Source organism: Capsicum annuum, chromosome 9, assembly GCF_002878395.1.
Source record: "Capsicum annuum cultivar UCD-10X-F1 chromosome 9, UCD10Xv1.1, whole genome shotgun sequence".
NCBI classification, from domain to species: domain Eukaryota; kingdom Viridiplantae; phylum Streptophyta; class Magnoliopsida; order Solanales; family Solanaceae; genus Capsicum; species Capsicum annuum.
The window spans coordinates 146,108,220-146,180,308 of NC_061119.1; the positions used below are offsets into that span (position 1 = coordinate 146,108,220).

The 72,089-nt window shown below is 35.5% G+C and overlaps 1 protein-coding gene across 2 annotated transcripts; it reads right to left on the reverse strand.

The window, feature by feature from the left end:
* Positions 1 to 2,278: 2,278 nt before the first annotated feature.
* Positions 2,279 to 38,858, reverse strand: LOC107842424 (peptide chain release factor 1, mitochondrial). 2 transcript variants are annotated; one of them, XM_016686262.2, is made up of 11 exons: positions 38,570 to 38,858; positions 37,973 to 38,073; positions 37,377 to 37,475; positions 5,980 to 6,163; positions 5,813 to 5,861; positions 5,643 to 5,721; positions 5,354 to 5,428; positions 5,207 to 5,284; positions 4,280 to 4,438; positions 3,075 to 3,170; positions 2,279 to 2,976 (listed from the first exon to the last, which is right to left on the reverse strand). In XM_016686262.2, exons 1-11 carry the CDS (start codon positions 38,700 to 38,702, stop codon positions 2,785 to 2,787), a joined length of 1,245 nt encoding a protein of 414 aa, XP_016541748.1. In that variant the 5' UTR covers positions 38,703 to 38,858; the 3' UTR covers positions 2,279 to 2,784. The 2 variants fall into 2 exon arrangements, with proteins under 2 accessions (XP_016541748.1, XP_047252978.1); XM_047397022.1 differs by having other exon boundaries at positions 5,523 to 5,721; positions 38,570 to 38,854.
* Positions 38,859 to 72,089: the final 33,231 nt, after the last annotated feature.

The window sequence follows — 72,089 nt, forward strand, 5'->3', positions numbered from 1 at the left end:
TATAACTATTGAACTCCAGCTTTTTCGGTCTATGATGCCTTCTAAGTACACATACTTTCCATACTCAAATACTACATTTATTGCATTTTTTATGTTGATTCTGCTATTAGTAACAGGACTCGTTGATTCGCATCCAAGGCAGTCATTCCACCAATTTGTGGTGAGCTGCATGGCGATTCTATTAGTGCCAGACTCCATGCATCCTTTATTTTTCTATCTTTTCCTCTGTGTATTAGTGTTGAACAGTTATATCAATTTACCGTCGCTTTTGTATATATGACATCAAGTCTAGGGGTTGTATTTTGTCAATTTTTGCAATTTAGTTCTATTAAAGATTTCTATGGTTTGAGCTTGTCATTGTCTTACTCGCATTAATTGCTTTATACTCGAAACTATCGCGTGGTGTTATGGTTTACCTACCAGGGAGAAAAGCGTATGTGCCTGACCCTTGTGATTTTTGGGTCGTGACATATTTCCAATTATTCCTTCTCTATCCTTTTAATCTTCGTGACCCCACCCTGGTTAATGAAGTTCCTGCAATAATAAGACAACAGCTACCACAATATAAAAGAAAATAATCAAGCTCCTATCTTGGAACCACTTCAAGAAACTAGTTATTACACACTAAAAATTGTTTCGATAAAACTTGATAGGAACTAGTTCTTTGTTGCATTAGTTGCTGCTTCTTTGAGACTCTTCATATAGAACTGAAAACACTTTGAGGATTCTGTCTTTGGGTGTGATCAAACTCTAAAGGTTGGTCAATGTGGTATTTATATAGGAATAAGTCATCGCCTTCCTGTTTCCCAATTCAAGTTAAATTTGATTCAAAAGTTGCCAAGAAACCTATCCTAATTTTATTTTTGGTCTCTCTTGTTGACATGCATTGAGCTTCTTTGTCTTCTTTTTTGAAGCTAATATTATGAACAAGTTTATGTAACTTTTTAGTTACTTTCGAATTTAATTTTCACGTGTTACAACTCTAACAGGGATTCTGGTGCACATGAAATCCTCAGTAGTCTATCTTTGACTAGGAATAGCAATGGGGCGGTGCAGGTGCGGTGTAGGTTTTAAGTTATGCGGTGCGGGTTAAAGTAATTTTTTTTTAAAATGATACGGTGCGGTGCAGGTTGCGGGTATATGCGGGTTTAAAATAATAAAAAAGCTAAAAATTAATATTGTTCTCGTGAATATACCTAAAATTATGTGCTCTTTACTTAAATTTTATGATACTTAAAACTACATGCATAACACTACAAATAAATAGTTGTATAGTAGCTTTTTTAACATCTCTATTCATTTGAATAAAAATATGATATTTGATCATTACTTGTACAGGTTATACTTTTTGACAATTTTTTAAAGAAAAGCTATAATAGAAATTAGTTATTTATTTCTAGTTGTAAATTTGAAAATATTATGATTTTCAATAGAGTTACAAATTTTTCAAAAAAAAAAGGAAAAAATAAAAACATGGGGCGGTGCGATTATCCATGGGTATAAATGTGGAGCGCATTTATGCGGGTTTAAATGTCATGCGGTGCGGTTTTAAAACTTGCAGATTTAGTAAAAACCCGCACCGCACCATTGCCATCCCTATCTTTGACCGTCTTCTTCTCTGCTCAAAGGAACAGGTTCTCAAATGAGTTCCTCTGGCAATGTTACTTGTATATTCACTTCTTTTTGAAAATCTACATTCTGAATCAAAAGACTCGGGTGATATACATATAAAGGTTATGGTCAATTGATATCTTAGAGGAAATCATTTGAAGACGTAGTTCTGGATGCTTCTATCTGCATTCTTCAGCATATGAATGTCATTTGTACACTGTCAATCATCAAAACTTTATCATAGCTTCACAAGATCTTGAGTGTAGATCCAAAGATCACTGTGTTTCAATAATGTATGGTAACTTTCCTTGTGTATGACTTACTGAAAATGAATTGTTCTCCATGGATTTCTGATGCACACGTGAAACAACATTCTTGGCAGTCTCTAATTCTGCACAGAGGAACAAGTTCTCTAATGAGTTCCTATGGCAATGTTGCTAATATCCTCACTGACTTGGAGATGTGAGAACATAGCTCTTGAATCTTCAATCATCATTCTTCTTCAAATTATCAATTGTACATAGTCTGTCAATCATCAAAATACCACGTGATATGGCAAGTAAATTCAGAAATTATGGTATTTCAACAATTATTAAGCACCCCTTCCCCCTCCGGTGTACAGACAGCGTGCACCGGTTAATCATGTGTGATTAGTCAATTCTCTATATTACAATAATATTTAACCATTGTTATTCATCTTTGATATTCAAAATTTTCATCAGAACGTTCTTATGTGCTAATAGTATTTTTAATCTACAATTTATGTTTATTTCAGGAAAATATTTTCCTCATCAACCAAATACCGAAAACTACATTTCATGAAAATGACTTCTATCCTACCAAACCCACTCGGAATGAAGTTGCAATTTCAGATGTTTCCAGTCTCGAACATGGCACAAAACTAAGAGAGAATCGCCCTCTCCACGAGTTTGGGACCGAGGATAAGAACGAAAAGGACCTGCTGCGCATATATAAAACTTGCACGATTATTTCCATCTTCCCTAACCTAAACATATTTTCCCTTCATATAAAGTATTTGAAGGTTAAAAACCGCTGCTCTTATAACAGCTTGAAGCACAATGGAAACAACACTATATCACTGCACGATCCCTGCACCGAACTTTTCATCTGAAGGAAATATAAGGGTAGCCAGTGAGATTGTTGAAAGCTACATTACGTGGAGCTGAACAATGCAATCGCGTCCATTTCCTCCCGCAATAGGAGAGCATCAATAAAAGCATCCAAATCATCTCCCTGCAGAACATCATCAATGGAATGAGTTGTGATGCCAACACGGTGGTCAGTAACCCGTCCTTGAGGGAAGTTATAGGTGCGGATCCGCTCCGATCTGTCCCCACTGCCAATCTACTCAACATGTGTAAGAAATATAGTATTATTATTCCAAAAAGGAAACAGAAGAAATATTTACTTAAAAAAAAAAACTCCATGTCAGTAAATTCTACCTGCTTCAATCGAAGTTTAGATCTACTCGACTGATTGCTGAGTCGCTCTATTTCATATAGTTTTGCACATAATATTTTTAGTGCTTTGGCCTTGTTCTGAACAAATACCAAAAAGAAAGCAAATGAGTTGGGAAAAAGATTGTTTGAAAGAAAACAAAACCATCAAAGCAAGCAGAGGCTAACAGGCAATCATGCCAGACTGCATAACGAAAAATCAGCAATGATGCCAAGGAACCCACATACCTAAATGAGCTACAAGATCAGTAAGCTTAACATATAAAATTAGAGCATCAATCATCATACAATCTGTTTCCTCCTAGCAAATTGAGGAATCGAGTTACAGCATTAATTATTTCCACAAATTCATCTCAAGCAACTAGCGAACTGTTACATAACCTAAGGTATTAATAGATCAAGGGTAATTGCCAACAGCAAGAAAAATGTAGTTTCACAGACAAAGCATACCAGCATAGATAAGCTTCACAAAAGTTAGCAGTTAGTGTGATAATTTTAACACTAAGGGGTTGTTTCATTGTTGGTTAGGAGGTGATTTATTCATGTATTAAATCCTGCACAACTTTACCATGTTTGGTAGCATTTTTTGCTATGTATAAAATTCAACAAACCAAATACGTTGTATCGTTAGCAATTTAGAACCCCACATAATACATGTATTTATAAGTTATGAGGGAATCTATGTATTATTTATATAGGATAGAAGATGGAAAAACTAATAGATGAATAACTAAATCCTGCATAATTAATCCTACATTACTAATACTTGCAAAACTCTAACCAGTAACCAAACAACCCCTAAGAATGTTTGATAACGTGCAACACTCTCATGAGAAATTAGATTTATAATTAGCCATCTATTCAACTGTGCTGTCAAAGGTCAGTGAAGAAGTAAAAGTAATACAGCACATAGCACAAGAAAAAAGTCATTAAAACAAATAAACTAATGTGATTTGCACATTACATATCAACAAGATGAATCACGAAGAAGAAAGGAAATTAGAAGTTTTATAATTTACCAAAGACTTGCATAAGTAATCCTGCATAATTAATACTTTAAGAAGAAAGGAAATTAGAAGTTCTATAATTAGTTTACACAATCCACAGAACACATAAAAGCTGCTCATAATTATGCTGGCTTTGAATAAACCATGTGGCCACGGGACAAACTGCCAATTTGCACAATTTACCATATGCTGGGAACGCTGATCTTGTATGGAAACAGTTATCCCTGATGGCATGTGAGTGATTCTGACAGCACTGTTTGTGGTATTTGCATGCTGACCTCCTGATCCCCCTGATCTATAAGTATCAATTCTCAGATCTTCATTCCTCAACTTCACATCTAGCTGACGAAGATTCAAAGATTAATTAAGCAGTCAGGTAACATCACATTAAACCTTAAATGATCAACTAAAAAGAAACTTGTGCATATTTCTAATCCACATACACTTGAACATGTGCATGTGCATGTACCGGCGAACCAGGCAAGCGACCGTGCAAGGCAACCAGCTTTTCTGCAAAATCAATGTCCCCCTCCCCTCTCCTTCTAAGGTGTGTCAGACATGAAGCGTGAAATTTAAATAATACAGCATAACGTATGTCTTTTTGTTTTAATAAGGGTGGCATAAATTATGTCTTTTTGTTTTTAAAGGGAGGCATAAAGTATTGTCTTTTTTATAGGCTCAAGCTGTGGAAAGTGCCATAGCCAGGGGTTACAAGACGTGCATCTATTGCATGCTAGAACACACTCTAGATATATATTTTTGTGTGTGCGTGTATATATATTGTACAACACAAATATATACTGTATGTGCATGAATACGCTTCACTCATAAGGGCGTGCTCTGTATCCTCTATGATCTTAAACCAACCCCCAATTCCAGCCTAGTGTTTCCCATGAAGCCATGCTTATGCGAACGATGAGATTAATAACATTGCAAAGGATCATTTCCTTTAAAGGATAAAACTGCTGAAGAGCCCTGATCTGATGCAGGATAAGCATCTGAAGTCCCTAGATGCAGTATCTTGAGCCTTGAGCACACTGCCCCCTTGATGAGTTTTTCAACTGGCATTTGTGCTTATAAACTTATCACGTGCATAGCACTAACACTCACCTGATCTGCCTGTGGGAGAATTGCAACAGAGACAGCACTGGTGTGAACGCGTCCTGCTTTCTCTGTCACGGGCACTCGCTGCAAAGGAAATATCTCTGATGTGACTACAACAACTGCAGTCAAGCACAAGACTTATGATGATACTACCTGAACTCTGTGAATTCCACTCTCAAATTTTAGTTTCCTGTACACACTGGTTCCAGAGATAGAAGCAATAGCTTCCTGGCAATAAATTTAACAAAGTCAAAAATACACAATTAGGGACAACAAAATACAACAATATGGTACACTATTATTTACTTGGAGGCATTAATACCATTATTGGAAGCTTACAAGCTCCTTCTGTTCCAACAATGGCAGTCGCAATTTCAAACCAACAATGGTAAAAATATTTCAGGTAGCATTTAAGGTGATGTATGAACCATGGTAGACAAACCTTGTATCCTTTAAGATCAGACTCAGCGACTTCTAGAACCTCATACTTCCAACCTTTTTTCACAGAATATTTTTCATACCTGATGTAGAAAAATATCAGCATCAGGAATGAGAAGTTATTAGTTGAACCAAAAGAAATCCAGGAACTCAACTCATGTTCTAGTAACCCACATTTTGAATATGTCCATCGCAAATAAAGAAGCCTCTTCCCCCCCAGTTCCTGACAAATTTTTAAATTGAGCATTATATTGCACTTAAGAAAAGAGTAGACATTCCATACCAATGCAGTAGAGGTCATATGAAGTACGGATAGGTTCAGATTCAATGACGCTCACTACCTGCCCTCACTTCGAGAATGCAGTCCCTCTCGTCAGCATCATCTTTGGGTAGTAATGACTTTAGAAGGAGAACCTGAAATTTCTTCTCTCCTTCTGTGGCTTCACTCAATACTTCAGAAGCCATCTGCTGCATGTCTTTGTCATCTTCACATTCAGATATTACTGATTTCAGTTCCTTAATCTCCTGGAAGGGGAAAATACAAAATAGCAAGATCTATTAGACCAGACTAGGAAAAATATAGGACACTCCCTCCGTTCCGTTTTGTTTGTCAAAATTCACTTTATGAGAGTCAATTTGAGAAATTTCCGGAGCTAAATAGAATTAGAATAATCCAATATTTTAAATTTTTAATTTAGATGTTCCTAAACTATATGAAAAATACTATAAGTTGCCATCTTTCTCATATTAATATGATGAAAAAATATGTCTTACAATGTTGGTCAAAGTTCATGCAATTTGACTCTCGAGAAGCGAAATGTGGCAAGTAAAAAAGGAACAGAGGGAATACAAATGATCCTTCGGAAAATAGAGGGAAAAAAAGAAATTAAATACTCCCTCCGTCCTATTTTATGTGTCGTAGTTTGACCGGGCACGGAGTTCAAGAAATAAGAAAAGACTTGATGATTTTTACCAAATTGTCCTTTGTTAAAAAATATACTAGTAGTGTCTTTAGTTAAGTGGGACCTTATAAGTGGGACTAAAAGGGTAAAAGTGGAATTGTGTTTTTAAATAAGTACCAAATAAGGAAAGGTGACATTCCTTTTGGAACGGACTGATACGAGAAAATACGAAAACAAAGACAATACGAAAACAAAGGTAACAATGGAAAACAAGACAAACAAGTAAAGGATAAAAGGGATAGATAGATTGACACAAATTGATAAAGATAGGACAAATGAAGGGTATATTAAACCCTAAGACCTTCTGTAAGACCCCGCAAAATCCTAGTCGTTTCAGTCCTTTATAACATGCCAAAAGAGGTCCCAGACTTAGAAAATTCAGCTAAGTGTTAAGGCTTAGAAGCATTTTTAGCCTTCGAAATCGGATGATATTATTTTCGATCTTTCCAACCTTAGAATGTCGATTTTCAAGTTGATTCATGATCAGAAATGTCGATAGGTCATATTGGGTGAGTTTCGAAATTTTTGAATTTCGTATGGGTCATGTTTGGATGGGCAAAACAGCAAGCCAACGCGATCTTGACGCATCGCGTTGGCAACCGCATTGCACCCATCGACGCGATGTGTTGGTGATCGCGTCGATCCCATCGACACGGCACGTCGCTGGGCAGTTTTGTGCGTTAAATTCCGAGTTTCCAAGGGTATTTAAGTCTTTTTCCCCTCACCCAATTCAGCCTAAACACGAGATTTAATATCCTAAAGGGCTAAACACACTCATTATTCTCAAAAATCCTCTCAGAAACAAGCCCTAGATTCATCAAGTCTCAAGAACTCACCACAATCTTCACGAAATCAACAATCAAGGTATGTTAGGTGTTCATCCTTGGGTTTCCTGCCACCCTTGGAGTTCAAAAACCCTTTTTAAAACTATAAGTTTATTGATTTCATGTTTTACATGTTTGAATTGGATTATGTTCATGTATGTATTGTTGTATGGTTTTCAAATCAAGATTCATACAAGTTTCAAGTAAATTAATTAGCAAGTATGAAGAATTATGTGATCCTCATGATAAACCCTTGAATTGCAAGTTGAATGTTATAGCCATGATGTTTATATCTTAATGAATTCCATGTGCATTAATTATGCTCTCCAAGTATTTGATAGAATACCTATGTAAATTAAGTAGTAAATTCATGACATGTTATTATGTGGTCCCATTCATGTATAAGTTCATGCCTCTCAAGTGTTTGACAAAATGTCTAAATGAATGCATGGTGGATAGGTAAATAAATGTTATGTTTTCAAGATTCTGCCATGTTTACTATTGATGCTATCGAATCCTGGGGGTATTCAATACCCGACAATCTAGTTGTTTACCTAGAATTACAGTAGCCACAGAATAGTCTCAGTAACGTCACGAACAGTAGTAATTAGTCAGTTACAGAACTCGATCCATTTCAGTCAGTCAACACGAGCTCAATCAAGCCTAGTACAATCTAGTGATCAGTTCAGTGTCTATTCAGTTGGGGGTAGGATTCAGTACTGAGCGAACCTGGGGATGGGGGCTTACCTGCCAGTTGAGGGTGTGGTCTTTAGTAGCAATCCCTTAGTTCCAGAACTACGTAACCAGCGTAGGTTAAATATATCAACCTGCCAGTTGAGGATTGATAACCTGCCAGTTGAGGGTAACACATATCTCACCTGCCAAATGAGGGTGATTCTTTAGTGAATTCACAGTCATTGTTAGTACCTGTGGCACGGTGCTAACACCCTTCCAACTAGGGTCACAGGTTAGACCCCAACTCAGTTTATAATCGGGGTATATCAGTTAAATGAACACTCCCACAGTTGCAGTTTCAGTATTCACTACTCAGTAATCAGTATTCAATCTCAGAATTCAGTAAAAAACTCAGATAGTTCTACAGAACCATGGCTATCAATTATCAGTTATTTAGCCATCATAATTCAGTATTTCAGTTTCAGTCAAATTCAGGCAGAGGTTATATGCACAGTATTGCATATTCAGCATGATCAGTAGTTACAGTTTTTGCATGTACTCTTATTCAGTTATTTCATAATGTTCATTCAGTCAGCTATTATCTTATGCATATGAACCCATGTATATCAGTCTACCTCATTTAGCATACCAGTACATTCAAAATACTGACGCATACTCTTTCTTTTGCGCTATGATGTCTCATATCATAGGTTCAGACGCACGGGCTCCTGAACATACTTAGCAGCTCAGGTTATCAGCAATAGTTATAGTGGTGAGTCCTCATATTTCGAGGACAGAGTTATTATTTCAGCATTCCAGTAGTTCAGTATATTCAGTAGTCGAAGTTAGTTGGGGAGTTGTCCCATCAACTCTATATTCAGACAGTTAGAGGCTTTCGACTAGACTATTTCAGACAGATGTTTAGTTTTTCAGTATTATTATCAGTATTCAGTAATTGTTTTCAGTTTAAGAACCTTATGGCAATTTCATCCTAACTTCCGCATATATTTTCAGTATTATTATTATTAGTGCTCACAGTAGGTACCAGTCATGGGTTAGCTTGTGGTCTTTTGGGATTGTAAGCACCGTGTGACGTCCAGGGTGTAGACTTGGGGCGTTACACCTTTCTATCGAATTACCAATAAACACCAACCTCTTACGATGACCTTAGGGGAATGGAATCCCAAGCAACCCATGTTTCTCACAAATCCATAAGCTCCCAACAAGCTTAAGATAAACACTCGGAAGTGTAACTCAAATCATCATTCATCAACTACCTAAAATGAAAAAAGTCCTAGCTATTTATAGGCCAAAGGCCACCTATTTCAACTTGGGGCCAAAAGTGACCCTAAATGATAACTGGGCCCAAAAGTGACCCAAAAGCCAAATATTCATGATCATGGGCCCAAAAGCCCAAATAGCCACATGTTGGCACATGTGCTCTTCCTTTGCTTTGTTGGATCTATTAAACTCCATGCAATCTTCCAAATACTATATTGTCCAACACCCCTTTGGAGGATATCATCAAGTGTAGTTCATTCCCAAGCTATACTCCAATCACGTATTTGCTCCCCTAGAACGACCATGTCTTGGATCCTTAGGAGCGATCCTTGAAGTATAGATCTCGAAAGAGTGGATAAAAGAGTGAAGCCAATTCATCTTGTATTATCCTCCCTTTTTTGAAAAGGATTCATCCTCGAATCCAACTCTTTCATAAACTTGTCGTCATACTTTCCAAGCTTGGAATCCTTTTGCATGAACTCTGATAGGCCTTCAAGATCATTTTCATAAAGCACTCTCCTTGCATCTTCCTTTGAGATGTTTGTTCATTAACCTGCACAAATGAAGTAGTGATACTAGGGACAATGCTAGTATCATGGTTAATGGGCCTAATGTGGGAAGAGTCATTGCATATTTGGATGTGGATTGGTTGAACAATGTCTTGTGGAGCTTGGTTAGTATTTGTTTGGGTTGAGGGAACATGTTCTTGAGGTCTTGGGGTACAATTTTGATAGTTAAACCCCGGTGTTAGGTTAATGGGTCGTTTCGCCATGTTTTCTAACATATCTTCAATTCGTATCATGAATCTATTTATTTTCTCCACCATTCATTGCATCCCCATCCCCATGAGAGTTTCCATAAGAGTATCAATGGTTCCTCCACCCATGGCGCTTAGTATATGGTAGAAAGGGGATAAAGCAACTATGGATGACTTATTTAAAGGTAAAAGAATTGACTCAAAGAAGTTGACGAAGAAAGAAATAATAGAACAAACAAAGAAAGAATAAAAAGATAAAACAAAGACCTGAAGAATTTGAATTAAAAGTTAAACTAAGAAAACAAAAGATAAAAAGAAAGAAAAGCACAAGGAATTAAGATCCAAAAAGAGAACAGACAAGAACTAATTAAACAACTAAGTAGATCGAGTGTTAGTTGTTAATTAGTGTTACGAATCAAAGAGATGAAAGAAGGAATTAAGAGATGAATTTAATGGGTTGAACCTGAGTTAATGAAGGTTTTGGGAGGATTGAAACGTGTTTGAGAGATGTGATATGCGTTGGGAATGTGTTGGCAGTCTTGGCACACTTTGGGTGCAAGTCTCAAGCATAAAGGGACCGTTTTGACATGTGGTAGCATGTCGGGCGCATGCTAGACGCAGCCTGGACGCAGGAGAAGGTTCCCTCACTGGTTTGACCTGCTTTGGATGTGTGGAAGCATCCGAAACGCAGGTCCAAGGCAGTCCAAACGCAGGTCAGCCACCAGCTCACTTAAAGTATCGTTTTTGTCCTCTTCTTTGAATATTCTTTTGGATATTCAAAAGGTGCTTTGTACCAACACTTTTTCACATCTTTTTCTTCACTTTTGAGGATCAAACACCACCTTTTGAAGAAAATTCAAGATGAAGATTTGAATCTTCCTCAAGAACACCAAGAACTCAAAATGCTCCAACTCTTCAACCCTTGCTCGAAATGCGATGAAATTTTGAACCTAAGCTCTTTTCCACCTCCTAATCACATTCCAAGAATCATTTTTCTCAAATTATTAACCAAAAACTTCAGATTTCAAAACCCACTTGCAATCTTCGAACTTGAGCTTCTCAACAATGGTAGAATCTCCAATATAGCTCCGATGAAGCTCAAATTTAATATTTAGCCTCCAATACTAATAGTGTTAGGGAACAAGAATCTAACATTTAATGATAATTGGGCCCAAAAGTGACCCAAAAGTCAAATATTCATGACTGTGGACCCAAAAATGACCCAAAAGCCCAAATAGCCACATGTTGGCACATGTGCTCTTCCTTTGCTTTGTTGGACCTCTTAAACTCCATGTTATCTTCCAAATACGATGTTGTCCAACACCCGTTTGGAAGACATCATCAAGTGTAGTTCCTTCCCAAGCTATCCTCCAATCACGTATTTGCTCCCCTAGAACGACCATGTCTTGGATCATTAGGAGCGATCCCTAAAGTATGGATCCGGAAAGAGTGGATAAAAGAGTGAATCCAATTCGTCTTGTATCACGGACAAAAAAACGAAATGGTGACACATAAAATGGAACGGAGGGAGTATAAATGTAAACAGAAAGGTGAGGAAAGAAATCATATCTCGCAAAAAAATATAAAAGGAAACAGAAAGTTAAAGGTGTTTGCTTACAACCTTTTGCACCAAATATATAAGAATGGCTTAAAAAAAATTCAGAAGGATGTTAGGTACATGCGCTACTGTGAAAACTGATGAAAAAAGCGACAAGGTTCATTGAACCACTAATTAGACCAAAAACAATTAATCCTCATTTTCGAACACCTGTGTTTGATCTTACATTGTTCCCAATACAAACCAGTTAAAGCAGACATAAAGCATCAGATGAGACAATAATGTTTACTAAATTAATTGTAAATATGATATTTAGAGAGTAATTGTAACAACCCAACCACTCTATTAACCCTTAATAGCTGGTATAATGACATGTTGAGATGATTTAGATTGACAGCCGAGGTGCTAGGTGAGTTTTGAAACAATTCAAACCAAAACTGCAGCTGCTGGTTTTTTTAATATCTGGTGCACCAGTTTCTGATAGCAGAGAAGAAAGAATATCCCAGTTCCATGACACCGAAGACTTGGCCCCAATAGCGGAAAGGTGGCCCAGTCCCTTCTCTGTGACCGCGGTGAAGGACCGTGATAGCGAAGGGTTGCCCAACCACACATCCACTATCTCAACTGTACTTGAATGGTTAGATAATCATAGTCAATGATAACATCACCGTACCCATTGCTATTAACCTATTACATAATCGTATGTGAGATTTTCACCTCATATGAGTCCTTAGAGGATACAAAAAAATCGTAAGGTAAGGCCTCTGCGACCGTGGACACAGACTTCAAAAACCAGCAGCCTTTTTTCAAGTTCGGGAGGACGGGTTTGCACTCTTTTTTAAGGGGATCATCAGAAATCATCAAGTAAGGATTCTAAAAGACCCTATGGATTATTTACATGACTAAATCCAAGTTTTTAACTTCAAATTCATGGGATCGAACATAACATTGTGAACTTTAACCCTGAAAACCCAAATAAGGGGGGAAAAAAGATTTGAGTAACGAAAAATACTGGGATTTGGAATATGAAAATACATTTGGACTCATTAGATCATGGGTAACCAGGAAAGGAATTGGGTCTTGGCTTTGACCCATTTAACCATCCTGTTGACTTTGACTTTGACCAAACTCCAGACTAGAGAACAGTCTTATGGGGATAATTAACCGCCAGAATTGTTATTTTACATAGACTGTGACGTTCGAGTGCAATTGAGGGGAGAAAAGTAGTGTTGGAGCAATAGGGATATCTTGGACTTGAGGTATGTTGAAACTGGAGCTACAGGAGATCGACCTAAGAGATACTAGACCAGCATGCTTGATTCATAAGATTCTATGATCAATAGCACCATATATTATTTACTTAGCTTGCCTCTCTCATGACTTTCTGAACCAACCAACCCAGATTTGCCTTCGCAAGTCTCTAAAAGTTGTTTTCCCAAGTTAAGCATGTTAATAGATAAGTTTGAATAATCATGTTTGGGGGTACATAGGAACCGGGTTACCAACCGGGTTATGGTTATAGCTAGTACCATACGGTTTGTGTTGTATTATCCAATATGTACCTATATTTTATGAGTTAGTGCATTCTTATATGCCTTACCACACTATGAAATGATCATTAAAAGAAGACACTTGCTAATTAAGTTATGAGTGCATATTTCATTACTTCATTTATATGCTAGAGTGCAGAGATTTAAATGCTAGATGGCTAGTTTGTATGCATTTATCTTTGGTGTTTGGTATACTGTTATCAGTCCTAAGCCGGGGGTCTATCGGAAACAGCCTCTCTACTTCACTTGAGGTAGTGGTATGGTCTACGTACACTCTACTCTACCCTCCCCAGACCCCACTATGTGGGAATACACTGGATATGTTATTGTTGTTGATGATGATGGCTTAATTGATCATCTCAAAGCAGAGTCAACGATTTTTTATGGCTTAACGGCCCATCTCAAAGTAGAGTAAAAGAATTTAGAAGAGTTATGTTGAACTCCTACTCCCAAAGTTATAGTGTGGACGGGTCATTCCACATTAGTCATTGGTTCGTGTTGTCTCGGAACTCAGTGTACACAGAGAATGCGCAAAAGAAAAAGCATAAGCATTGTATTTGATTGCATTCATGTATGTTTACAACTTTATTGCATATACACGCCTATGCTTAATGTTCCAGAATGTTACGACATACTAATTGCATTTATATGCCTTTATGTTCATGTATATTCTCATATATACTAAATCACAAATTCATCATGTATATAGAATTCAGATGTTTTTATAATTTACAATATAAAATACTGATAATGGCACTATTCTCAGTATGTATAAAGTGTGGTCTCATTTTTTAAGGCACGGTCGAGGATGCATACTGAGTATGTTTGTACTCACCATGTCTTTGTTTTTCTTTTATTATGTTTATGCAGACTCAGGGTCAGTACTAGTGAGCAGCGTGGCTGATAAAGTTTCTGAGTTTTCAGTCAGAAGTGAACCACTGATTCTTATACCGTGGTGGCTAAGTTTAAGTATTATTGTTATTTCTTTCACAATGTCACCCTATGTTTTAGATGGTACTCTTAGATGCTCTGTTAACTCGTGTATTGGACTATAGTTTAGTATTTTGGTCTCGTAAAGGTCAAGTTTTTCTTTCGTTTCTGCTCAAGTATGCTTTAATGCTCTAGATTTACTTTGGTATGTTGGTTCGCTCGATATCAAAGCTAGATTAAGAAAATCCTTTCGAGTCATTGAGTGGTGTGTTAATAGAGTTTTGTGTAAGGATGTATATAGCATTTAGATGTTTTTATAATTTACGATATAAACTAACAATAATGGGACTATTCTCAGTATGTATAAAGTGTGGTCTCATCTTTGAGGGGATGGTCGAGGATGCATACGAAGTACGTTTGTACTCACCATGTCTTTGTTTTTCTTTTATTATGTTTATGCAGATTCAGGGTCAGTACTAGTGAGCAGTGTGGCTAATAAGGTTTCTGACCTTCAGTCAGAAGTGAACCGTTCATTCTTATGCCGTGGTGGCTAAGTTTAAGTATTATTGTTATTTCTTTCACAATGTCACCCTATGTTTTAGATAGTACTTGTAGATGCTCTGTTGACTCATGTATTGGACTATAGTTTAGTATTTTGGTCTTGTAAAGATCAACTTTTTCTTTAATTTCTGCTTAAGTATGCTTTAATGTTCTAGATTTGCTATAATGAATTGGTTAGCTCGATATCAAAGCTGGATTAAGAAAATCCCTCGTGTCATTGAGTGGTGTATTATAGATTTTTGTATAAGGGTATTAAAGGACCCGTCCTTATTAACGAGAGGCTAAAGAAGCATTTAGGAAATTTTTTTCCTTTCATTCTTACCTTTATGTTATGGAGCTTGAAATAGGAATTCCGAGATTGCTTCTCGTCCATCTAAAGCGATAGGGAGAATCCTTTCCTCAGTTCAGATACATGCAGCCAGTAATGCTGTGCAGAAGGTCCAAAAGTTTCTCTGAAATGGACATAGGTTTGGAAGAAAGTACAAGATACAGACCACAGTTTGGACCCAGGCATCATCATTTAGGGTTATCATACCATGCTCGTGTCATTAGATAAGCTTGAGAGACCTAACTAGAAGAGGTTGAGAATGTTCTTAAGATATTTTATCATAGTATGTCCTGAGAATTGGGAACGATGGTACAGTCAGTTACGTAACAGGTACAACCAAGCCATTAGTTATTCAGTTTTGGATGAGTATCTCCGCAGCCATGGAGTACAATGAAGACAGTATATGTCAACTTGTGTCTTATAGTAGTATAGTTGGCAAGACTACCTATGCAAATACGTGTCCAAAGAACAACACTTGGAAAGTGTGGGCATAACAAGAGGCATTTGCATTGAGTTGCAAAGAAGGGAGGAGAATACTCCAGCACATCCCCAAGCTATTATTACAGATTTATGACATAGACGTATTAGTGAACCCGCAGAAATTCATTAATGGAACGAGAATATTTCCTTTATCCCTAGGGTACGTGTAAACCCAGGGTGTTCAGTTGATCATGTTTGGATTAGTAACCATGTTAAGTTTATTCTGAAAGCCGAACAAGGACGATGAGTAAGGTAGCCTCTATAACAAGACCAGGGCTTGTCCAACTTCTTATGGAGAGGTTTCCCTTTATTCAGCAAGGACATGAAAGAAGTCTAAATATTTGATAACATGACATGACCGTCAGCAAATAAAGTTCTCAGTTCACTGTTGTCACGAAATGTGTGGTACATATCACATGAGTTTGAGAAGGATCAATAGAATTGTCGAATGAGCTGGCAGATTGAGGCAGAATGTGTTCCACAATGACTGGCAAATTTCAATCAAATCTACTCCACAAATCAGCTAACAGATTGACTGTAATCAGCTCCTGTAAATATGGGATAGCATGTATCTTGGGAAAATATATTATTTTTTATTTTAGGAAATAGATTAGGGGAAATCCTTGATTCAAGAATCTCCCAAGAATCAAGGATTGATTAGGTCATTATGATCTTACTTTTCTCCTATAAATACTGTACAATTCTATAAATAAAATATACACTTTTGCAGTATCTTATCTTACATGGTATTAGAGCAGGAGAGATCAGAGATGACCAGAGAGACGAAAAATACGGAAGTCGGAGACCCAAAGATGACCACCTGGAGATCAGAGAATTCACTCTTGATTGTCTGGTTAATAAATTCCATGAAACCACTCATAGGTAAACCTCATCTTTTTTTACCTACTGCTAAGGATGTGTGGGAAGCCGTTAGGGAGACATATTTTGATTTAGAAAATGCATCTCAAATATTTAAGTAGAAAATTAAACTATGGTAGGCTAAGCAGGGTGACAAAGAAGTCACTGCTTATTATAACGAAATGGTGTCTTTGTGGCAGGAGTTAGGCCAGTGTTATAATGATGAATGGGAGTGTTCTGTGGATAGTGTGAAAGCCAAAAAAGGGAAAAATGAGAGAGTTTACCTTTTTTTAGCAGGATTAAATCGGGAGTTTGATGAGGTTAGCTCACGAATCCTAGGAAAAAATCCTCTTCCCTCACTTCGTGAAACCTTTTCAGAGAAGAAATTAGGAGGAAATTTATGTTAAAACCTGATTTAAATGTTAAACTAAAACCTGCTATAGACTCTTCAGCTCTTGTGACAGTGAAAAATGAAGATAACAGAAAGAAAAAGCCATGGTGCGATCATTGCAAAAGACACTAGCACACCCGTGAAACATGTTGGAAAATTCATAGGAAACCACCAAACTAGAAGCAGGAGGGAGTTGATAATCGTGGCTTCCAATATCAACATAGTCAAGCCCTCCAAACAACACATTTTGAGCAGGAGCAGCAACCTCCTCCAAATTCGTCTCCATTTACAAGGGAACAACTAGAGATTCTGCACAAACTCCTTCAATCTCCCCAGTTCCGTGCAAATGCACCAAATCCTTCTAATTATTCTTGTTCTTTTGATGAAACAGGTATCATACCATCTGCTTTTCTTAGTGCCAACTCCAACCAAAATGATTCTTAGATCATAGATTCAGGAGCTACTGATCACATGACTGGAAGTTCCCGCGCAGGGAATAATAAAATCAAGATAGCTAATGGTTCCTTCTTCGCAATCATTAGAAAAGGAACTGTTAAACTACCACCATCCCTCAAACCTCATGATATTCTTCATGTTCCAAATTGTCTTGTAATTTGGTTTCTGTCAGTAAATTAACCCGTTCTCTTAATTGTCATGCTATTTTTTACTCTAATTTGTGTGAATTTCTGGAAAAGGTCTCAGGGAAGACGATTGGCAGTGCTAGAGAATATGGAGGTCTTTATTTTCTTGACAACGGGGACAACTCTCTACAACTAAATCCTACTTGTTTGAACTCTACTTTTGTTTTGAATAAAGTCATGCTTTGGCACTATAGGCTTGGACATTCAAGTTTTTATTATTTAAGATATTTATTACCAAAGTTATTTGAAAATAAAAATCCGTCCTTATTCCGGTGTGAATTTCGTGAATGGCTAAGCATCACCGATCGTTTTTTCCCTCTCAAAAGTATCAGTCTTATAAACCGTTTATAATGATTCATGGTGATGTTTGGGGAGCATCTAGAATTTCAACAATGTCCCAAAAATGATGGTTTGTAACTTTTATAGACGATCATACTAGACTGAGTTGGGTTTTTTTATTGAAGGACAAATCAAAGGTTAAAAATGTGTTTGAGACTTTCTATGTAATGGTGGAAACACAGTTTAATGAGAAAATAAAGATTTTTCGACGTGACAATGGTCGGGACTTTTTTAATGAACAATTATGAAGTTTTTTCAGAAAAACTGGGGTAGTACACCAAAGCTCTTGTCCGAATACACCTCAACAAAAATGGCATAGCAGAAAGAAAGAATAGGCACCTGTTAGAGGTAACTAGGGCCTTAATGTTTACCAGTGAGGGTTCCACAAACCTTTGGGGAGAGGCTCTCTTGACTGCTACTTATCTTATTAATAGGATGCCATCTCGTCCTCTCAAATTTAAAACCCCTTTTTAACATTTTCAGAGAGAGTTTTCCTAGTTCTAGGTTAACTACAAATCTGCCATTGAAAATTTTTGGGTGTCCAACCTTTGTTCATGTTCATAATTGCAGTAAACTTGAACTAAGGCCTAAGAAGTGTGTTTTTGTAGGATATGCTCCAAATCAAAAGGGATATAAGTGTTATGATCCTCAGTCGAGGAGGATAATTGTCACAATGGATCTAACTTTCTTTGAATCCCAACTCTATTTTACTGCTCATCTTCAGGGGAAGTACAACGTAGGTGAAGATTCGTCTTCTAGGGATATTGAGGAAACTAGATATCAGGCAAATGATGGGCTAGATTTTACAATAAATACTGATGTGAGGGATCTTAGAGAAGATATGAATAGGTGCGATGCAAGAGATGAAAAGGACAGTGATTCGAGAGATGATAGGGACGTAAGTGACTTAAATGATAAAAACTTTGATATTGAACCTGTAGAGCCTTCAAATGACAAAAATAAAAATGAAAACAGAGAACAAACAAAACAAATACAAGTGTATTTGAGAAGGAACCGAACTTAAGAAAAAGAGACCGGCGATCCTAACACTATCAAAAGTCACCTCCGCAAGACCTTCCTGGAATTCAAGGTAATCTTCCAACTAATTCTATTTCTAATTCCTTGTCAGATTTGGACCTACCTATTGCAAAACGCAAAGGTGTTAGAAATGTTTCTAAATATCCTATTTCTATGTTTGTTTCCTATAAAAAGTTGTCTCCTAGTTATTCTAACTTTACTTCACAACTTTCTAGTGTGGAGATCCCAAAAAATGTGCAGGATGCTCTACGTGTTCCCGAGTGGGCTATTTTGGAGGAATTGCAAGCTCTTGAAAAAAATGAGACATAGGAGTTTGTAGATTTGCCTGAGGGAAAGAGACCAATAGGCTGCAAATAGGTGTTCACCACTAAATTCAAGTCAGACGAATCCTTGGAAAGGTATAAAGCCTGCCTAGTAGCTAAGGGGTTCACACAGACGTATGGCATTGACTATCTTGAGACGTTTTCTCCAGTAGCTAAGCTAAACTCAATTAGAGTTCTGTTGACAGTCGCAGTAAACCTTGACTAGTCTCTTCAACAGTTGGATGTGAAGAATGCTTTCTTGAATAGGCAACTAGAGGAAGAAGTCTATATGGATCCCCCACCAGGTTTTGAAGAGAAGTACAAGTCAAAGATATGCAAACTTTGAAGATCTCTTTACGGTCTAAAACAGTCTCCAAAGGCTTGGTTTGAAAGGTTTACTCAATTTATGAAAAGGCAAGGATATGTGCAAGGATAAGCAGATCACACAATGTTCACTCGGCATTTACTAGAAGGAAAAATAGTATTTCTTATAGTGTATGTTGATGATATCATCCTCACGGGAGATGATGTGGCTGAAATTAAAAACCTAAAGGAGCGTCTTGCCTCAGAATTTGAGATAAAAGACTTAGGCCCGTTGAAGTATTTTCTCGGCATAGAGGTTGCACGATCGAAACAAAGAATTATAGTGTCACAAAGGAAGTATGTTCTTGATCTGTTAAAAGAAACGGGAATGAGTGGTTGTAGACCAGTTGAAACTCTAATTGACCCGAATCTAAAGTTTACGATGGATGGGAAATCAATTGATAGGGGCCGATATCAGAGATTGGTAGGGAAGTTGATTTACCTGTCACATACTAGGCCTAATATTGCCTTTGCTGTGAGCCTAGTTAGTCAGTTCATGCATTCTCCACGAGAAGAACACCAAGAAGTTGTGTATCGAATCCTAAGGTATCTAAAGAGCTCTCCTGGAAAAGGGTTGTTCTTTAAAAAGAATGAGCAAAGAAGTGTTGAAGCTTATACAGATGCGGACTGGGTTGGTTCTTCTATTGATAGAAGGTCTACGTCCGAATACTGTACATTTGTTTGGGGAAATTTAGTAACATGGAGGAGTAAGAAGCAAAACGTGGTGGCTCGAAGTAGTGTTGAGACTGAGTATCGATTCATGGCACATGGAATTTGTGAAATGTTGTGGCTTAAGAGATATTTTGAAAGAACTAAGAAGACCTATGAGTTTGCCAATGAAGTTGTACTAGCAAGGATAATATCGTAAAGTCGGAGAGGAAGAAGAATGCCATCATAGAGGGATCAGTGTGTAAACTTAAAGGGCTAGGGAACTCCTTTAGCTCAATAATGAAAGTTAGGGTCGATCGGAGGAGGCCTTACCTCTTAGATGACCCAAGCAAGTCATTAAGCTATTGGATAGATCCTCCTAACTGTAGTTACTTAAGGTCGAGTAGTAGACGGGTAAGGCCCACAGTTCTAATAGGTTTTCACTTGAGCTTTCCGCAGCAAAGCAAGTCTACAAGCCACTGCAGTAAGGTTATAGGTCTAATTTCTTTCTCGTATTGAGATCTTAGAATGCTATAGAAGCCCCCCTGCAAGGTTACTTTAGATAGCGGTATTTTCTGTATAAGATTAGCATCCCCATTCGTTGGTTACTTAGCACTTAGGTCGTGAGTTCCGATCTTAGTAGCCTTTATTCCCATCCCGTATAAGGACATAGGTTTTTTTCCATCAGTTTCTGCTCTCCTTGCTTTAACTAAAGAACTACCTTTTAACTTTAAGTAGGACTCTAAGAGCTCTACCTTAGAATGAGTTAGATTTCCTGCCAAAAGGAATGGCGGGATGCTAAAGAGATGGCTATGAGACTAGTGCAATCAGGTAATCGACCACGTAATCTACATGATAAAAGAGCATTCCAGCCCAAGTGTCTGCTTTCACAGTAAGGATTGCCGCTTACTCCAATCCAAGAGCAAACAAGGGACGCCTCATTAAGCAAGAGCTCGAGCTAAGAGCGGGGCAGTTCAATTAAGGTATAGAGAAAGCTCCAAGCAGCTACCATTGATCAACCTTATTCAGGCACATCAATCAAAGATCTTGCTTACCGGATAACTTTCCTGGTGAAGGAAAGAAAGTTTGACAAGCTAAGAAAGTCTCGTTGAAAGCAGGAACTCAGGCTTGATTGACCCTTGGGATTGAATCTAGATAGGGGTTGCCCTCGTAAAGACTAAAACCTTGTTACGCCGAAAATAGTAGAGGTGCGACAGCGCTTTGGTAATGAGTGGAAACTTACTTTCTATCTGGTTAGTAGGAATTTCTTGCCTGCTAAGGGATTAGTCCAAGTTAGACCGAGAAGTAAGAGTTTGTAATTGAAGTCTGAAGTTGTACTGTGACAATAAAGCTGCCATAAGCATTGCTCATAATCCAGTTCAGCATGACAGAACAAAGCATGTTAAAGTGGACAGACACTTCATTAAAGAAGAGATTGAAGATGGAAGTGTGTGCATCCCATTCGTTCCAACAACTGAATAAGTAGCAGATATTTTCACAAAAGGCCTCTTCAGAACTACCTTTGAGTCATTTGTTAGCAAGTTAGGCATGTTCGATATTTACATGCCAACTTGAGGGGGAGTGTCGAATGAGCTGGCAGATTGAGGCAGAATCTGCTCCACAATGACTAGCAGATTTCAATCAAATCTGCTCTACAAATCAGCTAACAGATTAACTGTAATTAGCTCCTGTAAATATGGGATAGCATGTATCTTAAGAAAATATACTATTTTTTATTTTAGGAAATAGATTAGGGGAAATCTTTTGATTCAAGAATCTCCCAAGAATCAGGGATTGATTAGTTCATTGTGATCTTACTTTTCTCTTATAAATACTGTACAATTCTATGAATAAAATATACACTTTTGCAGTATCTTATCTTACAAGAATGTTGGTTGGACGACATGGAAGTTGAGCACAAATAAAGGAACTTTAGTTTTTACATGTTATGGTTTTGACTCAAGTAGGGAGTCTGCTATTAACGACCTCGCCTAATGGGCATGTATGACCACAGTTCAGGGACGAAACACACCTGCAGCTTGTTACGGCTAAACAGAGGTGAGATGGAGGTCATTGTGGATATGAATTGATCGTTTCCGTGATGTACTACACTCGATGTCCATACAAAGACACCAGATTTACTATTCTTAATGGTCCAGAATTAAATAGAGGGAATCCACTCAGTTGTTCACAAATGAGGCTATTTATTATATGAAGGTTCAATGTATGTTGAGGGAAGACAAGTTCAACATATCTAGCTAACCTTAGGAACACTACAATAGAGTCATTGACTCTTGAAATGAATTCAAGTCGCGAACGAGTTTCCATAGGTGTGTTTAAAGGTTAATTGGTGTTCTACCTAATTGCGAGAAAAGAGTATGGCATTGATGCATTGCCTGGGATACAGTGCTTATACACAGTATAACTTGGCTCCCACTGAATTGAAGAGCTAAAACGAAAATTCTATATCTTTTTATATGAATGAGTACATACACGCTTGTCCAATATAGGACACTAAGTATAAATATATGCTCATTAACAATCTAACAGCTACCATAAAGAACAAGAATGATTTGTTTGACAAGTTATGGGGTGTACCCTCTTTGCTAAGGTAAACTAAGCTCGGTACACCAACAATTGAAGATAAAAGGGCCAAACATCCCAAAGATAAGTTTTAGGGCAATTCTGTAGTCAGTGTGAGTTTTTAATGTTGTCCTTCGGATTGACGAATGCACCAACATCTTCTCGACTTGATGGACCAAGTGTTCAACCGTTCCCTAACACCTTTAGTATTGTGTTCACAAATGACACTTTGGTATACTCTTGGCTCCGAGAAAAGCACGTGCAACATCTAAAGATAGTTTTGTTGTTATTGAGTCACATTGGCTATATGTCAAGGTCACAATGTGACTTCTGCTTGTGGTGTTTCGAGATCATGTGGTATCCATAGAGGGGATCAAGGTTGATCGATCCTAAGAAGATAGATGAAGTTCGGAGTTGGTCGATACCTAATATGCTTATAAATATATATAGCTTCCTAAGTTTAGCTAGGTACAGCCATGTCGTGGAGTAGTTTTCAAGTTAAAAGCTTTTAGATCAACTAGGAATATGTTTCACTTTTCAAAATCTAATTATTGTGAAGTGAGTTTTCAAAAGCTCAAGGCTACATTGACTACAGCTCCTGAGTTGACTTTGTCTATGGGTAGAGGAGTTCTCATGGAGTATGGTGAAACTTCTCGAGTTGGCTTGCCTTGTGCCTTGGTGCAGAATAATAGAGAGTTTGCATATGCTTCCAGGCAGTTGAAGGACCACAAGAAGGAACTAATAGACTCATGCTACTTGAGACGGTGGTTCTTGTACTTAAGAAAATAGTGTCACCGCCTGTAGGGCGAAAAGGTATGAGATCTACGCACAGCACAAAAGTTTACGCTACAATTTAAGCAAAACGAACTTGAATATATGGTAGTTTGAGTTGCTTAAGTACCATGATGTCACTATGTATCATCCCGAGAAAGCGAGCATTATAGTAGATCCTTGAACCAGAAGCCTATGGGCGGTATGGCCAATATAGCATTTTATGTGTGACTTGTAATTGTGAATTTGCAGACTTCGACTAACCGGGTATTTTAGGAAAAAAGTAATGCTAACCGTGGGATAGACTTGTGCCACAGGTCAGATAAGACACTTGCAAGGATTGTTACAGTGAAAGCGCAAAAACTCTAAGGTCAGTTGGGCTTTCTGGCGCAAAACTCGAATAAACTGAGGGTTTTACTAAATAAAGGTGCAAATCAAGAAAAATATAGATATGTATGTGTAGTCCAAGACTAATAATAACAAGGCAGAACCCATCTGCAGACACCTAAGGTTGTCACGAATTTTCACTTAGGACACCTCAAGTAATCCTTGTACATTTTAAACACATGTAGAGGCCCCCGTGTTATGTCATTTTGACACTTTTTTGACAATCAGCTATAACTACAAAGTGTGTAATACACTCGTGTGTGGCGTGGCATGATCACTAATTAAAAGAGGACACATGGCACTTTGGGTCACAAAAATAATAAAAAATTTATTATAAGTAAAAAAGAAAAACTATTTAAGCTTATATAACTATTTCTTAAAAAAATATATTTTAATAATAAAAGAAGAGAAAAAAAACATTTCTAGAAAACTCATTTCCATCCACAGGAACCCCTCCCTACCGGAAAAAATGAAGTTCACCCGGAAAAAGTTAAGAAACCCAGATCGGGTCCCTTTCTCAATGAACTTATCTTTTTTCTTTTTGGGATGATAATCTTAATTTTAGATAAAATATGTTTTGGTAGAAGAAGAGGAGGGAGAGAGAAAGAGAGTGGCGATAATGGTGGATCTCCATTTGTCCTGGCGAATAAGGTAGTGATGGTATTTTTCAAATCTGAAAAAGATAAAGAAAATGGTGATTGAAAAGACATATATAACTCACAAATTATTTTTGGAAAAGGGTCATATATACCCCCGAACTATGGAAAATGGTATGTAAATACCCTCCGTCATACTTTTAGGTTGTTTGTGCCCCTGCCGTCTAACTTGTGGTATTTATAAATCCTTGTCCGTAAAGTGTCCAGGTTTCACTTTTAAAATAGACATGTGGAGGGTTGACACTAATTTTAAAGACACATTTATTTTGCCCCAACCAATACCCAAAATAACCTATAATTAGGGGTGTTCATGGTTTGGTTTTTAACCAAACCGAACCGCGATCCAAACCAAACCGATTAAAAAAATCGATATTTGGTTAGATTTGGTTTGGTTTGATTTCGAATTTTAAAAAACCAATACTAATTTGGTTTGGTTTGGTTTTACTCTAAAATAACCGACAAAATAACCAAACCGAACCGATATATATATATATATATTATAATTATTTATGTATTATTCATAAATATAATATAAATATTTGTTACATTTTATATTTTAATCATGATTTAACTTTAGTCGTAACACATTAAGTCATTTCTTCATCTAGTTAATAGTACCTTATGAAATTCTAAGTGAATTTCGCACTTTGAATGACAAATGATACTAATTGTGAAAATAATATCTTGTTGCATATTGAAATTTATAGCTGAGATTCATTTGACTATAGACAATCATTAATTTTAACCTTTTTTTTAACCTTGTTGAGTAAGAAATTTATGTGTTCACCTTTTGGGGGGTTTATCATATCATTTTGTTAAATGTAATTTTAAAATATATTTTTAGAAGTGTTCATATGGTGTTGTTCATAGCTTTGCCGAAGTATAACACTCAGTTGACATCTTAGTTTCACCGTTGAGATACAACACTCGGTTAACATCTCATACGTTAGATTGGATTTTTTTTTTCAACTTTTATCATTAGTTATAGTTATAAACCGAAAAAACCGAACCAAATCGAACCAAACCGAACTAAACCGACAAGAACCAAACCGACGGTTATTTTTTTATTTGGTTTGGTTTGGTTTTAGAAATTTAAAAACCGACTAAGTTGGTTTGGTTATGGTTTTGACCAATAACCGACCCAAACCGATCCATGAACACCCCTACCCATAATCTGACCCAAATGAAGCTTCAAATATCAACATTGGAATAATGTCAAAGTTGTTTCTTCAAAGCAATTTTGACCACTTCGAATACAATAGAATTAAGCTAGATGATTTTTCACTGAAGCAGCTGCTTCGAGTAGAGCAGAGGGGTTCTAATTCAACAAGTTGCAGTGCTCGTCAATTAGGGGTCTTGGATTGGAAGCTGTATCTCTTCATCGTTCACATTTTGACATTGATTCTCCCCTGAGAAGATCACTGTCAGTTGAGTTTTCACCGACGGTGGATGATGCATTAGAATTGGTGGAATATTTACCAGTGGGTGCACCAAGAGGTGCAACTTCAGTAACCTCTCGAACCTCGCCAAAGACTGTACAAATATCAATGCAATATTTGCGAATTGGCGGGGGTAAATTAGTCGAAATTTTGTGTAGGATGGTTGGAGGATGATGAATCATTCTCAATAGGTGAATCTATTCGAATCAAACCAGCATTTGATAAAGAAATGTTTTTTCTGCCCAGCTCAGTTCCTCCTTCGAAATTGCAAATGAGATCGCAAATTTGTTTTGCAAATTCATGGAGTTGTAGGTTGAATCAAGAGTTATTTTAGATGGGTTTTGTGCGCATTGGAGTTGCGTTCGTAATGATCCAGGTCCAGTGGTCGGTTGACCTCTTCCAGTGGCTTTTAAGCCATTCCGGCGAGGCTGGCGGTGAAATTCACCCAATTCGTTGGGTTGGGTTAGGTAGTGGGTCAGGTATCAGGCGGGTGTAAAATAATTTAGGAGAATTGGATTAATTCATTGAAATTATGACACATGTCTCAACATCTAACTTAAGGGTATATATGTACCAAAAGTTGGATGGTGGGACATTTATAACCCAATAGTATAACGGAGGGTATTGACATACCATTTTCGGTAGTTCGGACGAGTAAAAGGGAGGAATGTGCTGAAACATTAGCCTGTGACATTTAGAAAACTTTGTGCAAGAAATTGCCAAAGGTCTAAATCATAATGAAATCCAATTTTGAAGAAGCACAAGTGATGAAAAAACAAATAGTAGTTGTAGATTTGGTTTGGAGGAGTATTTTCCTAGTAGTGATTTTCAGGCAAAGTTCCGACCAAGATGATAGATTGTTCTCTCCTTTTTCTTCCAATCTTTCGTATTTTTTTCTTTCATGTTCTTGTAAAGTTTCCCAAAATTAGTGTGATGGTTTTCTTTTTGTTTTGTTCTTCCATGTTTTTGTAAGATTTCCCAGAATTAATGTGGTTGTGGAAGGTGGGTAGGTGGCAGAGAGAGAGAATGACAAGGAAAAAATATATATTTTTCACAAAAGAAGAAATCCGCACTTAAAATTCGTGCAGCGCACACAATGTGTCAAGCCAGCAAAAAGTGTCAAAATGACTCAACGAAGGCCTACTACGGATGTCTAAAATGTACAAGGCTTACTTTAGGTGTCTAAGTGAAAGTCATGCCAACATTAGGTGTCTATCGATGGGTTCCACCTAATAAGAATTGATGTGCCGAAAATTACGACACATCTGATACTTTGTAACATAGAATTTTTGTAGTCTTATGCGTGTTTTGTGCTATATGATGTGTTTTTGCGTATTTCAGGAAGAACAGGCTCAGTGGATAAAAACATGAAGTATTGCAATATTTGAGTGGGTACTGGCCGTAGTAGAAGAGGACGGACCACATCAGAGATCGTATGTGCTAAGCAGAAAGTACAGAAAATTTCCAGTCTGTGACGAAAGCTTGGACGGACCATAAACCTCTTGGGCAGACCGTAAAGGCTACCGCTGTTTCGTAGACAGAATAGTTGCGAGATGAGGAAAGTCCTAGTGACGGCCAAATGGACAGGCCGTACTAGCGACACATGGACCGTAACAACCATCATAATATCTGGACTTTTTGGGATTGACTTTTGAGAGTACAGTTGACATGCCCATAACACTGCAGTATGGTCCGTATGGAGTGTAGCGAGGGACCTTTCCCAGTTGTACTAGAATTCGTTTTTAAGTGTCTACAAATAGTGTCCCCATGTTTCAATGTAGCGATCAAGTAAGAATGCAGTCTCTGAGATTTTCTCTTGGTCTTTGCTATTATGTTATGTTCCTTTGAATTCAAGACCACGATTTCTTTGCAATTTTATTTCTACGCAAGTATTATGTATTCAATATTCGTGTTTTGTTTTACTTTTGTTATGAGTAACAAAACCTCTCTCTGTGGTTGTTGAACCAAGTGATGGGAAATTCTTAAGGCTAAGCAAGCTTTAATATTACAAATAGTAGGTTAGCAGTGAATGTTTAATTCTAGTTATTCTAAACAAGATTAGTGGTTGCAAACGTTAGTCAAAGCCATATACTCTAATTTTACTTGGAAAAGTGAATTAGGGTTGGAAGAATTAATCATCAAGAACTCAAGGCTTTAGCCCTTGCTAAATAGTTCACATAGGAATATGACAAACTTAGTTGGCTAAGTATGATCAGTATTGTTCATCACGTCAATATGTATGGAAAATTTATTGATAAAAATGTCATTCAACTATTGGGAAATACAGGATGATAGGGTAGAGATCATAGCTCACCTCAAACAACCTGCTACGAAGTATATTGTTGTGGTTAACCAATAGAAAAAAACCTGGTCTTTACATCCACTGATTGACACCAAGCATTCTTACGTTAGTACTCTATTAGTCAAACAAACTCTTAAAAATCTTTAAGGAATAAGATTCGCTAGAAAGTAAAGTAAATTAACCACCTTAAGTAAATATTTTCTCGCCTTATTCCATGTGGGATTCGAGCCCAACCTATAGGGTAACTATAATTTGACCACGATCACTTTGCACTAATTTCAAGCTATAATTTGACTGTATCAGTAAGCATGGATAACAAATATACAGACAGAGATTGAAAAAAGAACTACGATAAAGTGAAATATCAATTATTTAGTGTCATCTCTTTAGGATTATGCTCCTTGGAAAAGAGAAGTATGCCTTAGAGCCTTGATAACGACACTAAAACGCTCGCTAAAGGGGTCTACTGCATCTTGTTTTAGGGCTTAAGCGTGCTTTTAGCGCACCTTTGACAATACTGAGTGCTTCTAGTTGAGCATATTAAGGCAAGATAGTACAATAATCCCTTTCCTTTGGGGTTTGGAGAGTTCATTCAAAATTGTAGGAGTTCTGCCTTTGTGATTAATGATGATTGTGTACTACGTCTCAAAGGGAGGACATAGGTGATAGGTCTGAGCCATTTATACGTTTAGGAATGATGATTGTGTACTACGACTCAATGGGAGGACATAGGTGATAGGTCTGAGCCATTTATAAGTTTAGGAGACTGGTTTCAGAAGAAGCTCATAGTTAGCAGTATTCGACACATCAGAGTATTACAAGATATTTCAGGACTTGCTTGACTTGAATACTTATAGGGAGGCACAAAGAATGATGTTATTACGCATGCATCTTGTTGCTTGAACCTTCCAACATGTCAATTACAAGCTTCAAAGACACAGCGGGTTAGCTCTAATGACAGATTCATCATCATCATCAACAACATACCCCGTGTATTCCCACAAAGTGGGATCTGGAGAGGGTAAAGTGTACGCAGTCCATACTACCACCTCAGATAAAGTAAAGAGGTTGTTTCCAATAGACCCCGGCTCAGAACAGATAACAGTATAACAAACAAAAAAAACATAAAAACAAACAAAATGGGATAACACTTCGCTACATAATAAAAGAAACAGGACATCCGCAGAGGAATACTATAAACTATCTATTCGAAATAACAAATATCACCAAAACACTACGAGAAACTACAAGAAACTACGGCACAGATACAAACAAAGCACTCCTCCCCACTAACCCGCTGCCCTAACTCGCGTCTTTTACATCTTCCCATCGAGGGTCATGTCCTCCGTAAGCTGTAACTGCTCCATGTCATGCTTAATCACCTCCCTCCAAGATTTCTTCGACCTACCTCTACCCCGCCTACAACCATCCATAATCAGCCTCTCACACCTCCATACCAGGGCATCCGAGCACCTACTAATCACATGCCCAAACTATCGCAATCTCACTTCCCGTATCTTGTCTTCCACGAAGTCACTCCCACCTTCTCTCGAATAATCTCATTTCTAACCCTACTTATTCAGGTAAGTCCACACATCATCTCAACATCCTCATCTCCGCCACCTTCAACTTTTGGATGTGAGAGTTCTTAATTGGCTAACACTTCACTCCATACAACATAGCCGGTCGGACTGCCACTTTGTAAAACTTACCTTTAAGCAAAGGAGGCACCTTTTTATCACACAAGACTCCTGAAGTGAGCCTCCATTTCAACCACCCTAAACCAATACGGTGCATGGCATCTTAGTCAATCTCTCTATTTCCCTGAATCATAGACCCAAGATACTTGAAGCTATCCCTGACCTGTGAGCTATCCCTGACCTGTGAATCCAACTTCACTACCACGTCAGCTCATCCGTCAAATCACTGAACTTATATTCCAAGTAATCTGTCTTGGTCCTGCTCAACCTAAACCTTTTAGACTAGGGTTTGTCTCCAAACCTCCAACTTATCATGCATATAAAAATCAAATGTTTTTTATGCTTTATGATCTAGAATGCTGATTAATGCACTATTCTTTGTATGTATAGCCTCGTCTCACCTTTTAGGGGATAATCGATGATGCATATGGAGTATGTTTATTCTTCAAGTAGATTCGGAGTCAGCACTAGTGAGCAACATGGCTAGTAAAGTTTTTGAGCTTTCAATCAACAGTAAGTCGTTCATTCGTTTTGCTCTCGTCGCTATTATCACGGCGGAATTAGGGTTTCCATCAGCTCGACTCCGGCGACGGCGGAAGTGTTCAGCACCGATTTAAAACAGTTGGTATGACGTCAACTGGCAACTAGCTTCCAGCAACACCAAGAAGAAGCTCCGGCGACATCCCGACGATGCACCGGCGGCCTCTTTCCGGCTACTCTATTCCGGCAACCAATTTTGACATCAAAATTGTCGTACCAGCACGCACAGGAGTACCCCGGTGACATCCGAACTTTATTATTTAGTTGCTCTTTACAGTCTAGTTTCTTTGAATTTTTTCTTTTCGGTTTCTTGTGATTATAGCTGTGCCTGGTTCGCTTATTAGTAAATATTGTTGTGTTGTTCTAGCTGCTAGGCCTGATAGTGTATTTTTGTGTGTGCCTGCTGTTTTCCTACAATTGCTTTGTTTGCTTGTCTGTTTGTTGATCTTTTTAGGGCTTTGTTTCGATTATTGAGTAGTAGCTGTGGGGGTTGTTGATGGAATAGGGTCATGTCCGAGGGTGTTGGGGTTGGGGGCTGTTTTGGAAGGGGTAAAGAGGGAGGGCAGGGAGGCGTAGGATCTAGGTCGGGTGTTAGGGCTGGTTCGGCCAGGGTGGAAGAGATAGGCGAGCGACGAGAGAAGATAGATTGAGGGTAGGGTCTTGGAACATAGGGACCCTCCAGGGTAAGTTCGTAGAGCTGGTGAAGATTCTTAAGAAGAGGAGGATTAATATTGCGTGTGTTCAAGAGACTAAGTGGGTAGGGTCTAAGGCTAGGGATGTGGATGGGTACAAGCTGTGGTACTCAGGGAGTGAGAGGCGTCAAAATGGAGTAGGCATCTTAGTGGATGAGGAGCTTAGAGGGCAGGTGGTGGAGGTTAAGAGGGTCAATGATAGGCTAATGACGATTAAGTTGGTCATTGGGGGGTTTTCGTTGCATGTGTAGTGTTTATGCGCCGCAGGTGGGCTTGGAAGAAGAGGTGAAAGCGAGATTTTGGGAGACATTGGACGAGGTGGCGAGAAGCGTGCTAGCTCGGAGAAAATTGTCATAGCGGGGGACTTCAATGGGCACATTGGGGTTTTACCGGAAGGTTATGACGATGTGCATGGAGGTTTTGGTTTCGGCAATAAAAATGGTGAGGGGGTTGCTTTGTTGGATTTTGCGAGGGCCTTTGGGCTGGTGGTAGTGAATTCGAGCTTTCCGAAGAAGGAGGATCACCTGATTACCTTCCGAAGTGCGGTAGCCAAGATTCAGATTGACTATTTATTGCTAAGGAAAGGGGATAGGGTTTTATGTAAGGACTGTAAAGTCATTCCGAGTGAGCACCTTTAGACCCAGCAAAGGCTTTTGGTGATGGATTTGATTATCAAGAAAAGCAGAAAGAGTAGGGCTGGTAAGGGTCGACCCAGAATTAAGTGGGGTGGCTTGACGCCAGTTAGTGCGCGGGAGATAGGGGAGAAGGTGGCGGGATTGGGGATGTGGGAGTGTAGGGGGGATGTGGATGATATGTGAGATAAGGCGGCCAGCTGCATCACGGAGACGACTATAGAGATGTTGGGTGTTTCGAGGGGTCGGGCAGGTCGGCACAAGGGGGACTGGTGGTGGAATGAAGAAGTTAAGAAGAAAGTGGAGATTAAGAAGGGGGCATATGTTAAGTTGATTGAGAGTAAAGATGAAGAGGAGAAACGAGTGAATAGGGAAGTTTACAAAGTAGCAAGGAAGGAGGCTAAGTTAGCAATTACGGCTGCTAAGATAGCAGCGTTTGAGAGCTTGTATGCGCGGTTCGAGGAGAAAGGTGGGGAAAAAAAGTTGTATAGGCTGGCTAAGGCTAAGGAGAGGAAGGGTCGTGACCTCGATCAAGTGAAGTTCATTAAGGGGGAGGATGGTAGAGTTTTAATGGAGGATGTCCACATTAAGAAGAGATGGCAGGAGTATTTTCATAGACTTTTGAACGAGAAGGGGGACAGAGCCATTGAGTTAGGGGAGCTGGAGCGCTCCGAGGAGAGACATGATTTCAGCTACTGTAAACGTTTTAAGGTTGAAGAGGTCAGAAGGGCTATTCATAGGATGCGGAAGGGTAGGGCGACGGAGCTTGATAAGATTCCAGTGGATTTTTGGAAGTATACTGGTAAAGCAGGTTTAAGGTGGTTGACTGATTTGTTTAACGACATTTTCAAGACTGCGAGAATATTTGAGGCTTGGAGATGGAGTACGATGATTCCGTTATATAAAAACAAGGGTGACATTCAGAGTTGCAACAACTATAGGGGTATTAAGCTATTGAGTCACACTATAAAGATTTGGGAGGGGGTGGTTGAGCGGAATTGAGGAGGGTCGTGTCCATTTTGGAGTGAGGCGTCGGAATGAAGTGGGCATCTTAGTGGATAAGGAGCTTAGAGGGCAGGTGGTGGAGGTTAAGAGGGTCAGTGATAGGCTAATGACGATTAAGTTGGTCATTGGGGGGTTTTCGTTGCATGTGTGTAGTGTTTATGAGTCGCAGGTGGGCTTGGAAGAAGAGGTGAAAGCGCGATTTTGGGAGACATTGGACGAGGTGGTGAGAAGCGTGCCTAGCTCGGAGAAGATTGTCATAGCGGGGGACTTCAATGGGCACATTGGGGTTTTACCGGAAGGTTATGATGATGTGCATGGAGGTTTTGGTTTCGGCGATAGAAATGGTGAGGGGCTTACTCTGTTTGATTTTGCGAGGGCCTTTGGGCTGGTGGTGGTGAATTCGAGCTTTCCGAAGAAGGAGGATCACTTGATTACCTTCCGAAGCGCATTAGCCAAGATTCAAATTGACTATCTGCTGCTTAGGAAAGGGGATAGGTTTTATGTAAGGACTATAAAGTCATTCCGAGTGAGCACCTTTCAACCCAGCACAGACTTTTGGTGATGGATTTGATTATCAAGAAGAGCAGGAAGAGTACGGCCGGTGAGGGTTGACCCAGAATTAAGTGAGGTGGCTTGATCCAGTTAGTGCGTGGGAGATAGGGGAGAAGGTAGCGGGATTGGGGATGTGGGAGTGTAGGGAGGACGTGGATGATATGTGAGATAAGGTTGTCAGCTGCATCACGGAGACGACTATAGAGGTGTTGGGTGTTTCGAGGGGTTGGGCAGGTCGGCATAAGAGGGACTGGTGGTGGAATGAAGAAGTTAAGAAGAAAGTGGAGATTAAGAAGGGGGCATATGTTAAGTTGATTGAGAGTAAAGATGAAGGGGAGAAGCGGGTGAATAGGGAAGTTTACAGAGTAGCAAAGAAGGAGGCTAAGTTAGCAGTTACGGCGGCTAAGACAGCAGCGTCTGAGAGCTTGTATGTGGGGTTCGAGGAGAAAGGCGGGAAAAAAAGGTTGTATAGGCTGGCTAAGGCTAAGGAGAGGAAGGGTCGTGACCTCGATCAAGTGAAGTGCATTAAGGTGGAGGATGGTAGAGTTTTAGTGGAGGATGTTCATATTAAGAAGAGGTGGCAGGAGTATTGTCATAGACTTTTGAATGAGGAGGGGGACAGAGCCATTGAGTTAGGGGAGCTGGAGTGCTCGGAGGAGAGCCATGATTTCAACTACTGTAAACGTTTTAAGGTTGAAGAGGTCAGACAGGCTATTCATAAGATGCGAAGAGGTAGAGCGACGAGGCCTGACGAGATTTCAGTGGATTTTTGGAAGTATACTGGAGAAGCAAGTTTAAGGTGGTTGACTGATTTGTTTAACGACATTTTCAAGACTGCGAGAATATCTGAGGCTTGGAGATGGAGTACGATGATTCCGTTATATAAAAACAAGGGTGATATTTAGAGGTGCAACAACTATCCAGGTATTAAGCTGTTGAGTCACACTATGAAGATTTGGGAGAGGGTGGTTGAGCGGAATTGAGGAGGGTCGTGTCCATTTTGGAGAATTAGTTTGGTTTTATGCCTGGTCGTTTGACGACAGAGGCAATCCACCTAGTGAGGAGATTGGTAGAGCAGTATAGGGAAAGGACGAGGGATTTGCACATAGTGTTCATCGACCTGGAAAAGGCGTATGACAAAGTCCCTAGGGAGGTTCTTTGGAAATGCTTGGAGGTGAGGGGTTCCGGTGGTGAACATCGGAGCTATTAAGGACATGTACGATGGAGGAAAAACTCGGGTGAGGACGGCGGGAGGAGACTCAGGGCATTTTTCGATCGAGATAGGGTTGCATCAAGGATCGACTCTTAACTCGTTTCTGTTTGCGTTAGTGATGGACGTATTGACGGGGAGTATTCAAGGTGAGGTGCCTTGGTGTATGTTATTTGCGGATGATGTAGTGTTGATTGATGAGACGTGGGAGGGTGTGAATGAAAGACTGGAGGTTTGGAGGCAAACCCATGAAATTAAGGGGTTCAGGTTGAGTAGGTCCAAGACGGAGTATATGGAATGCAAGTTTAGTGACTCGAGTCAAGAGGACGATGCGGTGGTGAGGTTGGATTCCCAGATGTTTGTAAGAGGGATAGTTTTAAGTATCTTGAGTCTATGATTCAGGGGAATAGCGAGATTGATAAGGATGTCTCTAAACATATTAGAGCAGGTTGGATGAAGTGGAGGCTCGCCTCGGGAGTGTTGTGTGATAAGAAGGTGCCCCTTAAGCTTAAAGGCAAATTCTACAGAGTGGCAGTCTGTCCGGCCATGTTGTATGGAGCAGAGTGTTGGCCAGTCAAGAACTCCCACATTCAACGATTGAAGGTGGCGGAAATGAGAATGTTGTGTTGGATGTGTGGTCTTACTAAAGGAGATAGAGTTAGGAATTAGACTATCAGGGAGAAGAAGGGAGTGGCTTCGGTGGAGGACAAGATGCGAGAAGGAAGGCTGAGATGGTTTGGGCATGTGATGAGGAGGAACACGGATGTCCCAGTTCGTAGGTGTGAGAGGCTAGCTTTGGATGGCTTTAGGAGGAGTAGAGGTAGGCCGAAGAAATACTGGAGGGAGGTGATTAGACATGACATGGAGCAGCTATAGTTTACTGAGGACATGACCCTAGATAGGAAGGTGTGGAGGTCGCGGATAAGGGTAGAAGGCTAGTGTGAGTGTGTGGGTTGTAGCAAGGTGTTAGGAGAGCTCTTATATAGCTGGATTAGTAATCCTAGGACTGTGCCTATTAGTAGGAGCCTCTAGTCAGGAGAGTTTGGGTGTGGTGGGTGTCTTTGGTCTGTGAGTGTATGTTACTACAAGGTGGGTGTCCTATCTCTTATTTTTTATTTCGAATTGCTCGTATTTCTATTATTTCATATTTCTCTGATATCTATTTTATTATTTCTTATTCCTTTTTCTGTTATGTCATTCATCCTGCTTCATGTTTTACTACGACCTTGTGTACTATTCTCTATTCTAAGCCGGGGGTCTATCAAAAATAGCCTCTCTACTTCTTTGGAGGTAGCGCTATGGACTGCGTATATTTTACCCTCCCCAGACCTCACTTTGTGGGAATACACTGGGTTTTTTGTTGTTGTTGTTGTTGTTGTTTGCTATTTATGTATAAAAAGAAATGTTTTAGATAGTACTCTTAGATGCTTCATTGACCCATGTAGGGGTGTACAAACCGAACCACTAAGTCAAACCGAACCGATGAATCAAACCAAACCGAGGAAAAAAACCGACTTATGGTTTGGTTTGATTGGTTTGATGTTGGGGAAAAAAATCGACCATTCTTAGTTTGGTTTGGTATTAGCAAAAATAAAATCAAACCGAACCCAAACCAAACCGACATAATACATATATAATTTTAATTTCTTATACGTAAAAAATATTACTTATAATCTACTTTCTAATTACTTTTTTATATTCAAAAAATAGATATATATTCTTGGCCTTTAATTATAATATTTGTCCATTAGTAACAAATTAATACAAAGCCCAATTTTAATATAAAAACCTAAAACTCTTCAATTGCTTCACTTTATATTTTACTTTCCAAGTTTTCAGAGAGTTCTCATTATTTCCTCATCTTACTTTCATCTTACTTTTCTTACTCTTCATTCATCAAGTTGTAATTTGGATGATTTCTCTTCTTTCTCTTTTTCTTTATGGAATTATGTTATAGTTAATTATTTTATTGAGTTAAGCTTTTAATAAATTGTCTCCAATACTTCATTCTTTTGTATGCTCACATTTTATGTGAAGGGAACTTTTGGACAAGCTACTATGACTGGTGACTTAGAAATTGAACCACTGGGTATCCACATAATATTACTATGAGAGATAGTAGTTTAGACGTCTTAGTAATTTGTCAACTTAATTTTTATTGGAACTACTCTATGACCATTGTTTTTTTATCTTTTTAGTGAAAACATTTAATTTTTACTTCAATCACATTATAATTGTAAAAAAGCCAAAAAAAACGAAAAACCAAAAAAAAACGACTAAAACCAAAATAAAAAAACAAACTGTATATTGGTTTGATTTGGTTTATAGATTTAGAAAACCGAAGTTATTGGTTTGGTTATATTTTAATGAAAAATCGAACCAACCCGACCTATGTACACCCCTAGACCCATGTATTGGCTATTTCATAGTACTTTGGCCTTGAAAAGACTAAGTTTTTGTTTAATGCTCTAGCTTTGCTATGATCAATTGATCGCTCGGTAGGTTACTAGCCGGTGCCGATCAAGGATACTTCGAATTTGGGTTGTCAAAGAGGATGCAGCATGGGAAGGGATAATCTCTTTGGTCTTCCTTTCAGCCAGACTAAGCATTGTGTTACCGGATCGCCAACATTAAAACATTGTATGAAAAGCATATCAGAACTATAGGAAGTGTCAGCTCATACAACATGCAGATCTAGAGCCAAGTTACCTGAGCAATCAATGTTTCTTATTAAGAAAGAATGCAGCGAAGATGTCAACCTGCACCAGATCAAGTTGAGTTACCTTCTGTTTTGCCCTTAACTCGCTTATGAGATCTACTGAATCTCTGAGCTTCCTGAGCTCTTTGTTGGCCGTTGAATATTCAGAAGGTGTCAATTCCGGCTGTAATTAACCAATATACAATGTAAAGAAAAAGAGAACAGAAGAGTCAGATAATTGTAGTGTCACTCAATACAAAATAGGATAAAGAGATAGAAGTATTTATTTTCCTAAATCACTAGTAGATGACAACAATATAGAAAGCACACAGTAGAGTTAATCTGAATTGCTACATTTAGAGTTAGTTCCTATAGAATATAAAATTTATACTTCTTTCTTAGAAAAAGACACTTCAATAGTTGTAAGTGCAAAAATGATGGTATTCCTTCAATGATGTTCGATCAAATTCATCAGCACGTCACAAGAAACATTCAGGCATTTGATTGTCATGGAAACAAGACTAGTACATAGGGTGAGCCAACCTGCTTCAGCCATGGTGGACAGAGTTACCTGCAGGTTGTAGCAAGCAGCCGATGTAGTCGAGACAAGTAACCCATACATACCGTCATTAAAATTAAAATCTAAAAACAAGAGCAAAACATCTAGGAATCGGGAATCACCTGATCTAAAAAATGCTGAAGTTGAGCATTCCTGTTCTCAATTGCTGATATCCTTTGTTCCATCATTTTAATGAGGTCAATAGACAATTGAGGCTGCAGCTCTGCAATTTATAAGAATCAAGTAACATAATGAACTGGTTGTTCTAAAATAGAGATACTTTTTCAATCCCTCAAAATCCATAACATAGGTTTAGCTTAAAGATCTTTTACTTGAAATCAATGGTCTTGAACTAAATAGAAACATACTTTTTCAATCCCTCAAAATCCATAATATAGGTTTAGCTTAAAGATCTTTTACTTGAAATCAATGGTCTTGAACTAAATAGAAACACTGTAACTGGTACGTCCACAGTTTCAGTTTAAATTGCTACGCCCTAACATTCAGTTCATATCTTCCGCCCACTTTTACCAAATGAATTGAGTTGTTCAAGAATATTAAGTAAATCATACTAATTTCAATCAGTGCATAGCTTTCAATTCATTAGCGCATAGCATCATAAATAACACCTAAGCAAGTCTTTGACCCAAAAAAATGTTTTTTTAGAATTATAAAGCATATGAGCAAGTAAGAGGAAGTAGGAAAAAAGTTTTCCAAACCTGTAGAATATAAACGAAGAAGACTGAAAAAAGGCAATCTTTTCGTCACGGCGGATAGTGCTGCAGTTGACAACTCTTTCTTTAGTCTGCCAACGATGGACAGGTTAATCCGCCAAACCCCGCGACTCCTCATCCTTAATAAGTAATTCCTTGTATCAAAATGTTTTCCCGAGCTGCAGAAGAACAACAACCCTCTTATTGTTGGATTTCTCCTCTTTTCATCTCAGGGTGACATTACCCGCCAAATTTCTTACACTTTGCGGCAGTGTGGTAGAGTTTATTATAACAATAGATAAAATATGATGGTTAGTAATGGTTATGATAGTAACGTAAGTAAGGGCTTCGGGCCAAGGTGCGGTGTAGGTGACACAATTCATAATCATTAGTTGAAGGTGGCAATTATTTTATTACGATTAAGAAAGTTGAGTAAGTTTAAAAATAATTTATAAGTTTTTAAATTTATATTTTGATCTTAATGTTTACCTAAAATAGTGAGAAATTAAGGGGGGGAAAAAGCTTTCTCTCTTTTCTCATCTATTGTTGTTTTCTCTCTCTTAGCGATTTTTATTGTTCATTGTTTCTACTGCTTTATTCTTTATCTTCTGCTTCATTATCATCATCTTCTACTTCATTATCATCTTCATCTTCTTTTTGTCGACCATTTATTGTTGTTGTTGTTGTTGGTACAGCGCTACTGCTGCTATCTGACCAATTTCTTAGGTTAAATTTTGTTTACTAATCACTTTCCACTTTGGCATTACTTCATAGGTGACTTTGGTAAGTAAAATTATGATTTTTATTCGTATTTATATCTGGGTACACTTCTGTTTTTCCAACAATGGATAGAACTCCGATCAAGAATCCAACATAAGTGCCCACTATTTAAACAGATCAATCATCTGGTGTATCAGATGAGTAATCTGTTGCATCAGAAGATTTATCTATTGCATTAGACTATTTATCTGTTGTATCGGATTGTTTATATGCTGCATCAGACGTATTATCTGTTGCATCAGATGTATTATCTGTTGCATCAGAATGTTTATCTGTTGCACCAGACTAATTATCTGTTGCAACGAATGATTAATCTGTTTGGAACAACACAAATCAGCCTCTGCCACAAACTCAACAGATAACCAATATGTTTTAACTCTTGCTATTGCTACTGGATTCAAAATTATTCCTTACGTCCAATTACCCGTCCCAAATTTCCTAATTCGATTTCTCATTTTACTTGTCTTTTTCATTAATCAAGAAAAGATTAAAAAGAAATTTATATTTTACCCTTTGCATTAATCACTTTTTCTTCAAATTAAAATGGAAACATCAGGGGGACTATACGCCGACCGACGTTAAAAACTTTCTTCTCTTATGAAATTTCGATTAAATAGCAAACAATGGTTCTTTCAAACACGTCTACTGTCCCACCAACTGATAAGTGGTTTATGGTAAACTAGACATATTATTAATTATTTTTCTTAATCAATGTGGCATCTCAATTCGGGACGAATAATTTGAGACGGAGGGAGTACGAATTAAAACGTCAAAGCCAAGCAACAAACTAGTCATTTATTGAAACAGACTATTTATCTGTTACATCAGACTTCTTATTTGTTGCAACATATGAGTAATCTATTTTGAACAACACATCAGCCCCTGCCACAAACCCAACAGATAAATCTTGCTATTGCTACTAGATTCTAAATTATTCCTTTTTACATCGAATCGTCGACATGTTTATTGAGAAGATAATAGACAGAATGAAAATTAAATATGGATTAAAATGTCAAAGATCAAATATAATTTTTTTATTAAAGAAAAAAAATAAAAATACATATAATAGACTAAAAGAAAATAATAATCTAATTATTATTATTATTATTATTATTATTATCATCATCATCATCATCATCATTGCCAGCCGATCAATCTTCAATCGAAAGTAGCAAGGCCCTCCTCAGCCTGCATATCTCGCGGAGCATTTTTGCTCTAACTCCTCCCAGTTTCCATTGCAGGTCACGAACTTGAATCTGAAGTGCATTCACGGTGTCTTGCAGAAAAGCAACGTCTCACACTAGGTCAGCTATAATCTTCTAGAGTGTAATATGAAAGATGAGATGCAATAAATAAATAGAGTGTAGTTGAATGAACGATTGAGTAAGGAGGGACCTATTTATAGAGGATTGAATTTGAATGCGGAAGATACAATCTCATTTTCATTTTTTAGAATTGTAATACCTGAACGTAGCCATCCTTGCTCCATTACATTAGAGCTAGAAAGAAGTTACTATCGTTCTCGAGCTTTCTTTTGGTACGGACATCCCTTTTTGGACCACTCTTCAACAACTCTTACCTTTTAGAAAAAATAAGAGACAAAAAGGCGCGGCTGTTCACCTCCATTCATTAATTACATTTTTTGATTAAATTAAGAAAATAAATATTGTGATAAGTCATGACTTTTATGATTATTATTATTAATTAGTTCTTTCCAAGAACCGTTTTTATTGAGTTGTGGCAACATATTCTATATCTGTTGCATCAGATAACACATCTGTGACAACAGATATATCATCCGCTGCAACAAATATAAAATCTTTTGCATCAGATAACCTATCTGTTGCAACATATAATCTAACTGTTCACCTCCATTTATTAATTACATTTTTTATTACTATAAAAAGTAATAACTTAATTAAATTAAGAAATATTGTGATCAGTCATGACTTTTCAAATTATTATTATTAATTAGTTCTTTCCAACAACAATTTTTAGTGAGTTGTGACGACAGATTCTATATCGGTTGCATCAGATAAATCATTTGTGACAACAGATATATCATCTATTGCAACAACAGTGAACCTGTTGCATCAAATAATATATTTGTTGCAACATATAATCTACTTTAAAAAAAAACTATCATCATATCATTAATCCAAATTTGATGACTTTTTTATTTTATAAATTTTTAAAAAATACCTTTTCAACTTCTTTGATAAAATAATAACCATTTTTATTTTCTGGCAATAGATTGGATATCTGTTGAATCTGATAAACCATCAGTTGCAACAGATATACCATCTGTAGCAACAAATAGACGTTCTATATTAATATCTTTTTTTATTTCTTCTAACAGCTGATACATCAGTCGTAACAAATGGGGAATTTGATGCATCAGCAACACTATTAAATGTATGTGTTTTGTTTTAAACAAAAAGTCACAACCTTCACCTTGTTTTTCTTAACAATCATCATATAAGTTAATTAATCCAATATTGTGATTTTTTTATTATATAATAAATAATTTGAAAAAAAATCAAAAACAAAAATGGTGAAAAGTCACGATAAGTTATTAAAATTAAATAACTGTTCTTTTACGGTTATAAATTGTGTTTATCATTTATTTTCTTATTATTTATTTACGAAATATTTTTCATATTAAATAATCGAAAAGTCATGTCTTTTCACCCTCTCAATAACACCAATAACCCTTTTTTATTAATAACCTTCTGGTGCAACATATGATCGATCTGTCGCATTAGATTAACCTCTGTTGACACAAATTGATCAATCCCTACCACCAACCGTCGACATGTTGAGAATAAGGAATAAACAAAATGATTATTAAATACTAAATAAGAATTAAAAATTCAAAGTCAACCACCAAATGAAACATAGATTTTTGAATCCCTTGGGTAGATCCGATATACAAAAGGAGGAAAATACATACGTTAAAATAAAAAACATTAACTAATTATTATTACTACTATTATTATTATTGTCAATCGAACATTTTTCATCTGGCAGCCTTGCTCCTCAGTCTTGCTCCTAAGTCAGCCAAATCTCTCTGGAGTTCATCAAATTGCCTTTAAAGTTCACGCAAGGACATGATATGAATATTATTGTACGAATCTGGATCATCTATATTTGTAAGAGGGGACCTATTTATAAATTATTGTATCTCGAAAAGAAAAGAAAATTGCTTTAAAATAAATCTAACAGATGGGTAATCTATTGCAAAATATATTCTTTCTTTTAGATAACTTACAACATACTGGCAATCTTTTGCAACAAATGTATATATCTGTTTGATTTCTCCAACAGATACATCATATGTTGCAATAGGTTGATCATCTGTCGTAACAGCTGTCTCCAATTGTTTGACAATATAAACAGATTTGGCATCTATTGCAACTAGCTAGTCATCTGTTTATTCAATTTAAGCCATAGATAGGCTAGGAAGAATAATATGCGTGCAGATGGATCCACTATAATATGTGTGGGAGTTAAGTATGTATTACTGATAAGGTCACCGGGACAACACACACAAAGTACAATGTTTTTGTAAATGTGATTTTTAACCGATTAGGCACTGATCATTCAAACAAGATCCTTCATTGTACCGTAAGTTTAATGGGTTCGAAATTGATAAGGATGAGGACGTCATAAAGATGGTGCAGATACCCTGTTACAAATTACTGACAGTTGTTGCTCGTGTTTATATGTGTCAAGTTTTGAGAAGAGATCAATATTTGTCGTCATTGCAAAGAACCAATAGCAATTGGACTTAACTTTAAGTGTGCATTGGACTCTGAGAACACCTTCGAAGCCTCGCACTGCATCAAACAAGAACGAAAAATCAATAGAAATTCCCCTGGCCTAAATTTATATGGTTGGGTTACTCTCTCGGGGTGATGATTATATGCCAGAAGGTGCGGTAGGAGAATGCTTTCGAGGGAAAATAGGTGGTTGATGGAAGACTATATCATCTGAGAGCTAATTGAAGAGATACATAGGGTAGAAAGTAACGTCTAACGATTCTGGCCGATGGAATTATCTTAAAAGATGCGAAATCTGAATCAAGTGCAAATATAAAAGTGTATCCAGTAATATAATTTCGTCTGTTGTCTTTCTGAAAGAAAAATAATATAGATGGACACTTTGCTAGGGAGCTGCGTGGTCGGGATTATCACTTAGATAGAAAACAAAAAAAGAACAACAAAGCAGCCTCACGGGCATCGAGGGTTGAAATGATGTACAGCAAGTCTAGAAAACTTATGCCAACAACAATTGCAGTTAAAATAAGAAATCTAAGCGAAGACGGTAATTTCTGAATTTTAAATTTCATCTCATGCCTTCTTGTTTGTGTTTTTTTGATCAGGTCCACTGCCGTTGACCTGATCGGAACCACAAACGAGATTGAAAGGCAAATTGCGTGTCATTTCTTCCTTAGCAATATGGTTATAATTGATTGTGTTTTCTTACCTTAGTATGTTTTCAACATTTCTTGGAGAAGATCAGTTGTTTACTGTAGTATGTAAATTCCGATAATTTTCAAGCTTGCCTCCAGCTTGCTGATTCTGTATTCAAGTTGGTCGTTGCCGTCTTCGAAGTTGGTCAAGAGTTCCTCATCTCTTGTGAGCTCGATCAGGAACACTACCTTCAAAGTTGTGGCATTCTAAAAGCCCTTCAGAACACTTTCTTTAGAAGCCTTAAAGGATACATGGAGGGTCGTTGTGTTTGTTTTAGGTCAAAATATGTTGATGTACGTTGAAGATGTGGTCCCAATAGTTGAACAACACACTTTTATCGAGCATTGCTCAATGCATCTTGCTCAACCAATTTGATAAATTAATAGGCAAGGAGTTACGTAGTGTATGATCTAAACTGACTCTACCAAGCCTATCAAACATTACATAACTCCAAACTCATTACCCTATCAAAAAAATATGACCGAGTAAGTGCATAAATCAAACAAGCTTAATCTGTCAGTCTTTCTGCTGATCACTCTTCTCCAATATAGATGACAAGATATTTGTTATGCAAAAGTCTACATCGTCGCCAGACATGCTTGCCAGGGAGTAATTCTTCAGAAGGCATCTGATATTGAGAGATTCCTAGTCATGACTTCCCAAGACTTTCACTACGGCAAGAATTTCTGTTGATTCCAAGATGTCCGCCATGCGAAAGTCTACACCAGATGACAATGGATAGAATCTCAATCATGAATCCAACATAAGTGCCCATCTGGTATAGACTTTTGCATAGTGGATATCTTGTCATCAACAGAAATTCTTATCGTAGCGAAAGTCTTGGGAAGTCATGACTCGGAATCTCTCAATATCACTTGATATTGAGAGATTACTGTTGATACCTTTTGAAGAATTACTCTTTGGCAAGTACGTCTAGCGACGGTGTAAACTTTTGCATAGTAGATATCTTGTCATCTACATTGGAGAAAAGCGATCAGCAGAAAGGCTGAGAGATTGAGCTCGTTTGATTTGTGCACTAACTCGGTCATATTTTTTTATAGGGTAATGAGCCTGGAGTTACGTAACGTTTGATAGGCTTGGTAGAGTCGGTTTAGATCATACATTACGTAACTCCATGCTTATTAATTTATAAAATTGGTTGAGCAAGATGCATTGAGCAACGCTCGATAAAAGTGTGTTGTTCAACTGTTGTGACCTCATCTTCAGTGTGCATCAACACATTTTGACCTAAAACAAATACAACGACCCTCCATGTATCCTTTAAAGCTTCTAAAAAAGTATTCTGAAGGGCACCTAAAATGCCACAACTTTAAAGGTGCTGTCCCTGATCAAGCTCACAAGAGATGAGAAACTCTTGACAAACTTTGAAGACGACAACGACCAGCTTGAATACAAAATCAGCAAGCTTGAAAATTATCGAGATTCACATACTACAGCAAGCAACTGATCTTCTCCAAGAAATGTTGAAAGCATGCTAAGGCAAGAAAACACAATCAATTATAACCATATTGCTAAGGAAGCAATGATACTCAATTTGCCTTTCAATCTCGTTTGTGGTTCCGATCAAGTCAATAGCAGTGGATCTGATCGGAAACACAAACAAGAAGGTATGGGATAAAATTTAAAATTCAGAAATTGGTGCCTTCGCTTAGATTCCTTATTTTAACTGTAGTTGCTGTTGGCGTAAATTTTCTAGACTTGCTGTACATCATTTCAACCCTCGATACTCGTGAGGCTGCTTTGTTGGTCTTTTCCTATTTTCTATCTAGGTGATAATCCCGACCACGCAGCTCCCTAGCAAAGTGTCCATCTGCATTATTTTTCTTTCAGAGAGACAACAGACGAAATTACATTACCGGATACACTTTCATATTTGGTCTTAATTCAGATTTTGCATCTTTTAAGATAATTCCATCGGCCAGATTCGCTAAAAGTTACTTTCTACACTATGTCTCTTCTTTAATTATCTCTTAGATGATATAGTCTTCCATCAACCACTCATTTTCCCTCGAAGGCATTCTCCTACCACACCTTCTAGCATATAATCATCACCCCGAGTAACCCAACCATATAAATTTAAGCAAGGGCAATAACTATATTGGTTTTCCGTTCTTATTATATGCAGTGCTAAGCTTCAAAGGCCTTCTAAGGGTCCAATGCACCCTAAAAGTTAGTCCAATCGCTATTGAATCTGTTTACAATAACACAAAAACTAGATCCTTTCACAATGCTTGACAAATAAACATAAACAACAACCGACATTAAATCTTAATAGGGTATCAAAACCATATTCATGTTCCTTCAGCCTTATCAGTTTGGACCTACCAAACTTAACTATAAAATTACAGATATCTTGTTTGAATGATCTATGGCTAATCAGTAAAAATAACATTCACAAAATCAGTGCACTCTATATGTGTTTCCATGATAACATTATCAGTAATACATACCTCCCACATATGAAGTGGTTCCATATACATGCAACTTATTTCTCCGAACCCATCTTTACTGCAGCCTCTTGTGATGGTCCAGCAAAAGTTGATCAACTGTCAGTTTCTTATATCTACAAGAAAGAGAAAAAAATTAGTGTCACAAAAACAACATTATCCATCTTTTGAAATAGATGTAGAGTCTATTGCATCGGATATGGAATTTGTTGCAACAGATATGGAGCCTGCTGCAACAGATGTGGAGTCTGTTGCAATAGATGTGGAGTCTGTTGGAATACATCAAACCAGCCTTTCTGGTGGTTTGATTTGTTCCAACAGTTTCTCCATTTGTTGCAACATCAACAACAACACAAGCTACAAATAAAAAATATCAACAACAAAGAAACAACAACATTTGTTCCAACAACATCATCAATAATAAAGAAGTAACTTTATTTGTTCCAGAACCATCAACAACACTACACCATAAGTTCCAACAACGCCAACCCCACCACCAACATCAATAACTGCATCAACAATAAAGAAATAATTAAAATACATACAAAAAAATGATACTGCCAACAAGGCTTTTAAACTTCTCCCAACAGATGACTTTTCTCTCATATTGTAATAAAAAATCTTGGTTTGTTTATTCAACACTTAAAAGTTCCTTCAATTTTTTTAATAAATATGATATGGGTAAATAGTAATTAAATAAAAAAAATAGATGTAAATAACTTGCAAAGAAGAAGACGAGAATGAAAAAGCAATAGTGAACCATACCTTAATGTCAAAAAGGGGATCAAAACAGCAATTTCAATCGAGGAAAGATATAGATCGATTTAGATCCAAAAGGATCTTTATGAGAAGAGAAGAGAAAAGAGATAAAAAAATATTGTGATAACCCTAAAGAGGAGAGAATAAAAAAAATCAGAGTTGAATAAAATAAACTGCAACTGAAGGAAGAGAGATGAGATAATTTCTATAGATGTATTGTGTACGTAGACATGGGAGTTTTCAATATTCATTAATTTTATTAATAATTTGAGGGGCACGAGGAATACTAAGACAAGTGACATTGAAAAGACAAGACTGCTCAATAAACTCACTTTTGAGATATCCAAGAAACATTTTTTATCGCCTTTAGTAGTAAGTACTACTTGATATTATCTACTCGAACATAATCTTGCTTTAAAATTAAAAGAGAAAAAAAGTTTTTCAAACAGATATGTCATCTGTTGCAACATATATAAATATCTGTTTAGAAATCCAAACAGCTCAGTCATCTGTTATAATAGATACCAATATCTGTTTAAAAATCTCAATAGTTTAGTCATCTGTGACAATAGATAAAAATATCCATTTGATAATTAATTAAATCAGACGTCATCTGTTACAACAGGTATAAATATCTATTTGAAAATTTTCAACAGCTCAGTCATTTGTCACAACAGATGCAAATATCTATTTGATAACTAAATCAGATATGTCATTTGTTATAACATATATAAATATCTATTTGAAAATTACCAACAGCTCAGTCATTTATCACAATAGATGTAAATTTCTATTTGATAATTAAATCAGATATGTTATCTGTTGCAACAGTTATGAATATCTATTTAAAAATTTTCAACAACTTAGTCGTTTGTTGTAACAAATTTTATTGCAATTGATTTAGGTGGACTAGGGATGAATGAATAAGCTCACAAAGTCAACTACAAATCTAATCGAGTCTTTGCAATTGCATGACGTTGGTATTGCGTTCATCCTGACCCGAGTCATCGATCGATCACTTTAAGTTGAAATGAGTTCTCATCAACTTAATATTAGGCTAGTGATAGTACCTAAGTTGATTTAGGTGGAACTAGGGATGAATGACTGAGCTCACAGGGTCAACTACAAATCTAATCGAGTCTTTGCAATTGCATGGCATTGGTATTATGTTCATCTCGACTTGAGTCGTCAATCGATCGCTCTGAGTTAAAATGAGTTCTTATCAACTCAATGTTAGGATAGCGATAGTACCTAAGTTGATTTAGGTGAAACTAGGGATGAATAAATGAGCTCACAGGGTCAACTACAAATTCAATCGAGTCTTTGCAATTGCATGGCATTGATATTGCGTTCATCCCTACCTGAGTCGTCGATCGATCACTCTGATTTGAAATAATTTCTCATCAACTTAATATTAGGATAGTGATAGTACCTAATTTGATTTAGGTAAAATTAGGTATGAATGAATGAGCTTACAGGGTCAACTACAAATCCAATCGAGTCTTTGTAATTACATGGCATTGGTATTGCGTTCATCCCGACCTGAGTCATCGATCGATCACTCTGAGTTGAAATAAGTTCTCATCAACTCAATGTTAGGATAGTGATAGTACCTAAGTTGATTTAGGTAGAACTAGGGATAAATGAATGAGCTCATAGGGTCAACTACAAATCCACTCGAGTCTTTGTAATTGCATGGTGTTGGTATTGCATTCATCCCGACCCGAGTCGTCGATCAATCACTCTGAGTTGAAATGAGTTCTCATCAACTCAATGTTTTAAAAACCATATCTTTTAAAAATTTTAAAATTAATTAAGATCAATTCGGACCAAATTAGCAATTTCAAAACTTGTCATTCTTTTCCAAAATTACAAATCAACCCATACAAATCATCCATTTGCGTGAAAAACTTTTTATTTCAAATCTGAAGTTCCCACTCTTCTTTCTCTCTCTTTCTCTCTTAGGGTCTTCCCTCTCTCAATAATACAAACGACAACTACTCAACATATTGCTCAACCCTTCAAAATAAGTCAATTTTCTTCCCATTTACAACCACATAAAGTTGTTTTTTTCAACTTCATTCCCAGTTGTATCCGTCATTTTCTCTATCTTTGTAGGTAACAGAGTTTGAGAAGAGTTCTACATTTGTTCCTTATTCTAAAAAATAGGACTTTTTAGTTAATGATGAAAGAGAAGACTTTTAGTTATATTATCTTCGAGAATAGGTTAATAATTTTGAGTTTTGATGCTAAAAAAGTAGGAAGCACCCGAGAAAACCCTAGTTTTTCTCTCAGTGTTTTATTGACTATCGTGGTATTATTGGATGGTGTTTGTGGTGTTGTTGGTGGCTGTTGGTGGTAATGCTAGTATTTGTGTTTTTTGGCAGTGGTGTCGGTGGTCTTGGTGTTGGTATTGATGGCATTGGCGGTGGTCTTGGTGGCATTGGTGGTGGCATTGGTTGTGGTGGTGGTGGTCTACCTATTGCAATGGGTGGAAGATCTGTTGGGAGATATTAAATAGGTCTTCAAATAGATTCCCATCTGCTCCAACTGATGGGTTATCCGTTGGAGTATTTTTTTGCAATATGGCATAGTGCAATAGGTGAAATATCTGTTGGGAGATATTAAATAGGTCTTCAAACAGATTCCCCATCTGTTCCAACTGATGGGTTGTCCGTTGGAGTATTTTTTTTGTTATGTGGCGTAGAATAATTTATTGAAATTTATCTTACCTTATTTAAGAAAATTATGCAGACATCAAATGCAACGTATTTTTTATTTTTCTATTGTTTGTAGTTAAAAGATGCCTCCCAAAAGAAAAAAAACTGAAAGTGGATCAATTTCTGACCACCAAACAAAAAAGGCTAGACTACAGATAGATTCGGAGAAACTTCTAGAATAATCTCAGTCAGGGCAAAATGAAGCTGAGAAAAGTGATAACTCCTTCTCACCAGTGAGGCATGAAATAACATAGAAATCCCAGCATGATTTTGTCAGAACTATTAGTATTGATGGGTTTCGAGTTGCGATGCCGATGAGTAACCTTAACATAGTATTTCATGATGTTGTACTTAAATGTCAGTTGGGGAAACCTTTTAATGAACTTAAGAGTATTATGAAGAAGGAAAACATAGATGGACTTCTTAAGAAGAGTTGCTTTGCATACTTTCTTAAGATTTCTGGGGCCCGCCTTCTCCGTTTCCTAATGATCATGGTATATGGCCTCATTAAGCGCAGTTTCAAGTATGCAGGGGATGATGTAGGTCCGAAGGAGGGCAAAAAAAAATGGATGAAGTCTGGATGAACTACTGTGGCATGCCGGTTAGTTTTGGATTAAAAGAGTTTGCCATAGTGACGGGCTTGAGATGCGATTGTCCAGAAGAACCTCTCATTAAGAAATCACCCCACAAAGGATCCAACAAACGCAAGGTAAAAAATGATGGGTTGTTGGGCATTGTTGGACCTAGCTACAGGGTGGAGGATTTGATGGCAGATCTCAAGAATAAAGACATACCAAAGCACTACAGGGAGAAATTGTTCTTAGTTTGGTTTGTCCATTCCATTTCATTGACAAGAGACACCAAGAAAGTCATAGAACATGATTTGTTGGCACTTGCTGATGATTTTAGGAAATTCAATGATTATCCCTTGGGATACGACAGCTACTATTTGACTGTCAAATATTTACTAAAAAATCTAAAGCCAAAGAAGACCACATTATACGGTTTTCCTTGGGCTTTCATGGTAAAATTGATTACTATTTTTACTCATTCATTAATTTATATTGAATATAGTTATGACTTTTTTTTGCTTGCTTACTGTTTACAATTTTTAGGATTGGGCATGTGAAGTCATTCCTCCCCTCCAAAAGCATTTCAAGGATTACCCAGATAAGGTTTCTCATCTAAGGATCCTTAGGTGGTTGGCTGCAGCAGAGAGCAACAAAAGAATATTAACGAGGCTAATCTCTTTAACCCTTCGGATGATGCAGTATGTCTTATTTCAACGAAAATAATTTACCTTACAGAAAGATATTGAAATAGATGTTCCATCTGTTGCGACAGATGGGTCATCTGTTACAACAGATTACCCATCAACTGCAATTGGTGCAATGGATGGTAATCTATTACGATAGATGATCCATATCTTGCAATAAATTAATTATCTATTTCTTTGGTTCTTTGAACCCTACTCAACAAATTAACCATCTATGCAAATTATGCAACAGATGGGTAATCTGATACAATATATTATCAATCTATTTCAGCATACAGATCAGCTATTGCGGTAGCTAGATCGTCTGTTGCATAAGTTAGCTGTGTTAACATCTATGTAACCCGAGCCCTATGTAACCCAACTGACTGTAAATTATTATTATTATATGATTTAAATTCCTTCTGTCTTTTTTATAGGTTGTGCATACTTGGATTGTGCCTACCATTAATGAGCTAGGTATGACTTCTTTTCTTAATCAGGATCTTGTTGATACAAAAGAAGACCCAACGATGGAGTTAATAAAAAAGGAATTGGTTGGAGCAACATCCATAAGAAGAGCAGTTAGGCAAAGTCAGCCTAATGTTGAAGCTCTTCACGACCAACCTCAAACTTCAACAGATCCGGGTGCTTTTTCTGGGGGTGTTGCTGGTGGAGTTGTTTGTGATGGTGGCAGCCATCCTGATGCTGCTGCTGCTGCCATTCGTGATTATGAGCATGTTGGTGCTCAGCAAAAAATAAATACTTTTAAAAACACCCCTTGCACAGGTCCTCCCTTTCACCCTTACACCGGTCTCTCCCATCCTTACAGTGGTCCCTCTCACCTCTCCTCACCCTCATGTTCTTATTGTAAATGTAAAGTGTGCAAGGATAGAGAGGATAAACTCCTTAAAAAGCTAGAAGTTATTGCTGAAGCTGCCGAGGAGTTGAAATCCATGAGGGGTGTCATACCATCCAATGATGTGAGGGAGCCATGCACTCCTACAGTGGAGGTTAGGAGAAAGAGAAGAAAAATTAGACAAATTCTCTCTATTTAAAATTAGCAAAAATTACAACTCCTCAAGCTCCAAGAGTTGTTGAAGTTTAGGGGCTGCCGAACAAGGTGGACATATTCGCAGCGCTTGGCAAGAAGAAGAAGAAGGAACTGGAAGAATTCATGAAGATGAAGGTTCAAAAAGAATACACCATGCATTCATTTGCCGCCAAAGACTTCTCGAATATGACAAATATGCGCGTATGGTACGAGGAAAATGTAAGTTTACTTTTGCTAACCTGTCCTTCCAATCTACTCTATGAAGAAGAATCTATACAACAGATGTGTAATCTGTTGCAATAACTTGGTATTTTGTTGCAACATAATACACATCTATTGTATAAGTTACGTTGGTTGGGTAATCTGTGAACTGATTCAGAGAACCCTCTGCATCGGATTCTTTTCACTGTGTTTTTATTCTTTACAATTACTAACCTATTTAAAAATTATCTTCTTATACCATAGTATGTTGATGAAATTCTCTGCCTCATGAGGGGCAGGCAATTAGCGTACCCGGATGCTTATGATGCTGCTGATAGGATAATGAACCTCAACTTCTACAACGATTTCAAGGATAGGTATGCTAATCTCTGTAAGATAGCTGATTTTTGTGGCTCGGGATTTGATCAGTTGGTTTCTACATTCCAATGGGATGAAGAAGCGATTAAATATGTTAGAGGGAAGAGGCCATATCCACGCGGCAAGAGCTGGACCAAGGCAAAGAGAATCCTTGCAGTCATGAACGTGGATGTCATATATTTTTGCACAATTGAGATACTACTATACGAGGGAAAGATTAAGGTTTATGACTGCAACTTACCTGTCTTCAATGAGAAGACATTTTTAACCCACATGCAGCCACTCTTGAAGTTGTTGCCCAAGTTGTTGACACAGAGTAAGCTGATGGATTATTTTCTGGCTGAAGTCTTGGCGAAGGAATCATGGGATTTTAAAGGTCGAAATAAGAACATCCAGCTCCCAAGAAATACAACTGGTGTCGTGTGCGGGCCGTACTCACTTGCATACATCGAGTGTTTGCTGACCGACACACAAATGACCGGTGTGTGCGACACTATTGTGGGAAAGATGCAATGGGTCTAGGCATATGGGATACTAACTAAATGGTTGGAGCCCGTGTATAAAAAAACATGTACAAAGACAGAGACGAACACGATAACAAATTTTCATTTCAAGCCAATTCACTTTACTTGTAGTGGCAGTAATTTTTATGTCTGGCCAAGTTAAATTTTTATAATACAATAGATTTTATATCTGTCGTAACAAATATAGTACCTATTATGACAGATTGATTATCTATTGGAATAGGTTGGTCATCTGTTGCATTATGCAGATGTTTTCAGTCTGTTTGTCGCAACAGATATATAATCTGTTGGAGCAAATAAAAAAAGTAGGAAGACCTATTATATAATTTTCAGCAGATGACCTACGCGTTGCAACATATGTCTAAATTTGTCTGATAAGATATGTCGTCTGTTGCAGTAAATATATTATCTGTTGCGATATTTGAATCTAGTACTCTTTAATTAACATGTTCAAAACTAAGGATTAAATTATATTCATAGACAACATAAAATAAATCGAAGCCTTTGGAAATTACATGAAATAACTCAACAAATAAATGAAATATAAAAAAAATCATTATGGATACAAACAATCTACTCTACAAATAAATCAATAAGTAAAACCAAGAAAGATAGGTTATTACATTGACGGACTCAATCCATAAAGATCTAATCAATATGGACAAGTTGTTCTTTATCCGGTGCTACGGAATTTGGCTTTGGTCGTCGAGGATCTTTAACGTCAGATGCGTACGGCTTTTGAGCTTTCGCTTCTCTGTATTTTCATAAAAGAGCAGCAAATTTTTTGTGGAGTAATCTGGCATCAAGTCTATCATTTGGTACTTGTAATCTATCGCTCAAATACTCGGCGTAGGTGACAACAAAAGGACCACAATTCCTGCGTTATAAAAAAATAGATAATCCATATCTTGCAGTTCATGCAAGCGTTGTAAAATTTGTGAAATGAAACTAAATCATGACACTTAAACTTATAGGCTACCAATGGTTTGTTAAGCAATTCCTTCAACATATTATACATCAAATGGATTAGCCATTTCATCCCGATATGTTTCAATCGTTGACCAATCAGTACGAATTTTTTGGTCCAAAAAGCCACTCATATCAAGGTAAGTAGGCAATATTTTGGCCAACTTTTGTATCTCAGACGAAGTCTCGAAACGTCTCCTTCGCGACATCAAGTTATAAAATCGAATGCGCCTCTCTTTTAGAACGACGATAGTCAACACTCAATGGAATTCATCACCACAATTGATTGGGATGTACACTTCATTGACCAAATGCCAAGGTAAGCCAGCCAAAATGCTAAAACCTTTGATGATGTTGATTAAGCATTCCTCATTTAGAGAAACTTCCAACCGTTATTGACAATACCTATCGTAGGCATTATTGATGTAAACTTTGTACAAATAATTGCCTATCTGTATCTGTATTGTTCTTGTGTTTGCAATTTGACCTTCTTTCGGAGGTGTAAAAAATGACATCGGTGTGCTACACATATTATCAAATATTTTGGATTACGTGACAAAAAAATTAATACATAGATATAATTAAATAAAGTATTAATTAATAGTAATATGTATGGCATTTAAACCTCATCATTCCAGAAAGTTTGGGGATGTGACATCAAAACGAACCAATTCTTTATTTCGGGATGTGTAGCAATAAAGTCAAACATATCAAAATCAAGACTCAATTCGTTTACTTTGTAGCACTCGTCATTTTGTTTTCTACATGATAATTTATATGTATTAATGTCAGGTTCTTACAACAAGAATTGTATAAACTAATATCTATAAAAATTGATTTATGTACCTACCGGCATGATGCTTTAACATCCTTTCGACAATTCATTTTGAATAGTCATTGATCAACTGTGTTAGTTTTTTAGAGCCTCGTCTGAGATGTTGAACCCTTTAAATGGGTAATTCTTTTGTTCTCCCAAACTAAAAGGGTCTACTTTTTCTTCTTCTTTGGAAGCAGTTGATGGATTATCAAATGTGATATTATTCTTTTCAGCAGTAGCTTCTATATGACATCTACTTGGAAAGCCAGAATTATCAATGCTAAGTAGAGATATACAATAGATTGTCCATTTGTTGCAATAGATGAGTGTTATGTTGCATCAGATGGATTATCTGTTGGGATAAATTCGAACAGATAAATCAGAGTAGTATGATAATTTTGAACAGATGACCCATCTGTTACAACATAAGACTCATTTGTTAAAATAGATAACATAACAGTTGCAACAGATGTATTTATTTATTTGATAATTTTCAGCAGATGTATCATCTGTTGAAATAGATATGTGTCTGTTTGTTTTTTGGAACAAATGATATACATTCACCTTCTTTAGCTCGTGCTGCTCTCCTGTGGCCCTTGCGCACTGAACATCGATGCAACACAAAGACAGAGACATTACAATCTTGCTTTTTTTATGCTTGATGATACGTTGGAAGTGTCTTTCCTTCTCCTCTTAGCCACCTTGATCTCTAGTGAAGTGTCTGGATATGAAATCTTCTTTGATGGAATGACACCCCTCTTAGATGGTATTTTCTTTACAGAAACAGTTAGTGCACTAATGACATTAATCACTCTATCGTGTTTTGCCTTGCAGTCTTAACATTTGCATGCAGAACATTCACTAGATATGGCAAAATCTGGAGAAAAATCTATACAACTATTATGATCATAATCATAATGGCTTGTTGTTTAAAAAACTATAAGAGGAGCATCATTAGCCCCACCCTCCAAAATTATTTTTCTTGTGATGGTTGTTGCTCCAAACAATTCTATTTTTATTCCATCAATGATCTTAGGGTCCGATAAAGTTTGCACAGACCGTAAAGTAAGAAAAAATGGCATCTTCAACTCTTGGTTGGTCAGAATAAGCCACGGATGGACAATCTAAAATAAATTGGTACATATATTAAGAATGATGATGAAATCATTTAATCATTAATTAAAACAAAAAATTGATTAGAATTGGACTTACTGCTTCATTGGAGGGATTGAAAAGATAAAGAAATTTTGCATTTTTATCGATTTTGGTCGACAACCATCTCAGAATTCTTGGACAGGAAACTTCTTCCTGATAGTTCACTTGTTGTCTCAAATAAGGAATGGCCTCAAATGCCCAAGCCTATAATATAACGCTAACAAATCAAAAGTATTATTGAATAAAAAAAATGATGAATGATATCATGATAAAAGAAATATTTACCATGAAGGCCCATGGAAAGCCATATAAGTTGACTGTTTTTGGCGTTAATGGAGTCAATAAATATTCGATAGTCATTTTGAAGCTTTCATAATCACAAGGATAGCTGTTAAATGCCTCAACATCCTCGGAGAGATTTATTAAATCGAGGCTTATGTTGTTGTTAGCGTCTCTCGCCCAAAGAACATTATGTACAAACCAACACTTTTATCAGATTTTTGTTTTTGAAACTTGGACCAATAATGGACACCAGGTCATCACGATCACTCTACTTGCTTTTGCCTTTTTTGGGTGTGCGAGGTGTTTTTTTGGGTCAGAGTAGGTATAACTTGAGAAGGAAGAGGATAACATTTTAGTCCGGTAACTATGGCAAACTCCTTCCAACCAAAACAAATAGGCATGCCACAGTAATTTATCCACACCTCATCCATCTTATCTTTGTTTTCATAAATAAACCTAAGATTGAGAAGATCATATACCATTTTTATCTAGAAACGAGCATTGTTGTTCTCTGGCAAATCAAGATATTGCCCAAAGCAGCTTTCCCTGAAATAAGAATTCAATTTTTATTCATGAAGTATTTTTCTAAAGGCATCTAAAGATTTTCCATGATTGACTTAACCACGAGATCACCCGTTAAATCTGTGGCACCATCACACTGCATTCTCAAAGAATAACGATCAATGCTGAAGGTTTTGACCAACTCTTCGGCAGAAGGGCTATTAGCGTTTGGATCATCTCTTTTGAAAGATTCCTCCTTCTCGTGTTCATTATCTTCTACTCTTGATTAAGATAACATTTGTAAAGCAAGCTTATAGAGTGGTGGATATAGACGAGCTGCTGCACTTGTTCCTTTACTTGGACTTGATTCGGTTTCTTTTCTTTTAGGGGCCATATTATCTTAAATTAACAGGAACATAACATAGATTTTAATTGATTAAGCATAAAAGTAATATAACAGTTTCAACAGACCACTAATCTGTTGCACCAGGTATGTTATCTGTTGCAACATATAACCAACCTGTTTCAACAGATGAGTAATCCGTGGAAACCATAAAATAAATCACTAATCTGTTGTACATGATATTTTATCTGATGCAACATATAACCGACCTGTTGCAACGGATGAGTAATTCATGGAAATCATAAAAATAGATCACTAATCAATTGCACCTGGTATTTTATCTGATACAATATATAACCGACCCATTGCAACGGATGAGTAATCCATTGAAAATCATAAAAATAGACCACTAATCTATTGCACCTGGTATGTTATATGTTGCAATATATAACCGACCTGTTGCAATGGAGAAGTACACCATTAGAAAGAATAAAGATAGATCACTAATCTGTTGCACCAGGTAGTTTATCTGTTGCAACATATAACCAACCTATTGCAACGCATGAGTAATCCATTGGAAACCATAAAAATAGATCACTAATCTGTTGCACCAGGTATGTTATTTGTTGCAACATATAACCGACCTGTTGTAACGGGTGAGTAAATTGTTGGTAAGAATAAAAATAGATCACTAATCTGTTGCAAAATAAAGAGTAATCCGTTGGAAAGAATAAAAATAGATCACTAATTAGTTATCTGTTGGATCAATATTGTTTAGATTTCTTTCAAACAGAAAAGTCATCTGTCACAACAGATGAATGATTTGTTAGATTGTTCACCTGTTGCGTTAGATTTTCATAGTTGCATCAGATTTTCATCTGTTACATCAGATATTTCTATCTGTTGCATCAGATGTATTCATCTGTCACATCAGATGTTTCATCTGTTACATCAGATATTTCATCTATTGCAACACTATTGTTACCAAGACAAACAACAAATCAATCCAGCAACACCAACACATCATACACATACACACACACTAAGAACATCAACTATGATAAAAAATCATCAATAAATTTGAATCAACAGTATGATAATAAGAAGAAGAAATTCTAGAAATTAGGATTTTATTTAGTCCACATTTCAATACTATAAGAGTAGCTGACTCAAGTTCCCCTGTTTCTTCATAATTTTTTACCTATGAAAAATAAATGGAACGATGAAGAACTCGAAGTTGTTGTCGTCAGAAAAGTATTCACATCAGATGTTTCATCTATTACATCAGATGTTTCATTTGTTGCAACACCATTTTTACCAAGACAAACAACAAATCAACCCAGCAACACCAACCATCACACACACACACACACTGAAAACATCAACTGTGACAATAAATCACCAATAAATTTGAATCAATAGTACGACAACAAGAAGAAGAAATGCTAGAAATTAGGGTTTTATTCAGTTCATATTTCAATACTAGAAGAGCAGTTGGCTCAAGTTCCTCTATTTCTTCATAATTTTTTACTTGTGAAAAAAGAAATGAGACGACGAAGAACTCAAAGTTGTTGTTGCTGGAGAAGTCTTCACGTCGATTGATGGTTGAAAGTCGAAAAAGAACTCGCCCGACTATTTGTCACTAGAGGTTGAAGGAAGAAAATTTGCAGAACTGTTGGTTGGGAAAGAGTTGAGAGAAGCTGTCGAGAAAGAGAAAGTAGTTGATTTGGATTGAAGAGGGGTGTGGGTTGGGTTGATTTGTATTTTTGAAAAGATTAGAAAGTTTTAAAAATTTTAATCAGGTCCACAATTAACTTAATCAATTTTCTAATGATGTTTGACCATTTAAGTTGATCAATGTCACCAATCCTTCATTCAAGACTTAAAAGACACCTTTCCTTCAATTTTCTCATGTAAGTATTAGTTATGCATAGTTTTATGGGGAAATTTCAAATAACTTTTATAGCAACAATTTCATAATTACGAAAAATAATAAATTATATTTTGTATTTAAGTAAACTGTTGCTATATAAATACATATACAACAAGATTTACTGTCCTTGTTTTACTCAAATTACTTGAGTTAAATAAGGAATAATTATCTTATCTAATTAAATTCTCATAAATTATTCTTATTTAAATTAGTAGATGCCTTTTCTAAATCAAACTCAAATAGGAAGATTATTATTTTCATGATCTTCAAAATTTTAAAATATCATTCTCTTATATCTCTAACTATTTTTTTCTTGTTAGTTTTTTCATTTATTTTATATTTTTTCATTTTAATTTCTTTTTCTTTTCCATTTTTATTTATTTTTTCTTTTTTTTTTCATTTTATTTTTTATTTATTTTTTCACTTTTATTTTCATACTTCTATTTCTAATTTCTATTTCTCTTTCTTTTTTTTTTTCCTTTTTCACTTCTTTTTTTCTGAATTTTTATTTTTTGTTTTTGTTTTTTATATTTTTTTTATTTTTTTTACTCTTCTATCTCTATCTTTTATTTTTAAAATACAAATATCTATATCATATATACATATTCAAAAAATACACAAAATAAATAGACATACAGATATGCATATGTATTATGGTAAAAAACATACATATATATCTGCATATATATTTACAGAAATACATATCTGACTTCACATGTATATATAAACATATATGATACAAAATCTCTATAACAAAAATGACAATTTATACATAGACATATAGGTAATAAAAAAATATATGACACATATCTTAAACAGTAAAAGGAAACAAATAAGTACATAAATTACTCTCTAAAATGACATAGTATGTACAGTTCAAAGACAAATCCAACACCGTATAAAATACATATAGCTCTACATATGTATTTACAGAATACATATCTGATCCATATGTATATTCTTATTTTATATGAGTCACCTTTGTATTTCACAAATACATATGGAGATATATAGTATAGTTATGTTTGTTACTGTTTAATATGAATATGATATGTATTTCGTAAATACATATGTATGTTTTGTACTGTAAATATATATCCAAATTTGTATGCTATGCATTTTGTATATTTTTTGAATATGTGTATGTGATATACATATTTGTCTTTTCAAAATAAAAGTTAGAGATAAAAGAATATAAAAAGGGAAAAAAAACAAAAATATAAAAAGAAAAAAACTAAGTGAAAAAGAAAAAAAAAAGGAAAAATGAGAAATAGAAGTGTAAAAATAAAAGAAAAAACGAAACAAAATAAAATAGAAAAAAAAAAGAAAACAAAAATAGAAAAGGAAAATAAAAGATATGAGAAACAAAAAAAAGGAAAAAGGAAAAAAAAGAAATAGAAGAGAGAAAATAAAGTGAAAGAAAAAAACGAAAAAAAAATCAAAATAAAAAATAAAATGATAAAAAATAAGATGAAAAAAAAACTAACAAGAAAAAAAAAGATGGAGCTATAAGAGAGTGAAAGACAGTAGTGATGTTTTATTTTCAAATCTTGAAGATCATTATCTTCAAATATGAAAAAAAAAAAAGGAAAAGGAAAAAAAAAAGAGAAATAGAAGAGAGAAAATAAAGTGAAAATAAAAAATAAAAATAAATAAAAAAAAAAATAAAATGATAAAAAAATAAGATGAAAAAAAAAGGGTAAAAGATATAGCTATATTTGGGGAGGTGAAATAGTGGAATGGAAATAGGAAAATGTAAAGTTGTGAGAGTAAAACATGTATTTGCCTAGTTAATGAGTAAAATAATGTTACTCTTGCTATAAACTGTAATTTTACAAAAGTGTTGCTATTTATTGTAATTATAGTCTTAAGTATGATACTTTCTGTAATTTTTCCTAGTTTTATTGTACTAGTCTTAGTAGACGCGTTTCACACGTGTAATTTGCTTCAAATGAGTTTAATTTTATAAAATTACTTCGATGTCTATTTTTTGACGAGAAACAGTTTGTATTTGACTAGTAAATTTAGAAACACAACACCTATTAGTATTTGACTAACTATCAGTATTTGAAAAAGTTTTTAAATTTATTTTTCTCAAAAATACTTTTAAAATAAAATTACCTTTTTTTTTAATTTATGAAATTAGTGAAGTTAAAACTCATTTTATTTGTTAGATTTATTTTAATTTAATCTCTCATCCTTGAACCTAAGATATTTTCAAACATATACTTAATTTAATGCATTATTTAAACACAGTGTCTTTTATGTCATTTAATCTAGGACTTTTATAATCAATTAATATTTTATTTAGATAGTTTTTATTATTTAAATTATTTTTTCGATATGTGTTTTAACATGGATTGCAAATTCATGTAAATGATGAATATGATTATTTGAGTAACAACTTAACAATTTAAATTCAAACTAACATAATTTTTTTCTTAACGGGCAAAAAAAGAAAAAAAAAATTGGCCTCACAATCATTTCCATGAGGTATTAACATACGTTATAATGTAATACATGTCCACGCCCACATTAGAAAAATTCAATCATTCTATTAACCAAGCACAAATAAATATAGATATTTTTTTTCATAAAAAATAAAAATCACGAAGATCCATTAATAAAAATTACAGTTTTAACTCATAAAGTTCTATAATCAATAATACACTTGTAAACCTGAAAAATATTAAAGTTGAAATTGAATAATACGATGTTTTGCAAAGCTTACATTACAAACATTCACAAAATAAGATTACAAAGAAAGTTATAATAAAAACAACATAATATTTATTATGCTTTAGTTAAATGATCGACATATTAAAAAATTAATATTATTAACACAAAACCTAGAGAGAATAAATCTCTCCAAAACAAAACTCTTTACTTATTGATGTTATTATATTATTTGTAGGAAGAAAAGATAAGTCAAAATTTTTCTCATCAAAGAAAGAATTAATCAAAGGTGGAAGAAATATTTTCAAAAAAGAAAATATTTTGCATAAAAAAACTTTAGTTATAGTAGAAAATTAAAGCAAATCCTAATAAAAGAGAAAAACTCTTAAACTTGAAAAAAAAAAAACGTGATAATTAATATTTATTAGAAATAAAAATCTTGTTTAAAACCTTCCTTAATAGAAAGTCCTTAAACTCCAAAATCAAAAGTTTATGACCATATACGATTAATTAATATGACTTTGAAAAGAATTCAAATTAAATAATATTTTAAATTTATCATATATTTTGCTCGTACGATGTATTTTAGGACTCTTTAGTTTCTAAAGCTAAAAAGAGTGTTGCATATATTAAAAATACAAATTCATTTTGCATATATATATGTGTATCGATGAGTAGATGACTTTAGAAAATTACATAAATAACATTAGATAATATATTTAAATTATAAGTTATATATGTAGTTAATATTATAAAAATAACGGAAAAGGATCTAAAATGCCCTTCAACTATCAAAAAATGGTGTAAAAATGTCATCCATCTACCTATTGGGCCTGAAATGCCCTCTCAGTCTACCTATAGGACCTACTTTACCCTTTTATTTAACAGATTAATTTATTCCTAATTCATTAATGACATGACTTCTTTTAATTGGCTAAGTAATAATTAATTAAACTAATTAATAACTCCGACCCACTAAATCTAACCCACTCAAACAGGGAAATCTTAGTAGCTTAGTTGGTTAGTTACCTGAACTTCCACCTTGTTGGTGAGGGTTCGATTCCCCACATTATAATCCCTTCCCCCATTCCCCTTCCACTACCCCCAATTTTTTCTTTTTTAAAAAACCACTCAAACCTAGTAACCCAACCCACTAATGAAATATTGGTGGAACTGAAAAAACTTGAAGGGTGTTTTGAAGACTTTTGTAAAGCATGCATTGGTTTGCGGAGTTCGTTGAAAAACTGGAAGCTGAATTAGATCAATCAGATGCAACTGATACAGTAGCCAAGATAGAAAACCTTGTGATTTCGTAATTTTAGTAGGAGGAAAAGGGAAATGGGAGAAGAAATAGATGTTTTTGAATGAACTCAATTTTATTGCTATGAGCATTGAGTAAAATGTTCTTAAATTTATATGGATGTGTTTTTGGTTTTTGTGACCTTATGCCATTAAATGAATATAGAGTTATCAAGTCCGCTGCTTATATGATACTACTGTTTGACCTTTCTATAACAATCATTCTCTATATAACGACATTTTATTGTAATGGCGAACTTTTTCTTTAGAACTGATTTTTCATGTTATGTTATATTACGTACTTTTTATAACATTTTGCTGACGACATTATTTTAGAGAGGTTTGACTGTACTGGTCTTTTGATTGTCATAGTTGAATTTCACATAAATGTTCATCCGAAGTGTTTGAAGATAAGTTACAGCAGCCTAAATAAGATTCAAAAATTATTATTTTTTTGTCTCTGATATGTTTTCACATTTTACACCATTTCTAAAGTCAGAATGTTCAACAACATACCTAGTGTATTTTCCCACAAGCGGGGTTTGGAGAGGGTAGTGTGTACGCAACTTTACCCCTACCATGTGAAAAATAGTAGGTGAGAAATAATACATAATGCAAAACCATGACTATTCTCTTTCATATATTAGTGAAAAGATCCAATAAAATGACTTTGGGAATGGGAGTGTCAACTAAGCTCCTAATTATACTCATTGGACAGTGTCAGTAGAACATGATATTAAAAAAAAACAGATCACATATCCTCCACTCAGATGTCCTTTATAAGTTGCATGAAGTTTGGATCCCTATGCATGATCATATTCTACTGATAGTTCTTGGTATATTGATGCAAAGAACAGAAGCGTTACCGTTCTTCACCCAGAAAGTTTAACCATCCATGCTCCACCCAAGTAAAGACCCAAAAGGGGGCCAGCTAGAAGTATTTGAGTAAGGGGATCAGTTGATGGTGTAAGCACTGCAGCAGCAACAACAGCACCTACCACCACGTATCTCCAAATCGACAGCATTTGATCTCCCACACAAGACCAGTTTATCCCAGAAGCAGTTGAATGATGGGAACCTATAAAACAGATGCATTATAGAATTGTTCATTGGATTAAAGCAATTTGGATATCACGAGGATGCTGATGTACTTTATACAATAGTGTGAATTCACAAATATTTTCACTAGGGCTGGGGGAGGGGTAGGTGGAGCTGGGTGGGGTGAAAATGGGTTGGGGTGGGGGTGGGGAGGCTGGGTGGGGTGGGGTGGGAATTTTTTTTTAAATTTATTATTTTAAATTTTTAAAAATATTTGTAAGTTAAAAAGGATGGAGGAAAAAAATAGGGGTTGGGGGGTGTGGGGGTGGGGACGGGCTGGAGTGGGGTGGGGATGGCTGGGGTGGGGTGAGGAGGCAATTTTTTTTTTTTTAATATTTAAAGATATTTTAAAAATATTTTTAAATTAAAAAAGATGGAGGGAAATAAATGATCCTTTTTAATTTTTTTTTAAAATTTTAAAAATATTATTAAATTTTTTTTAAAAAATTAAAATATTTTTAAATTATTTTTAAATTTTTAAAAATATTTTTAGATTATTTTTAAATTTTAAAAATATTTTTAAATTTAAAAAGATGGAGGGAAAAAAGGACCCTTTTTAAATTTTAATATTATTTTATTTTTAAATTATTTAATGTAAAATTGGCCAAAAATTGACCCCCACTCGCACCCCTAGGTGAGTGGTTACACTCTCTTTGTCCTAGTTACCATGACCTTGCCTATGAGGCAAGGTCAACGGTCAAAGGGTGCGAAATATTGTTTTTTGATGGGTTCAAGGGTCCAGATGACAAATATGTAAGTAGAAGTGTCCAACTTACAAAACTGATATAGTAGAGGGGTTCAAAAGGTTATTTTGCCTAAAGTATTTGGTATACTTAAGTCCTAAACATAGTGTCATAACTAAATATATACAAACAATAAAATTATTAGAAAGCGCCATTAACTTTAAAATAAATAATTTCACTATAAGACTCCACTTACCTGCCTGCCTGCCTGCCTACCTACCTACCTACCTACCTACCCATCCATCCATCCATCCACCTATCTATCCACCTATCTATCTATCCATCTGTTCATTTAACCATCGCATCTATCCATCCCTTCATCCATCCCATCCATCCCATTCATCCCATCCATCCCATCCATCCCATCTATCCATCCTTCCATCCATCTATCCATCCTTCCATCCATCCATCCTAATCATCCATCCATCTATCCTTCCATCCCATCTATCCTATCCATCCCTTCCATTCCATCCATTCATCCATCCATCTATCCCATTTATCCCATCTATCCCATCTATCCTATCTATTCCATCTATCCCCTCTATTCCATCTATCCATCCATCCATCCATCTATCCATCTATCCATCTATCTATCTATCCATCTATCTTATTGATAGATATTTTTAAATAAAAAATTATTTATAAAAATATCCTCCACAAAGCTATATCTATACTATATTAAAAGTGTGAAACATCTTAGAAATATTGTTTAAACTTTTTATCCTTCATTAAAAGTCTATGTTTTAGAAAAAAAAATCATCTTTTTGCTATTTTTCTAATATTAAGAGTTACAATCAATTAAATATTTATAGTAAAAATTTTCCTTATTAGAAGTCATCTAATTTAATGACAACTAATACCTTTTTCCATTAGTTTAAGAATTAAGAAGATTTCAAAAATCTAGAAATAAATATGAAAGTATTAGAATAAGAAAAATATAAGAAGTACTAAGTTTTTAAAAGTTTTGTGCAAGTAATCAAAGATTTTCTAAGAAATATTTAACTTAAAAATAAGAAAATATTTTAAATATAGAAAAAATAAATAAAAATAATCATACTACAAATATGGTTTAAATCAATGCGTCTCTCTTAGCCTCTAGCAGCAAGAAAAAGAGGTATTGCGTGATGAATGCAAAAGTGATGATCCATTAACCACTTGAATTTTTTATGGTAATATATATATGTGCTTACAATAAAATATGTGTTATGTTTACATTATTATATTAAAGTGTGAAGAATCTTTGAGAATTGATTTGAAATTTTTGCATTTCGTTAAAAATCTTCGCAATAGATAAAATCGTCTAATTTTTAAATAATCAAAAGTTACATGTGTGAGGCACGCGCGGTTAAACTAGTATAATGAAAATGTGGTGAAAAAGGTTTTGAGGGTTATTGTGTTTTTACACTTGCTAATGCATGCATTAAATTTCATTATATTGCTAATACCAAGGACTTTCTGGGATCGTTTGGTAGGATGTATAAGGATAATGCAAAATATGGTGAATTAGTAATACTTGTGTTAGCTATGCTTGTATTTTTCATATGCAGTGTTTGGTTTGATGTATTAAAAATAACAAGAATTACATAATTTAGAGAAACTTTTTTTTTTACAGAAATATCCTCCATATATATGTTGGAAAGGATGCGAATTTTTTTTTAGGGATAATAATGTCTTTAACCATGTTAATGCATGCATTAGATCCATTGCATTACTAATACCATGGATTTTGAGATATTAGTAATACACACCCCAATACACAATAGAGTGTATAACTAATGCAAGCATTAGTTATACACAAGATGAAAAAATATACCAAAAAAGGTACTACTAATACACATGAAACTAATGCATGCATTAGCTTTTCAATACACTCTAGCAAACAACCCCTCTATGTATTAGTTATGCATAGCATTAGTTACACATTAGTTGAAAATGTATATCAAATTAGGTATTAGTAATACACAAAGTTAATGCATGCATCATTTTTCTAATACATCCCACCAAACAACTCCTTTGTTGGATAGTGATTTTCATAGCACACAACCGTACATCTCTATTCTCTATCTCTATCTCTATCTCTATCACTATTATGTCTATCTCTATTTCTATCTCTATTATATTAAAAATGTGGAGGACATTAGAAATGTTGTTTAAACTTTTTGTCCTTTATTGAAAGTTTCTACTTTAGACAAAATCATTTTTTCACTTATATACTCTAATTATTATATTATTATATTTATAATATTTGAAACAAAGGAGTCCTAAAGCATATAGTAAAAGGAATTACCAAAAAAGATAATTCTAATTATGATAGAAAATTCCAAACACTAAAGAAAAAGCTCCTAAATTTGGAAAAATAGAACATAAAATTAATTTAAAAATAGTTAAACAATTTCACATAATTTTATTTTAAAATATTAAAGTGTCGTACTTTATGTTAAGGCATTTTCCTTGGAACTTCCATAAATAATTAATAATTTTAGAAAAAATTACTCCCTCCGTTTAAAAAAGAATGACCTAATTTGACTTGGCACGGAGTTTAAGAAAATAAAAAAGATTTTTGAATTTTGTGTACTTAAATTAAAGATATGTCAAATGTACCAAAATGCCTTCAATCTTGTGGTCATAAACATGCCACGTGAAAAGTTAAAATTAAAAAGTTGCCAAAAAAGAAAAGGGGTCATTCTTTTTAAAACGGACTAAAAAGGAAAGTAGGTCATTCTTTTTAAAACAGAGTGAGTAATTTGTTTGAATTAAAAAACTATGAAAGTAAAAAAACAAAAAAAGACCAAAAAGGTTACCAAATACTCCCTCCGTCTCCTTTTACTCGTCCCAAATTTCCTAATTTGATTTCTCATTTAACTTGTCTTTTTTCATAAATCAAGACAAGAAAAACTTTTTTTTTCTCTTTTACCCTTAATATTAATTATTTTTTATCCAAATTAAAATATAAACATCATTTAATAGGGGTACTATGGTAAAGTAGCCATGTTATTAATTTTCTTAATCAATGTGTCAAAATCAATTTGGGACGAGTAAAATGGGACGGAGGGAGTATAACAACCAGGCCAAGAAAAAAGGGACCAAGTATAATTCAAGAAATTACATGGTATAGCTCTAATAGTGGGTGATATTAGATTTTTAACCCCCCATAAGAAAAGTCTTTAAAGACTAGTCTTCTTTCCTCTTTAAGTACAATGCAAGTACAATTTGCCCCTCTACACCTCAAATATTTTGAAACTTTTCATACTCATTTGTCTCTCAAATTCTATTTTTATTTTTATTATTTTCACTTTTTTTTCTTCTTTTATTTTTATTTTCATGTTTTAAGTCATTTGACTCAACCTTTATTTTTTTCTCTTTTTTCTTTTTCTCAAACATTATTTATTTTTTTATTTTTCCTTTTTTAATTCTTTTGTCTCAACTTTTATTTGTCTTTTATTTGATTTTTATTATTTATCATTTTTTTCCTCATTTTTCCCAAACTTTATTTTATTTTTTTTCCTCTCATTTTTATTTTCTCAAATTTTTTAATTCTTCTCTTTTTTCTTAACCTTTATTTTTTTCGTCCTTTTTTTTCTCAATCTCTCTTTTTTATTTCTCTATTTTGTTTGTTTTTTTTCTTTTTTCTAAACTTCTGTTATATTTTGCTAATAAATAAAAAATTGGATAATCCGCAAAGGGATCTTCTTTTTTTGATATCAAAGTAAATTTAAGGGCATGAATTGTTGTTAGGAAGTTCTTTGGGATAAGCTTTGCCTCTAAAACAAAAATTATAGAACAACTCATAAATCAAGGTACAATGTGGTAGTGTCAAGTCTTGATTGTGGAGCATAACTTGTTGTTTGAAAATTCTTGAACTAAGTCTTACTTTTAAGGCAAGATTTATAGAACATCTAATAAATCAAGAAACAATGTAGTAGTGTCAATACTTGTCCATTGGGTGTAACTTTTTCTTTTAGGAGGTTTTACATAAATCAAGATACAATATGATAGTATCAACTCTTGTCCATGGGGTATAACTTGTTGGCTAAGTCTTGCCTCTAAGGCAAGAGTTATAGAATATCTCATAAATCAAGACATGATATGATAGTGCCAACTCTTGCCCATGAGGAGTAACTTGTTATTTGAAAGTCCTTGGACTAATTCGTACCTCTAAGACAAGAGTTATAGAACATCTCACAAATCAAGACATAATATGATAGTGTCTACTCTTACCCATGGGGCATAACTTGTTGTTTAAAAGTCCTTGGGCTAAGTCTTGCCTTTAAGACAAGAGTTACAGAATATCTCATTAATCAAAACATAATGTGATAATGTCAACTCTTATTTATGGGGCATAACTTTTTGCGTGAAAGTCCTTGAGTTAAGTCTTGCCTCTAAGGTAAGAGTTATAGAATATCTCATAAATCAAAACACAATGTGGCAATGTCAACTCTTGCCCATGGGGCACAACTTGTTACTTGAAAGCCTCTGGTCTAAGTCTTGCCTCTAAGGAAAGAGTTATAAAATATCTCATAAATCAATACAAAATATGGTGGTGTTAACTCTTGCCCATGGGGCATATCTTGTTGTTTGATAGTCCTTATGTTGGGTCTTACCTCTAAGACAAGAGTTATATAACATTTCATAAGTAAAAAACACAATGTGTTAGTGTTGGCTCTTGCCCAATGTTCGTAACTTGTTTGAAATTTTTTTGGATAAGTCGTTCCTCTAAGGCGAGAGTTGTAGAATATCTCATAAATAAAGACATAATGTGATAGTGTCAACTCTTGTCTGTGGGACGTAATTTGCAGTTTGAAAGTCCTTGAGCTAAGTCTTGCCTGTAAGTCAATAGTTATAGAACATCTCATAAATGAAAACATAACGTCGTAGAGTCAAATCTTGCCGGTTGGGCATAATTTGTTGTTTGAAAGTCCTTGAGCTAAGTCTTGCCTCTAAGGTAAGAGTTATAGAACATCTCATAAATCAAAACACAATGTGGTAGTGTCAACTTTTGCCCATGTAACATAACTTTTTGTTTGAAAGTCATAAATCTTACCTCTGAAATGTGGTAATGTGAACTCTTGCCCATGAAACATAGCTTGTTATTTGAAAGTCATAAGTCTTGCCTCTATAATGTGATAGTGTCAACTCTTGCTCATGAATGTAACTTGATTGGAAGAAATAGAAGAAAAGAACAAAAATAATAAAAATTACTGAAAAAGAAGAAAATGAAGAAAAATACTTTAAAAAATAAAAATCAAAGAAAATGTAGAAGTTGAGAGAACGCAGAAAAAAATAAAGGTTGAGAAAAATAATAAAAAAAGATAAATAAAAATAAAGGTTGAGAAAAATTTAAAAAGAAAAGATAAAAAATTAAAGAAAAATAAAAAAAGTTTTTTTTATAAAAATAGACGTTGAGAGGAGTAAATGAAAAAAAGAGTAAGGGTTGAGAAATACTAAAAAGAATAAAAAAAAGAGGAAAGAAAAAATAAAAAATAAAGTAAAAGAAAGAAAAAAAAGTTGAGACTAGAAAAGGAAAAAAAGTAAGGGTTGAGAAAAACTAATAATAAAAAGAGAAAAGAAAAAATAAAAATCAAAGTGAATTTAAAAAGAGAAAAAAATAAAAGTTGAAAGATGAATAAGTATGGAGGTGTTATCCATTATGTGGATCATTTATGCAATTTATTCCATTGGTCAGGGGCAATTTTGTCTAAAAATATATCACTTAATAGCTGAAGCTATTTATATGAAGCTTTTTTATTTGGCGTCAAAATTTGAAAGCCACCTTATTTTGGGGCTATTGCTATAGGTTGCCCAGTATAATTGAGTTAGTTGTCTTCTCTTTATTAACCAGATAGGTAATGACCCGTGTTAGCACGGGCCCAACATTTGATGACTTGATTTTTTATCTGTGGTAAAGAGTTTCTTTTAATCGTTAAATAGGGTATTTTATTGATCGTAAATAAGTACATAGTTACTGGATACAAAAGGAATTCAAATAGAAGTAGAAGGATCCACAAATTATACATTGTACCATCTTTCGTGTTGTTTCATACATCTATAAATCACAAATATGTGCATTCAAATTTCTGACTCAATTTTCTTTAATTTGAAAACATTATGTTTCTTTCGTTCTAAACTTCCAAAAAAAATGCACTCTTGCATTACATACATCTTTGAGGCATTCTTTATTTTCTTGTCCATCCAGTTTATGACAAACTTCTTTAAGAATTTCAGGCATAACCCATCTGAATCTAAATAAACATGTACTATAATTAACGCACATTCAGTCACTTCACTGAATGATGACTTTAGCCTCTTTTAAGACACACGTATCATCTTAAGCATTAGTTTTCACCAGCATTGAATGTTTGCTTGCGTTAGTAACTGGGATCTACTCCAATACTTTAATGTTCAAATTTGCCTTTAACTTTAAGTTTCAGATGTGCTCATATTCTCTGATAAAAAAAAAACCACTACAATATTTATAAATCAAACTTGGAGATATAGCTTACTTAGACTCTTGTTTAGTATTCATATTTTACTCTTTAATACAATATTGATAAGGTGAAAATCAAATCTCATAAGTTCCATTAAATGAAAAGTACTCTACAATAAAACCACAAAGCTAATAAAGTATAAACCTTAAACTGGTTATTCATCATTTCTTTCCAAGACCCTTCTCATCATACTTAAAACGATGTTTCTTTAACTCATTCTTAAGTAATATTTTACTAATGTATAAGCGACTTTGAAACTGTTGGCCATTGTCCTGCCAGCTTGCTGACCAAGCCACTTTTTATATTTTAACTTTCTTCATTTTAATCTATTTGTCTAATTTTTATCTGTTATGTATTTAAAAATTACATAAAAGTTGTTTTAAATACAATAATTAATGATTTAAGAGGTTTAAAGACCATAAAAAGGTTTGTTGACTCTTGAAATTCTATCAACCACATAAATTGGGACAGAGGAAATTACATATATTATTTAAAAATAACGTAAAAAAACCATAAATCATAATAATTAACAACTTGAATATTATCAACATATAAACAATTTGATTGATTCTCCATATACTATCACAATAACATAAATTTGGGATAGGAGTAACATA

Coding starts and splice junctions, on each gene's coding strand:
- LOC107842424 (XM_047397022.1), bottom strand. CDS start 38,702: ATGAGGAGTCGCGGGGTTTGGCGGATTAACCTGTCCATCGTTGGCAGA. Junction 37,476..37,972: donor TTCAGCATTTTTTAGATCAG/GTGATTCCCGAT, acceptor GGTTAATTACAG/CCGGAATTGACACCTTCTGA. Junction 5,722..5,812: donor GCGATGGACATATTCAAAAT/GTGGGTTACTAG, acceptor TTTCTACATCAG/GTATGAAAAATATTCTGTGA.